The sequence below is a fragment of the Mirounga leonina genome, unplaced genomic scaffold, assembly GCF_011800145.1.
Source record: "Mirounga leonina isolate KUSES-001 unplaced genomic scaffold, KU_Mleo_1.0 Mir_170, whole genome shotgun sequence".
NCBI lineage: Eukaryota > Metazoa > Chordata > Mammalia > Carnivora > Phocidae > Mirounga > Mirounga leonina.
In genome coordinates this window covers 38,292,443-38,364,531 of record NW_023270433.1, presented here as the reverse complement: position 1 = coordinate 38,364,531, position 72,089 = coordinate 38,292,443, and positions in this window count along the sequence as shown.

Below are 72,089 nucleotides of genomic sequence, written 5' to 3'. Positions count from 1 at the left end.
AGCCACTCAGGCACCGCAGATCACATTTAGTCTTAAATATTTAGTTAAATAAGGGATGCCTGGGGGGTTCAGTTGGTTAAGCATCAGACTCTTGGTTTCAGCTCAGGTCATGATCTCATGGGTGGTAATATCGGAGCTGGAATTGGGCTCTGCACTCAGCAGTGAGTCTGCTTGAATATTCTCTCCCTCTGCTCCTCCCCCTACTCTCTCTCTCTAAAATAAATAAATAAATGGGGCGCCTGGGTGGCTCAGTCGGTTAAGCGGCTGCCTTCGGCTCAAGCCCCACATCAGGCTCCCTGCTCCGCGGGAGGCCTGCTTCTCCCTCTGCCACTCCCCCTGCTTGTGTTCCCTCTCTCGCTGTGTCTCTCTCTGTCAAATAAATAAAATCTTTAAAAAAAATAAAATTAAATAAATAAATAAATCTTTAAAAATATTTATTTAAATAAGCATTTTTTAGATACATCTATGGGCTAGACACTTAGCTCTATGTGCCCATATATTTCCTAGATGTGTAGGTCACTTTGTAATGAAAAAAACATTCACTTCAATTTCCAAAATGTCATGAGACATATATAAAGAGGATATTATCCACATTTTAGTAATGCTTCTATAACCAGCAATCACCTGATTTCAAGTTCATTCTTCATCTCTAATTGCCATTATCAATCCAAAATATGCATGAATTATGTCATCATCAATAGACCACTTGAATATATTCAAAATTATTGTATTAAAAATAATAAATTCTCAAGAGGCAGTGTATTACTGATTTGCATATGCTCATGTGTTGAGATGTCCCCTCCTCCCACTCTACCCTCCCCCTCAAAATTTTATTAGTACTATAGGTTCTAAAATCTTAGATTAGTTTCCCCAATTGGTTCCTACACTTCTCTTTACTCCACACCATTTCTCAGAGATTTTATCTTTATTGCAATATTAGAGTAATATGTACAGACATCACAACTGACATAGCCCATATCCCATGAGCATAAGAATATGAAATAAGGGCTTATGTGGGGCACCTGGGTGGCTCAGTCGGTTAAGTGTCTGCCTTTGGCTCCGATCATGATCCCAGGGTCCTAGGATTGAATCCCAAGTCGGGCTCTCTGCTCAGTGGGGAGCCTGCTTCTCCTTCTCCCTCTGCCTGCCACTCCCCCTGCTTGGGCTCTCTATCTCTCTCCCTCTCTCTGTCAAATAAACAAATAAAACCTTTTTAGGAAGGAAGGAGGGAAGGAAGGAAGGAAGGAATTTATGTAGAGGTAAAATAATTAGAAAGTGGTCCCTAGGAAGCAAGAGTGAGGGACCAGGGAAGTGAAAGGAAGAAGGTAAGTAAACAGCATAGCCAATACAAAAATATTCCCTTATTGGCTGTGTCTGTGAGCAACTAGAATGTTTGATCCAACCACAGCATTCTTCTTCTTTTTTTTTTTTTTAAGGGCAAAAAGAAAGGGAGAAGCAGACTCCTCGCTGAGCAGGGAGCCCAACACAGGGCTTGATCCCGGGACCCTGAGATCATGACCTGAGCCAAAGGCAGATGCCCAACCAACTGAGCCACCCAGGCGCCCTAATCACAACATTCTTAAGACATATAGAACATGTTATAGATTCATCTATCACATATTGTCCTCCATTGTTTAAGAGTTTACCCACAAGGCAATCGTTTCCTGACTTTTGGAGTTGCATATATATGAGTGCACTGGTTCTTTGGCAGAGTCAGAGAAACTTCTGGAACAGAAACACAAGGTTCTCTAAACATTTGAGGCAAGGTACTCAGAACTAAAGAAGTGGAAGCCTGCAGGGAACATTATAGCTATGACTGGGCTCAGTGACCAGGCCAAGAGAGTAAACTCTTAAGTATCCAATACAAAAGCATAGCCATGGATGTCTGATAAATGTTTGATGTTTATACCATCACAAAGCAAAGATTACTGCCACTTATATTACAAATATCTTTAGCTGATCCCAAATATTACCCTGCTTTATTTTTCACACATTCACCATGCTCCCTGCTCTTGTCTGGGTTGTTAAGATATTATTTCTGATATAATGGAGGAAGAATGTGCAGATCCCCTATCCCTTCACTTCATGCCTACATTTGATGCTATATGAGTGTTGCATTGACAGCAAATGGCAATAGAGACAAAAATACTGATGCATCTCTCTAAACTTTTCCTCAGAAATATGTCTTCTTTTTGTCTGAATTATTTGGTCTTTGATGAACATGATTCCCATAAATACATAGCCAGTGTGGAGAAAGGAGTTGGTAGAACTTGATAAAATCAGACAATGCAAACTAAACATCAATTTGATGCCTGAATTAACCAAATAATTACTAACCCTCTCCTTCTTCCTGCACTACATGTACTTTGCCTAAGAATTATCCTGGGGATTTATGTATGTGGATGCCAACCACTGTAAGACGTTTCAAAGATAAACTATATTTAAAACACATGCAAATTCTGTTGAATTGCATTTAATTAAAACATTCATAGTGTACACATGAGTGGCAGTGATATTTTGCAAATTACTAAGTGCCAGAGAAATTCCTAGCCAACCCAAGTAGTTACTGTATTCTATGCTTACAAAGATTCTGATTCATCCAGGGAACATTTATATGCAGACTATAACAAGTAAGCAAAGCTTTGTCACTCCTCTTATTAAAGGAATTGATTTGACTTTAGAAAGAGTGACTTTAATTAGCTGTGCAAATGCCATTAATTCCAATTAATCTTCTCACACTGTCAAGACAAAAATCCTAGGAGAAGATAAATTGCAGCAAATCAATATAGCCCTTGTTTTTACCAGGAACAGGTGCTCAAGGAAAGAGGAATGTCATTAATGAGTGTCTATATCAAGAACTAGTTAAACAAGACAGTAATTCAATGTGAAAAGCTTCTAGATGATTTCTTATATCCTATTTATATATCCCTTAATTGCTTTCAATTGGATAGAAAGTATTTACCATAGAGATTTTGAGAATTATTATTGCAATTCTATGGAGAACTCTACTACAAATTCAAATCATTCTTGCTACCGTAAAAAATATTAAGATAAAGACATATGTTCAAATGCATTGTACTCTCCATGTGTTTTTAGTTCATATACAAATATAATTGTTTAACATGGTAACAATGATTAATAGTCACCACATCAAATTAAAACATCACAGTAAAATATCAATGAGTGTAAATACAAGTGTTTAAGGTAAAAAAGGTTAAAGTAAAAACTTTCCATATGCTGACATCAGAGAGATTATCCATGTCAATACAGAATATTGAAAGAGTATATATTCTTAGACTACATATGGTATTTTCTAAGCTCTAACTTCAATTCTTACCAATTTCCCTCTCATTCATTTATTCTCCCCTCAATTCAGTTTTCTCTATTCCAAAATATAAGCTAAATCCATTGCTACCATCAGGACCCTTAAGTTGGTTTCTCTGCCATCCGAGCCTTTCATGAGCCTTCCAGCAAGGACCTCTTCCCATGGAGACCAAGTGCCCCCAACTCCTTAGTCAGTCTGTCCCTTGGTAATTTTGATTGTATTTACAATTTAGCACTTACCTTACCTGAGATTGTTAGTTTTCTCTTAACTAGTTTCCTCTATGGCTCTTCCCAGCTCTGTGAGGCTACCCTCACAGAGCTCACGACTGTATATTCTATATCTAGCACAGTGCCTAAACCATAGTGGAGACTCTATGCATAAATAAATAATGGGTAAAAAAAATTGACTGAACTGTAAACACAGACACCTTCTTAAAAGTAGTACATAATGTTGACTCGTGGGTCATGGTCCTCTAAGCCACCTTCAGGCTCAATGCTTTGCTTGAACTCACAAAACTCAGGATAGCTATTATACTCATGGTAGTATTTTATTACAGTGAAAGGATAGAGATGAAAATCAGCAAAGGGAAAAGGCACAAGGGATGAATTCCAGGAGAAACCAGGAGCAAAGTTCCAGGTGTTCCCCTCCCAAGGGAATTGTACAAGGACACATTTAACTCTCCCAGCACGAATGCATTGACAACAAGGGCGAAGTGTTGTCAAACAAGGGAAAAATTCACCCACACCTTAATGCCTAGAATTTTTATTAGGGATGCAGGCAGCACCCAAATGCCTGACCTCAGATATTCAAACCCCAGCCCCCCAGAGCAAAAACAGGTGCTCACGAGAAATCTAAATCGCGCTGTTGGGATTAACTTCTCTGGTCACATTTATCACCATACAAAAACACTCTAAGCCCCAGGGAAGTGGAGGGCCAGGGGACTGGGCCTTCTCTTTTGTCCCTAAGAGAAGTCAGCCTTCCAATCTACTCCTGAACTACTTTTTTTTAAATATCTGTCTCTTTCTGCTGCTGACATTTTATACTTTGTTACTCCTGACTGAAATTGATCCCTTTCTCTGGGCTTCCTTCCCTTTCACCACCTTCGGGTCCTTTGTCATCATCACACCGATTTGTTGGGTATTCCGTTCCCACCCACCCCGCCCCCAGGTTCCTGCTTGTAATCATCACCTAGATTTCTTAGGCAATATCACTTTTAAAACTACCTAAAAAAGCAAAGTAGCAATGACAACCACAACAAAAACCCTCTTGAGACCTATGTTTCCTTTTTTTTTTTTTTTAAGATTTTATTAATTTACTTGACAGAGAGAGAGAGCACAAGCAGAGGGAGGGGCAGAGGGAGAGGGAGAAGCAGGCTCCATGCTGAGCAAGGAGCCCAATGCAGGAGTAGATCCCAGGACCCTGGGATCATGACCTGAGCCGAAGGCAGACACTTAACCGACTGAGTCACCCAGGCGCCCTGAGACCTGTGTTTCTTGAGTAATTATTCTGTCTCAGGTTTGCATCAAGTTTCCGCAGATGGTGCACATTTGCTGATCAGCCTCCTTGCTTTTACTCTTCCTCCGCCTCTAGCACCCTGATCCCTTTATCTGTCTTTCCACTATAATGAATTTTACCAAGTTCACCAGGAGTCTTTAATTACCAAAGAGTCACTTCCGTTATCTTGCCTTACATAATTTCTCTTTGATATTTGACTTTATGGACCACTTCTTTCAAGAAGATCTTTAATACTCCACTTGCCCTGCGACCATTTTATTCGGGTTCTCAGCTCCTTCCCTACAGCATCACTGGCTACATACTCTCCCTGTGCTCTATCCATTCCTTCTCAGCCTCCTTGTGCAGTTTCCTCATTCCAAAACAAGGATAATAATACCTACTTCACTGGCCAGTAGCTGGGAATCTGTGGGAACAAAAGTGAGGAATCACCTAGCATATCATCGTCACTGGAGCACCGTTATTACTGGGATCCCATCGGTTCATATAGCGTATAGCAAAACCATCCTAAATCATATAATTTACTTAACTAGCAATAAAATTTCTCTTTTCCTTAGAAAGGTACATCTTATACAAACACTGTAGTATCAGTTAAGGCCTTACTTTAAAACTGGAAAGAACAAGGTGCAACAAACATGAAACCATTTTCAGGATCACAGATCAGTAATGCAAACAGCGATGTGGAATGTTGGTTAACTGTCCTGCGAGCACTATCAATGTAACTGCACTAACTGATCTTTTGAATGATTGATTGATTTTAGCTGAAAGTTCTTCCAGGAAAAGTAATTTACATAAACCATAGAACAGCTGGATAATGAATTACAGTTCTGAGAACTTGTTGGGAACACATGGTATGTTCTTCAGGGGCACACAGAGCTCCTTTGCTATATTTTATAAACAATGATGAAAGTTTTTTGATTTACAAGGAGCTATTTTTCCTTTTTTTTTAGGAGATTTTTTCCTGAAAATTTATTCTTAATAAATTTATACTTAATAACTCAAACGGGAAATAGAGTAGCTGCTTTTGCATTTTATAAGATTTTAAGAAATTAAATTCATTTATCTAATACATATTGAGTACCTTCTAGTCCTTAACACTGGAAGTATCATGTGTTGCACCGTGAAAGATACAAAGCCAAGTCAGAAATAATTATTTCTTAAGTTAAATTTTTAAGTACTTCTCAACATATGTGAAGTTCAACTTGTATTTCCTGGAAAGGCTCACATTGGTCTCTGTTCCATCAGAGAGATCAAGACTGAAGACAACTATTTCAAATTTGTCAGCATAGAATGGTAGTTAAATCCGGGAGGTGAAGGAGATCACAGAAGATATTATGATAAGTGAAGAGTTAGTAAAAATGAGGGTTGATGAGTGATATCGCCAAGACGGTGACACAGGTTATTCCTGACTTCACTTCCCCTCACAACAACAACCAATGTCTATTCAAGAACAAGACCCTACTGAGAGGACCCTAGAACATGAGGGTGAAGCTGAAGCATTCCCCCCTGCACCTCAGAGACCAAGACAAAACTGCATCAGAAGGGTAAGGGGAGCAGCTATGCACTGACCACATTGCCTTCCCTCCAGGACAGTGTAGCGCCACATGGAAAGGTTCCTCCAGTGGGAAAAGGGAACCCGGGGAGGACTACAAAGCCTTCCTCAGCATTTGGGGGTCACTTTGTGGGAGCCCCTACTCTGAATTTGCACCACAGGGATTGCAGGGGAGTCTGCAGGTCTCAACCACTGGGAATCTGACTGATGGAGAAGAGGGGAGGGGCTTACAACAACCAGTACACAGATCTTAGCAGACCAAGTTCATCCCTGCAGTGCCCAAGTAGTAATTTTGCTCATCCACAGAACCAAGTTGTGGGTACACTCTGACCGGGGAACCTGGTGGAGTATAGATCTGCCTGATTTGGATCCTCCAATGACAAGTTTTGCTGGCCCTAGAGCCCAACTTGTTCACATCCAGGCAAGGTGCTGAGTCACAGTCCCACCCACTGGGGAGACTGCCTTCCAGCCCCATCAGACCAGTAGGGCTGGTGACAACCCCTAGAAGTTGTGTGGCCTGGTGGCTCTTGAGCCGAGAGGTGGGTCAGCAGAGCTGATTGTTCCCAGAGCAAAGCCACTAACAGGCATGGATGTTTCCCCTGCTGTGCACACGCAGGGGGATTAACTCATAGTCAAGGCTGAGAGTAGCTCGCAGCCCCTTCCAACCCGAGAGACTGAGAAAACGAGAGTAGCTTGAGGCAGCCCCTCTCCCTCCTGCCCAGGCGAGAGGACTGAGACATAGTCCCACTGACTGCACAGAATGTCTTCTGGCCCCATCGAACCAGAACTGCTCACAAAAGCACCTGAAAACCATGTGACCCAGGACTGCCTGAGCCAAGAAAAAGGAAGATAGTTGATAGTTTCCACATCAAATTTGCCTTGTTCAGCTTGGGAACTTAGGCTGTTGGTCAGCTTGAGTCCAGACAACAAAGAGCTTTACCAGTTTTAGAGGCTTGTTCCATTTCAGTCAGGCAGGGAATCTAATCTGTAGCCCCTCTCATCATCAAATACAGCCCTCAGCCTGTCTGACCGGGGAACTTGACCAGAGAACTCAGGGCTCACTCAGGCCTGATTCTGACCCCCAAACAATGAGCTACACAGGCCCTGGGCCCTGGCCTGTTATCCTGCCAGGGCAGGGATGCTAATTCATAGCCTCATCTAATACTGATTATAGTACTCAGTCCCAAACATCTAGTAAGCTTGACCAGAGAATTAAGACACCCATGGAGCCCATCCTACAGCCTCACTTGGGTAGGGAACCAAACCCACAGTTCTATTCAACTGTTCTCAGTCAGTTCTCAGCCCCCATCCCTGTCCTCAGAACTCAAACAGTTGCCTCACCCCAAAATTGAACATAAGAGCAGGTCCCACCAAAAACATTGCTAGCAGACACACCCAGAAACCCAAACTGAGCTCACTGGTGAAGAACTGTCTCTGCCAAAGCAAACATGTAAGGTCTTAAAGAGGAACCCCAGTACTCAAATGCACAGGTACCAATGTAAAAAATCAAGGATCATGAAAAATCAGGTAAGTATGACACCACAAAGGAAATTAATAAAGCTCCAATAAATGACCCTAAAGAAATGGAGATCTATAAACTGTCAGACAAAGAATTCTGGATAAGTAACTCTTAAGGAAGTTTAGTGAACTACAGTAAAACATAGGTAACTAAGCAAAATCGGGAGAAAAATGCATGAACAAAATGAGAAGTCTGACAAAGAAATAGCAATCATCAAACAAAACAAAACAGAAATCCTAGAGTTGAAAAAACAATAACTGAACTGAAGGATTCCACAGAGAGTTTCAAAAGTAGATTTGACCATACAGAAGAAAGATCAGTGAAATGGAGGATAGGGGGAAAGATGGCGAAGTAGGGGACCCTATTTCAACTGGTCCCTGGAATTGAGCTGGATAACTACCAGACCACTCTGAGCACCCACGAAACCAGCCTGAGATGTAAGAAGATCTGGATCTCTACAAACAGAATATCGCAGGCAGTTGGTTTTGAGGTAGGAAGCAGAGAGCCGTGATTCTGCAGGCAGATATCGGAGGATAAACGGCAGCCGGAGGGTGCCTGGCCGTGAGGATTCTACACCGCCGGTGAGCGACAGCCTCGCATGCTGCAGGCGGGGCACAGACTCGCAGACTGGTAGTGTCGGGAAAGAACTTTAGGGCAGCCCCCGGAGTGGAAAACCAGACTGGAGGGGTCGTGCGCACGCAAACTGTAGGCCCCCCAGACAGAAACCAGAGCGACAGTCACGCACACGCGAACTGCAGCCTCCGAGACGGAAACCCGGTGCACCGGTGAACTGCAACCCCCGGGGTGGAAACCCCAAGCGGCGGAGTCACGCGCACACGAACTGGGAGCGGCTGGCGGTTTTAGAAGCACAAAGGGCAGAGACCTGCCCCGACCTGGAGGCAGGACCGGGAGCGCTGCGGAGGGGCGCACAACCCAGGACGCTGCAGTTTATAGCAGCAGGGACAGAAACAGAGACAGTGTGGCCTGGAGAGCTCATTGAAGAACAGACTGCGGTCTCTCTGCTCTGAGGCAGAGGGTTGGAAATGGTCTCTTCTGCTCTGACTCACAGGAGAGACGCGGAAAGCCGCCAGGGAAAGGCGCCAGAGAACAAAAGCCCCAAAGACTGATTCCCACTGAGCCCATCCCCCGCCACAGGGGCTCAGGGCAACTCCGCCCAAACAGGGTTGCCTGAGTAACAGCGTGGCATGCCCCTCCCACAGAAGACAGGCTGGGAAAACAAGAGGCCAACAACCCTAAGGTCCCAAGAAAACAGGTGCATCTTGCTTGGGTTCTGGTCAATAATTTGGACTCTATACATTCCCTCAAACACCCATCAACAGAATGACTAGGAGGAGGAGCCCCCAAAACAGAAAAGACTCAGAGATTATGACTTATGCTGCAGATTTACAAATGGATGCAGATATAACCAGATGTCAGAGATGGAATTCAGGCTAGCAATTGTGAAGACATTGGCTAGAATGGAGAAATCAATTAATGGCAACATAGAGTCTCTAAGGGCAGAAATAAAAGGTGAATTGGCAGAACTTAAAAATGCTATCAATGAGATCCAATCCAATCTAGATAATCTAACAGCTAGGGTAACTGAGACAGAAGAGAGAATAAGCGATCTGGAAGACAGTATAATAGATAAAAAGGGAAAAGAGGAGGCCAGGGAAAAACAATTCAGAATCCATGAAAATAGAATCAGAGAAATAAGTGACACCATGGGGCATTCCAATGTCAGAATAATTGGAATCCCGGAGGGAGTGGAGAGAGAGAGAGGACTAGAAGATGTATTTGAGCAAATTGTAGCTGAGAACTTCCCTAGTCTGGGGAATGAAACAAACATTCGAGTCCTAGAGGCAGAGAGGACCCCTCCTAAGATCAAGGAAAACAGGCCAACACCCGGGCATGTAATAGTAAAACTTGCAAATCTTAGAACCAAGGAAACCATCTTAAGGGCAGTTAGGGGGAAGAGATTCCTTACGTACAGAGGGAGGAACATCAGAATAACGTCAGACCTATCCACAGAGACCTGGCAAGCCAGAAAGGCCTGGCAAGACATATTCAGGGTACTAAATGAGAAGAACATGCAGCCAAGAATACTTTATCCGGCAAGGCTTTCATTTAGAATGGATGGAGAGATGCAGAGCTTCCACGACCGGCAGAAGTTGAAAGAATATGTGACCACTAAGCCGGCCCTGCAAGAAATATTAAGGGGGGTTCTATAAAAGGAGAAAGACCCCAAGAGTGATATACAACAGAAATTTACAGGGACAATCTATAAAAACAACGTCTTCACAGGCAACATGATGACAATTAATTCATATCTTTCAATAATCACTCTCAATGTGAATGGCCTAAATGCTCCCATAAAACGGCACAGGGTTGCAGATTGGATAAAAAGACAGGACCCATCCATATGCTGTCTACAAGAGACTCATTTTGAACCTAAAGGTACATCCAGACCGAAAGTGAAGGGATGGAGATCTATCTTCCATGCCAGCGGACCTCAAAAGAAAGCTGGGGTAGCAATTCTTATATCAGACAAATTAGATTTTAAACTAAAGTCTGCAATAAGAGGCACAGAAGGACACTATATCATTCTTAAAGGGTCTATCCAACAAGAGGATCTAACAACTGTAAATATCTATGCCCCCAACATGGGAGCAGCCATCTACATAAGCCAACTGTTAACCAAAATAAAGAGTCATATTGATAACAATACATTAATTGTAGGAGACCTCAATACTCCACTCTCAGCAATGGACAGATCATCTAAGCAGAAAATCAACAAGGAAACAAGAGCTTTGGGTGATACATTGGGCCAGATGGACCTCATAGATATTTACAGAACATTCCACCCTAAAACAACGGAATACTCATTCTTCTCGAGCGCACATGGAACTTTCTCCAGAATAGACCATATACTGGGTCACAAATCAGGTCTCAACCGATACCAAAAGATTGAGATTATTCCCTGCATATTCTCAGACCACAATGCTCTAAAACTGGAACTCAATCACAAAAAAAAATTTGGCAGAAATTCAAACCCTTGGAAGCTAAAGACCACTCTGCTCGAGAATGTTTGGGTCAACCAAGAAATCAAAGAAGAACTTAAACAATTCATGGAAATCAATGGGAATGAAAACACATCGGTCCAAAACCTATGGGATACTGCAACGGCGGTCCTAAGGGGGAAATACATAGCCATCCAAGCCTCACTCAAAAAAACAGAAAAATCCCAAATTCACCAACTAACTCTACACCTTAAAGAACTAGAGAAAAAGCAACAAGGGCTGCCTAAGCCACGCATTAGAAGAGAAATAATTAAAATTAGAGCAGAAATCAATGAATTAGAAACCAGAAACACAGTAGATCAGATCAATAGAAACTAGAAGTTGGTTCTTTGAAAGAATTAATAAGATTGATAAACCACTGGCCAGACTTATCCAAAAGAAGAGAGAAAGGACCCAAATTAATAAAATTATGAATAAAAGGGGAGAGATCACGACTAACACCAAGGAAATAGAAACAATTATGAGAAATTATTATCAACAACTATATGCCAATAAACTGAGCACTCTGGATGAAATGGAGGCCTTCCTGGAAACCTATAAGCTGCCAAGACTGAAACAGGAAGAAATTGACAACCTGAATAGGCCAATAACCAGTAACAAGATTGAAGCAGTGATCAAAAACCTCCCAAAACACAAGAGTCCAGGGCCTGATGGATTCCCTGGGGAATTCTACCAAACATTCAAAGAAGAAATAATACTTATTCTACTGAAGTTGTTTCAAAAAATAGAAACAGAAGGAAAACTTCCAAACTCATTCTATGAGGCCAGCATTACCTTAATCCCCAAAACAGGCAAAGACCCCATCAAAAAGGAGAATTTCAGACCGATATCCCTGATGAATATGGATTCCAAAATCCTCAACAAAATCCTAGCTAATAGGATCCAACAATACATTAAAAGGATCATCCACCATGACCAAGTGGGATTTATCCCCGGGATGCAAGGGTGGTTCAACATTCGCAAATCAATCAATGTGATAGAACACATTAATAAGAGGAGGGAGAAGAACCATATGGTCCTCTCAATTGATGCAGAAAAAGCATTTGACAAAATACAACATCCTTTCCTGATTAAAACTCTCCACAGTATAGGAATAGAGGGAACATTCCTCAAGCTCATAAAATCCATCTATGAAAAACCCACAGCGAATATCATCCTCAATGGGGAAAAGCTGAGAGCCTTTCCCTTAAGATCGGGAACACGTCAAGGGTGCCCCTCTCACCACTGTTGTTCAACATAGTACTAGAAGTCCTAGCAACAGCAATCAGACAACAAAAAGAAATAAAAGGTATTCAAATTGGCAAAGAAGAAGTCAAACTCTCTCTTTTCGCAGATGACATGATACTTTATGTGGAAAACCCAAAAGACTCCACCCCCAAATTACTAGAACTCATCCAGCAATTCAGTAATGTGGCAGGATAAGAAATCAATGCACAGAAATCAGTTGCTTTCTTATACACTAACAACACAACTGTAGAAAGAGAAATTAAAGAAACGATTCCATTTATAATAGCACCAAAAACCATAAGATACCTCGGAATAAACCTAACCAAAGAGGTAAAGGATCTATACTCTAGGAACTACAAAACACTCATGAAAGAAATTGAAGAAGACACAAAAAGATGGAAAATATTCCGCGCTCATGGATCGGAAGAATAAACATTGTTAAAATGTCTATGCTACCCAGAGCAATCTATACCTTCAATGCCATCCCGATCAAAATTCCAATGACATTTTTCAAAGTGCTGGAACAAACAATCCTAAAATTTGTATGGAATCAGAAAAGACCCCGAATCACCAAGGAGATGTTGAAAAAGAAAAACAAAGCTGGGGGCATCACGTTGCCCGATTTCAAGCTATATTACAAAGCTGTGATCACCAAGACAGCATGGTACTGGCACAAAAACAGACATACAGACCAATAGAACAGAATAGAGAACCCAGATATGGACCCTCAACTCTATGGTCAAATAATCTTTGACAAAGCAGGAAAAAACATGCAATGGAAAGAAGACAGTCCCTTCAATAAATGGTGCTGGGAAAAATGGACAGCCACATGCAGAAGAATGAAACTCGACCATTCTCTAACACCATTCACAAAGATAAACTCAAAGTGGATGAAAGACCTCAATGTGAGACAAGAATCCATCCAAATCCTAGAGGAGAACATAGGCAGTAACCTCTTTGACATCGCCCACAGCACCATCTTTCAAGATACATCTCCAAAAGCTAGTGAAACAGAAGCAAAAATGAACTTTTGGGACTTCATCAAGATAAAAAGCTTCTGCACAGCAAAGGAAACAGTCAACAAAACGAAGAGGCAACCCACAGAATGGGAGAAGATATTTGCAAATGACACTACAGATAAAGGGCTGGTATCCAAGATCTATAAAGAACTTCTCAAGCTCAACACCCAAAAAATAAATAATCAAGTCAAAAAGTGGGTAGAAGAGATGAACAGACACTTCTCTGAAGAAGACATACAAATGGCTAACAGACACATGAAAAAATGTTCATCATCATTAGCCATCAGGGAAATCCAAATCAAAACCACACTGAGATACCACCTTACACCAGTTAGAATGGCAAAAATGGACAGGGAAAGAAACAACAAATGTTGGAGAGGTTGTGGAGAAAGGGGAACTCTCTTACACTGTTGGTGGGAATGCAAGTTGGTACAGCCACTTTGGAAAACAGTGTGGAGTTTCCTCAAAAAATTAAAAATAGAGCTACCCTATGACCCAGCAATTGCACAACTGGGTATCTACCCCAAAGACACGGATGTAGTGAAAAGAAGGGCCCTATGCACCCCAATGTTCATAGCAGCAATGTCTGCAATAGCCAAACTGTGGAAAGAGCCGAGATGCCCTTCAACAGATGAATGGATAAAGAAGATGTGGTCCATATATACAATGGAATATTACTCAGCCATCAGAAAAGATGAATACCCAACTTTTACATCAACATGGATGGGACTGGAGGAGATGATGCTAAGTGAAATAAGTCAAGCAGAGAAAGTCAATTATCATATGGTTTCACTTATTTGTGGAACATAAGGAATAACATGGAGGACATTAGGAGAAGGAAGGGAAAAATGGGCGGGGGGAATTGGAGGGAGAGATGAACCATGAGAGACTATGGACCTGAGAAACAAACAGGGTTTTAGAGGGGAGGAGGGAGGGGGGATTGGTTAGCCCGGTGATGGCTATTAAGGAGGGCACGTACTGCATGGAGCACTGGGTGTTATACGAAAACAATGGATCGTGGATCACTACATCAAAAACTAATGATGTATTGTATGGTGACTAACATAACATAATAAAATAAAAAACTACAAAATAAATAAATAAATAAATACTCCTTTGGTACCAACTAAAAAAAAAAAGAAAGAAATGGAGGATAGGATGTTGAAAAATACCTAGTCAGAGGAACAAAAAGAAAAAAGAATGAAAAAGAGTGAAGAAAACCCATGGGAATTACAGGGCACAATGAAAAGAAACAATATTTGCATTATGGGATTTCTAAAGGAGAAGAGAGAGAGAAAATATATTTAAAGCAATAATGGCTGAATCCTTCCCAAACCTGGGGAAAGAAATAGACATCCAGATTCATGAGGCCCAATAGGGCTACAGAGAGACACATTATAATTCAATTGTCCCAAGTCAAAGACTTGGCTCAGAAGGTTAAACATCCAACTTCCTATTTTGGCTCAGGTCATGATCTCAGGATTGTGGAATTGAGCCCTGCATGGGCCTGTGTGCCCAGCGTGGAATCTGCTTATATTTCTCCCTCTGCTCCTCTCCCCACTCTCTCTCTCCCTCACTCTCTCTCCCTCCTATCTCAAATAAATAAATAAATGAAATCTTAAAAAAAATTTTTTTTTCAGGCCAGAAGAAAATGGGATGACATTCAAAATATTGAAAGAAAACAACTGTCAACCAAGAATGTTACACCCAGTGAAGCTGTCCTTCAAAAAAATGAAGGCAGGATAAAGACTTTCCCCAAACAAACAAAAGCTGAGGCAGTTCATGCTACCAGACACACCTTACAGGAAATTGCTAAAGGGAGTTCTTTGAGTATAAATAAAAGAACTCTAATTAACATCATAAAAACACCAAGAGGTCGGGGCGCCTGGGTGGCTCAGTTGGTTAAGCGACTGCCTTCGGCTCAGGTCATGATCCTGGAGTCCCAGGATCGAGTCCCGCATCGGGCTCCCTGCCCGGCGGGGAGTCTGCTTCTCCCTCTGACCCTCCTCCCTTTCATGCTCTCTGTCTCTCATTCTCTCTGTCTCAAATAAATAAAATCTTTAAAAAAAAAACACCAAGAGGTCGCATAAATCTCACTTGCAATGGTAAATGCCTAGTCGTAATTAGATTCTGCAATATGGTAATAGTGTTGCCTAACTCACAACTGCAGTTTAAAAATTTTTTAAAAATCAAAAATAGCAAAAATAACCATAAATACAATCATCCTTTATTAGTTACACAATATAAAAACATGTAAACTGTAACAGCAATAACCTGAAATGTAAGGGGGAAGAGTACACGTGTAAAGTATATGAATTCTATTGAAGTTAAGCTGTCATCAGTTTAAAATAGGATGTCGTACGTTTAAGATACTTTATGTAAGCCTCATGGTGACCACAAGGGAAAATCCTTTTAGCAATTATACAAAGAACACAATAAAGAAGTCAAAAAATACTGGTATCAGAGGACATCAAAACACACATACAAAGACAACAGAGTAAGAAAACATATCTCCAGGAAGCCATCTAAGTCTAGGAAATTAGCTTTCTTTATTCTCGGGATATTTCTGTCAGGGTAAGGGCAGCTGGTCTTCTGGAGAACACAAACCTGTCTCCTGGATAGTACTGGAAAACAGTGACAAATGCCATAGGTACCATCTCAGTGTGACAGAGCAGTTGGACAGAAAACCGTTTCCTTTTACATTAGTGACATTTAAACCATGTCTTCCTCTACAGTGGGATTAGTCATTTTCCCCCTCTCCCAACAACATGTGTAAGCTCTCTCCTCAGCTTTCAGTGTTCTGATTACACTGCTTTCTATTTTCACTTTCAGAAGATGTTCTTTTCCTTATTCTCTCCTCACATGCTGGATATTCTAGTGTAGTCCTCCATGTGCCAACAATATTCAAGTTTTAAGAATGACTTTAAAGCTGTGTGCCAGAACCACTGCATTTACTAAGAATTCACCAGGTTCTTCACAATGAAATTACTCAAACAAATTATTGATGTGTGTAAAGCTACTGAAATGTGGTGACTTACATGATTTGGGAGGGCATAAATTCTCCGTGGGCCCTGAATTCTAATTAGTATATGGATATGTGTTAAAAATCGAAGAGGAAATAAATTTATACAGATCATACTTATTCAGTCCAATGATTTTTACACATCTGGAAGAAGTTTGTATTATTTTTTATCTTGTAGCAAAGGCTATGCTGACATAGATGTGAAAGTAGAGAGCTGGAAAATTATGCATTAAATTAGATCATATAACTTGATCATGTGTGTGTGACTTTGTTAATTTTTTTTTAATGAAACAAGTATTGAACACATAAGTTATCTTGAATATTTATAGAATTCGGCAGTATATAAGGTAAAAAAGTATAAGCTGATTTTATGCTCTGGTCTGCTGTGAATTTCTGTTTTTTAAACATGAATGGGCATTGACCTTTCTAAACTATTATTTTGATATCTTCTGAAATAACCACATGGCTTTTCTCCTTACTCTTTCAGTATAATAAATGACACAGAATGATTTCCTAATATTGAACTGACCTTGTTTATTTGGAATAAACCCAACTTACTGGTATAATATACTGGGTGAACAGTATACTTGTTAGGCAGATTAAGATGAAATCTCAAATAAGGTAAAGTGGGTGGCCAGAGAGCCTGACCAAGGAGAATGACCAGCAGGGTTTAATGGCACCAAAAGCTCAAGTAAATGAGGACAGAAATCGTTCCTTATTTTAACTATGTGATGGCTATCCCTTTATTACCACTAAAACCTGTCACTCACATGATTAGTCAGTGCAGTTTAATTGTTCATGCTCTTGGAGTTGTTTGTTTTCTTTCATGTGTTACTGGAAAAGAGCCATGAAGAAAAAAGCCCGATTGCAGGGGATTTGGGGTGATGAATAGGAAATGAGGAAGTGGGCATAGAGCTTTGTCTGTGAAGAAGGGAAAGTTTGCAAGGATACATGATTAGATGTGTGTTTTTGTTACTCTCTTCATTATGAAACAATACATGAAAATTAGGTTCCATCTGCATTTCCCTGGAAACGTCATCAGTTGTTTCAATCTGTACCTCACAGAGACGGTCAAGGAAGGGAGACACTGGAACATAATTCCAATGTCTGCTTAAGCATGGCCCTGGCTCCTGAGTAGCAGAGCCACACTGCAGTTTTTCCTGAGTACATGTGTGTTCCTAGGTATTACTTTAACTTGGGGTGACTATTTGGAAAACTGTTTCGTTCATACGCTCGGGTCATAACTGTCATTTCAACTCCACACCGTCAGCTTTTTAAAAAGTCCACGAGCAAGAAGCTTATGGGGAAGGCTTGACCATCATTTACAAACATGATCCCGATGTACAGGATGGAGAGTCCAGACAAGCATCATCACCTAGAAGACCCGTGCCTGAATATGTACGACCTAATCACAGCATTGCCAAGTTGGAATAATAATGATATTAAACAGGCACATAACACCTACTGTAGGGCAAGCACTCTTTTCTGGCACTCTGTGATTCATTTAATCACAACAACTCTATGAAGTGGGTGCTGTTATAACCCCCATTTTACAGACGAGGGAAGTGAAATTAAATAATTTGTATACAGTCACATTAATAAGGATGGAAGAAGTGGGTATTGATTCTGGAATCTAGATCCCACACCCTATTGTCTCTAGATTGGCTGTAATGTGGCTATTTTTAAATCCTGCCCCAGCAACATGATTTTGCCTAAAAAGTCAGAAAACAAGAAAGATGTCAAAAAGGAAGAGTTCCATTTGCATCCCATGCCAGGGCCAAGGTGCTGATATAATGTGAAAGGTTGGAAGGAAAACTGGAGATACTATTCATACCTTGAATTGATATCAACAAGTTTTATTGTAACATAATTCTCAAAAACTAAATACCATCAGACTGTATTCAGCTCTGAGTGCCGGGCATGAAATCACTGACTTGGAACCAAGCTCTGTGCTCCTAGAAAACTGATCTAATTTCTATGAGCCTCAGCCTTCTCATCTGTGAAATGGGAATAATAACTACCTCCTAACCCTCTAGAGGTGGGGCTAACCACCAAATCGTGACTGTCCATCACCTTAAGGATGCTGCTTCAGGAATATTGAGGAATAAATTGTTTTAAAGTAAATATTGTGATATTTTTGAGATAACTCATAAATTATTTTTATGAATGAGTTCCTTTAAAATATATTTATAGAAAAATAAAAAAGTGGAAGATATGCATACATTACAACCTCTCAATGCTATGTCTGCTATAGGAAAACTTTGCTCAGGTATACAGTAGGCGTAAAATTCAAATGGCACTGTTTTGTTTAACAAAACAACAAAACAGGAACACAATGTAACTGCCCGTCACTCAGTAAATATTATGAAATACCCACCAAGCTATATACTGCTCAAATGAATAAATTAAATCTAAAAATATCATAAGAATAAATCTAAAAAAAAAAGTTGCGTGAAACAAGTTAGTAGCAAAAGGATACATGCACTGTGATAATATTCAAGTGTATATATCTATAGATACAAATGTAGCAAAATCACATACACTCAAAAGCTAAGGAAAAACACCTGCCTTCCTCAGAGTGATTCTTTCTGTAGGGGAGGTAATTACTGGGAGAATGACCAGAAGTGGAGTCTGAAACTGTGGATGAATTTGTAATATTTTCTTTTTTGATATAGAAAAGATAGCTCAACCAATTTTTTTTTTTATTTTAGACAGAGAGGAGAGAGAGAGCATGAGGTGGGGAGGGGCAGAGGGAGAGGGAGAGAAAGAATCTCAAGCATACTACATACCCAGCGCAGAACCCAAGGCGGGGCTCAATCTCACGACCCTGAGATCATGACCTGAGCCAAAATCAAGAGTTGGATGCTCAACTGACTGAGCCACCCAGGCACCCCTCAAACAAGTTTGATCAAATGCTAATGTCTACTTACAGTAATGATGAGAATTTGGGTATTTCCTTTTCTTTGTATATGCTTGAAATGTTTTGCAAGTTAAATAACTATTACAAAAACAATAAAAAAGAGACTAACAAAGACAGCTACTATAACTATCCTATTAGTGACTTGTCCAACATCTAGATGGTACTACTTGCCTAGATATTTGCAGGAGGGGATATCTGAAGCCAGTAGGAGATTGTCCATAGTCATTAAGGTTCTTTCAGCTTCCAAAATATATGATTTTATGAAATAAATCTTAGAAAATCCTTTAGGTCCAATTTAGTTTACAAAATTTGTCTCCTTTGAACTCTAATGCATATGAAATTCTAAAATCTGTTGGGCCTTTTATGACTGTTGGCTTCAGGATTGTTTTGTTCTTGTATTAGGAAACAAAGACAGCCACCCACTAATGGATGAGTGTAGTTGACCCTGTCAGTGCTGGGCCATGATCCCCTGGGATACTGTTAACCCCTTCTGTGCACACCTACCATGGATTTTATATACTTTTGCTTCTAATGCCCAGCATCTGTGACTCAAATGTCTCAAATGACTGTCCCAGGCTGCTGAAGCCACTTGGCCTACTCAGACAGCTCCAAGTGCCTTGGGGGTTGACTTCCCCCAAGCCAGCCCCAGGGCAACCTTAGCCAATGACTAATGGAAAGTATGAAAGCCCAGCTCCTCTTAGGAGAAACCATACTTTGCACATCACAGTTCCCCATAGGATTAGGCTGGGGCTGAGACTTTATCTGAATCCTGCCTTTGCTCGGCCTCTTCCGCTTTCTGGTTCTGCTTTCTGCACTCCCTTACTGTTATCTCCCTGGAACATTTAAATTACTTGCTCACAAATCCTTGTCTCAGGGTCTCCTGAGAATCCTGACCCAAAGCAAGCAGTTAAGGAATTTATTCGTTCTTTTTTCATTACAACTCATACATCAAATCATTGTTGTAAGGTTAGTCATTCAAATCTGACCATCTCCAAACTCCCATGAACTCATATCTAGGTCTTAGGCAAAAACAGGGCTTTGAGGAAGAAATGAACAAAATCACAGTAAGAAATAAGAAATTAGGACCCCACTATCAGAGTATAATATTAAGGTATGAAGTGGGGCTCACTGTCCCCCATGTTATCACAGATCACTTTATATGTTTGAATTTTGGAAAATTCTTTCCAGCAACTCTTGGAAAGAGATGGCAGGAGCCACAGTGCCAGGTGGTCCACTGTCGGGCCTGGCAGGTGATGTCAGCAAGGCTTGGCAGGCATGGTGGCACCGAACGAAAGCAGCAGAAGGGCCCAGCAATTGGCTGACACATGGCCAGCCCAGCAGGGCACAGTGGCTGGCAGAGACGCCTGGTAGGCACACATTTCCTAGCAGAGGTAACAAAAGCAGTATCTGACAGATGCCGTATGGTACCTGACTGGGCTAGTCTGAGAGCACATGTGAGCGATTCCTTGGCTGAGGATTTTGCACATGGCTGTGGGACGGCCCGAAGAGGTTTCGACAAGGGCCAACGAAAGGGGCTGCTGGTACTCTGGCGCATTTATGCCCACAGCATCGGAGAAGTAGGCCATGCTTAAAAGACTTGTCATCAGGAAGGAGAGAAAAACAGTGTTGGAAGCCCATAGCCACAATCATTTTTTCTAAAAAGTCTAAGAGATGACATTGTTTTTTGAGAAGCATTTACACTCCCGAGGATGAATGGTGGGTAGGTTACTTGTACTTTGTCATCAGACTTTTTAATATCCAAAGTGGGAAAAGAGAAAGGGAGGTAATGAAAGAATAGATATAAGACTGCAAACATCAAAGGCCAGGTTGTAATCAAAAGCCATAAATGTGAGCAGAATAATATTATTTTCCCCATTAACGTTAAATGTTAAAATGCCAGAGATAGGTTTGAATTTCTTGAAGTTTAGGAATGAATAGGCAGGTGTGACATAAGAATTCTTGGTCACACAAAACTTCCTTTGGGCCCAAAAGCACACAGCTATAACTCAACTTTGTCATCTTCTTGTGTAAAAGGCACTCTTGACCATTTCAAATGACAAAAGAAAGTGGATTGCCATGCTGCCATCTGAATAGAAGTCTTAGCTTTCTGTCACTTTAACATAACTTCACCTCTCTGTTTTGAATTAATGTGTTACATAATAAGAGATCAGGCTATTGGCTCCTTAGTTAAGGATTATCTCATATTTCAAAATAATAGTTATTGTTTAAAAAAAACAGAGTTCCTTCCACTTGCTGATACTTCTATACAGAAAATAAATATAATTCACAAAAACTTCTGTTACTTTCAATGTACATTTCATTAAACTGGGCATATAGTAAAACTATGTTTGGCCTAATTTCCATGATACACCCCTCCTTTTATCAATAATTACAATAGATGCTCTACTCTAGATGTTATACTATATATAACACTTTTACTTTCATTTTGGAAATTTTTTCTATAACATACAATAATTCAGAAGTTAACATACAGTGATTCCAGAGCATCAGGTGTTAAAAGGAAGTGTTGAATCATGATATTATACACATGAAACTAATATTACACTGTATGTTAACTAACTGGAATTTGAATAAAAACTTTAAAAGAATTAGCCAAAAAAAAAAAAAAAATACAGTGCTTCTTTATAATCTCTCTTAACAAGGACTTCTTGATACCCATTTGGAATGTGCCTTCTGGAGATGTGTTCTGTTTGGAAATTATGAAAATGGAAATTGTTCAGTTATCAACTAAAATTCTTACACCTAGTACCAAGTGTCCATACATCCTGAGACCATAGTTTCTAGATTTTTGATAGTACCCTGACAATAAGGCTTTTGTAATACTCTTTCCCCTTGGATATCTCCTTTCAGACATAACAATAAAGTGCAAATTCCATTATAGAATATGCATTGTAGTGTAATGATCTTCACAATGAGAGTGTAAGTGTCTCTCAGAATTCAGTCAAACATCTATCCTGCTAATATCGATACATTAAGCACATACTCCTTTGTGAATTTTTGGCTTTAAAAGTGAAAGCATGAATATGTTGACTATATAATATGGGCCCATAAAAACAGTATGTTAACACACATACAAAAAATAAGTCCAACCTCTTTTGGGGGGGGGCGGTTAGCGGGAGGAATGCTAAAACAACTTAAATTATTGAAGCCTGGGCCATTTGTGAGACAGAACTGTGGGGTATTTTTTTATACTCTACATTCCTCATGTCACTGGCACCCAGCTAAATCCAGACCCAGGCTTGAGGAGGGAGGCCTCACCAAGGTTTGTGAATTTTTAAGTGTCTCGACTTCCCTTTTCACCTGTCCTCAGGATTCTGCCTCCATGAAACAGAAGGCTCAGAAGAGATACTCTCATATCTCTTTGATATCTACCAAGATGGGCAAGTTTCACTTTATCAAGGGCAGTAGTGAATTGCCTGAAGTGATGTGATATGAAAGACAATGCATCCTGTGGCCAGAGAATGAGTTTCTCTGTTAGAGAGATGAAGTGGGAGTTCTCCTTCTTCCTCGCGGTAACTGTGAACTTGAGCATTGCCCAAGGCAATGACCCTTCACCATATACATCAACCTATGGCGATCATTTCACTTTGTAGTTCTCCATATCAGCAATTACTATATTACATAATCATATATGATCAAAAGAGTCAGTGGGGTGCAGTGAAAAGCAGGCATATTATGATGGCTAATTTTAGGTGTCAGCTTAGTGGTGCTCCAGGTATGTATGTGGTCAACCACCATGTCAGATGTTTCAGTCCACTGTGAAAGTATAAAATAAAACTGTGTACACATTTATACTCAGGAGGCAATACTGCAATCACTTATTAATTTAAAAAGGAATAGAAGTACTATGAATTCAAGCAACTATTTTACACTACAAAATGTCAGGACTGTGCAATCTAGCAGATTGGACAGATTTACTTGTCATTTTAAAATTATACCTAAAATAGAATTTGATAAATGAGGTCCTCTTTAAGTGACACCAGCAACGAACTGCGGAAGTTATAGTAGTTTGAGCAGCATTAAGACAACATAGTATTAAAACATTTTAAATAAATGTGTTTTCAAATAAAATTTTTCATTTGATTGGGATTATTAGCATTCAAGGTAATTTGCAAATTTCTATCATAAAATAAATATTTCCTAAATCAGTGTGTCCACTAGGAATAATCAAAATATTTTCATAATGGGTATTTGTTTAATATTAACAAATACTAGTATTAAATATTTTCTTCTAAAAGAAAAATTTTAACTTCTGAGAAAATGAATGCAAAAAAGATGAAATAATCAAAATTGTTTCACTATCTGAAATGTTGACTGTTAATACTTTGAATTACTATAGATAATTGAGAGTATATTTAATGACCTTATACATATCATTTTTAAATAATTAATGAAAAAATATTAATGTATCTATGCATTGCAGTGTTTCATTTAATATACAAAACTATTTAATGTGTTAGATATTGGGCACTGGAAAGTCTGCTTGGATTGCCATCACAAATTACCATAGATTGGATGGATTGGATTAAAAAACAGGAATTTATTTTCTCACAGCTCTGGAGTTTGGGAGTCTAAGGTTAGGGTGCCACCATGGTTAGGTTCTAGTGAGGGTTCTCTGTCTGGCCTGAAGACAGCCCCTTTCTCGCTGTGGCCTTTCCTCAGTGCCTGCAGGTAGAGAGAGACAGAGAGCATTGCTCACTGGTGTCTCTTGTTATAAGGGCACTAATCTCATCATGAGGACCCCACCCTCACGAACTCATTTAAGCCTAAATATCTCCCAAAGGCCCACCTCCAAATACTATCACTTTGGGGGTTTAAAGTGTCAACATATGAATTTTGGGGAGACAAAATTTGGCTCATAACACATGCTCTCTCATAATTAAAGTCAAGGTAAAAAGTGGCAGTCACTGGCCCCATGAATAAAGGGGATATTGGATCAAGCCTTTTACAGTGACTCCATAAGGACAGATACTTTTCCTAAACTACATGAAATTCCAGAGTGGTAAGAAATATAAAATGTCTATCCACACCATGTAGGGATAAAGAAAAGAACAAAAAGTTTAACTGAAGAAGAAGAGGATCTAGAAGATAAATACAGGAATTAAGAAGGGGGATTGTTGAAGGACTAGAGAAAGAGGGTCTGGGGCACTTAGGGGAGGCTTCCTACAAAGGCTAATCGTCAGTTCTTCTTTTTTTTTTTCTTTTTCAAAATGGGAAAGAGAGAATATTCTAGTATTCCAGTGAGAAACATATGAAAGCATGAGAGAGAAAGGATTATTTCTGCAGTATAGAGCATAGTACAGATTTACTACTATCTTCACTGCACCTTTTACAGAAGGAATGTATAGAAACATACTGATGAGCTTTTCTCTTTTTCCCTTCTGCATACTTGGCTTCCATCTATGAATCTAGGAAATAGATTTGCTTGGGTATGGTATTGTAAGAGTTGGCATTGGAAAAGGGGTGGTAGGTATAGGACTGTTATAGAATGAATATAAAAAGAAAAATACATTTATGATTTTGCAGTAAGCCTATAGAATTGAACCACTAGGCTGAATATCATTATATATGAATCTAACAATATGAGAGTACATAACTATAACTAACAACTTGATACCCTAGATGAAGTGATATTTTTCTATCTGTGAAAACTCATCTCATCTGCTAATTATAAAGTAAAAAAGTAGATATCCATGAACAGGTGAGCAGGAAGAGTGAACAGCCAGACAAGCCAGACCAACCTGGCAAATCACAGCCACCAGAATCAGACAATAGAGATTAATGAGCATAATTTTTGTTTAGACATCTTCATCTCTGTTGGAATTCTATTGTCTCTCTATGTTTCATTCAGCCATTATCACATTATTCAATGAAAAACTATATTATTCCCAGCTAAGAGTTTCTTCTGGGTGGAATTTTAAATTTGAAATAGCTCCCTGGAACTACACTGGAATGATTAAAAAATGAGGCTGTCAGAGAAGCTCCATTTTATTCCTAAGCCTCCAAACCCAGAGACGTGTGTGCATGAAATGTTCTCTTTCAACCCCCAGGGTCTCCACAGCAGATATAAACAAGGATTAAAAAGGGGAGAGATTAGTTCATCATGATTATTCTTGGTCCTTGGTATCTAATTCATAGCTTCTTCCTGGTCACGAAGATATTTTAATCTTTGGCAGTCTAGAATCCAGTGGATAATGATTATATCTTAAAAAATCAGATGTGTAGGTATATATACCACAGAAGAGACATACCTAAAAAATCCAGCCCTTATGACTGATCCAGATACAACTATTAAAACTCTGAAATTTGATCTATTTGTCATTAAATAATATTCATTTACAAACATTAAATTTAATGTTTTTAAAACATATCAGATTTATAACATTCACTACTTTATTTGATGCTTACAAATCATTTTAAGGAAAGCCAGTATCTCTTTAATAGGTACAGATACTGAGTTTCTTGAAAATTAAACAACTTCCCAAGATCATATGGTTCAAAATTGTTATGGAAAGTTCTCAAAATCTAATCCTTTTATTCTAAATCCCACACCAACTCTATGAGGTATTACCAAAAGTCCAAGAAACAGAGAGGTTTCAGGGAACAGAGCACCAGACCAAGGCTTGGGTGAACTGAGTCTCTATGTCCTGGGTCAATATATCATTTCATTTAACAAACATTTACTAAGTGCTTACAATGTAAGAGGCAGATAATAGCTGTCTGAGAGATATCAAGATGAAAGAGATATGAATTCAGACCTCATTAAATTTATAATCTAGTGGATCAAGATAGCCATGCATGCATTTAATAATGTGAGATGGAATACTGCTGGTTTTGCAATGAACAAGTAGGGGTTCTAGGAAAAAATGCAAGGTGAGACCATCTTTAGAGAGTTAGAGTGACTTTTTGAAAGATGTCTTGGGTCTAGGCTGTTTACTACTGTTTAAGTTTTGACTGTCAGAGAAAATCAAAATGTTTTCCATGTGGAAAATGTAGATAGCAGTATTAGTCTTGCTCACCAAATGTGAACAAGTTAATGGCACACAGGACTACTCGGAGTCTGCTTCTAATTAAGTTATTAAGCCAATTTGGTAATTGAAAGGAAAAAAGAAACCTTATTGATGAGAACTGAAATATAATAATCACTGTTCTACTGTATTCCACAAGAATATTCTAATTATGACCTTAAGGTCAATCTACCAACTCAAACAACATGTCTAGTGTGCTAAAAAATAAATTACATGGACGTAAAATAAGATTACAAAGGACAAAAGGTAGGCAATGCATGGTTTAAAAGTTGAATATAAGAGATACGGATTATAGGGCCCCTGGGTGGCTCAGTTGGTTGAGCAACTGCCTTCGGCTCAGGTCATGATCCTGGAGTCCCAGGATCGAGTCCCGCATCGGGCTCCCTGCTCGGCGAGGAGCCTGCTTCTCCCTCTGACCCTGCCCCCTCTCATGTACTCTCTCTCATTCTCACTCTCTCAAATGAATAAATAAATTTAAAAAAAGAGAGAGATACGGATTATATAAAAACAATTATCAAAAAACATAAGAAATATAGAAAATTATTGGCTAATTAGATTTAAAAATTCACATGCAAAAATTAAAATCATTAATAACGTAGTGAAAATGTATATACAGAAACAGCATTGGAAAACTAAACATTTAAATGATAGAATTATTTTTTTCATTTTGAAAAAAAAAAAAAAAAGACCAAATAGGAATGGCCAAATCTCGAAAAAACTATAAAAAGCAAAGGTTAAACTTGTATGTACTTATTTTCAAATATAAGTTTTAATATTTTTTAAAAATCAGCAAACAGCAAAGCAAGCAATTACAAACACATGATTTCCTAGGAAGGATCTCTGAACTGAAGCAGGTCCCAATGAATGGGACTCTGGGGAATAATTAAAATCTTCCTTAAAAAAACATGGAGCATATTTTTCTCTACCTTTGACCTAGTTGCCAGTTCCCAGAGTACATCAGAGAAACAAAAAGATCAATTCTTACAAATATTTCTTATGGAAATAGGCAAAATAACAAAACAAGTTTCATTGACCTTATATCTTTAGCATTAAGTATTTGTTTTTCTTCTAAACCACTGTTTTTTTAACTCTATAATCATATAGATGCATTGAGTGAAAGATGGGTGGTGCAATCATTGCTTTCTGATACTCTGCTCTTTGTTTTTAAATAAAACTTGAATATCCAATTATTCTTTTACTATTTTGTTCTCCTATGTTGCTATTTAATCATTACCTGTTTAATTCTTTAATTTATTTTCTTTTAAATGAAAATTTCCCCATCCCCCCCTCCCCCACCAAAAAGTGAAAATTCCCCTTGCCACATCCCATTGTCCTCAGGTCCAGAGATAACTTTACTTGCAATAACTTCCTCCCACTAACAGACAAAACATTACTCCAAACATTTTCCTTCCATTTCAATACAGGACTCAGAACCCATTCTCAGTGTCCATCTTAAGACATTACCCAAATCCGTGATTCTTTTATCATAACAACACACATTAATTCTTAAATAAGGTCACTGAATTCATAGGTATGTGATTTTAAGAGGCTCAAATAGAGAAGTGCTTGTTCTTTACACGTAAATTGCATAAGCTAAAAAAGAATGCCTTTTCCATCATTTAAAAAGACACATTGTAGTCCTAGTTCCCTTTAATGTTTCCTTCCTGCTAGCTTCTATTTTCTCGTTGAACTCACTGTTACCATTTAATGCCTGCTTCAAAACTTGGCCTCCACATCTCTGTATTCAATCCTTTGACATCTCTGCACCGCCCTTCCCCCCCACCACACACACAGGCCTGCACACTCACGGAAATTTTACCATGTGTTCATTTCCCTCTAAATTCTGACAGTCACCCTCCAACTTTTGGAACACAACTCCTGATGACTTTGTAACAATATCCTTAAACTTACCTTACTTTTTACTGCTGTTTACTTAAATTAAAAGCCATACTCTCATTTTTATGGGTCAGTAAATTAGTAACTACAATAATAAGCCAAGAAAATACATGCTATTTAATGTAGTTAAAATAAATTTCTGGGGGCGCCTGGGTGGCTCAGTTGGTTAAGTGACTGCCTTCGGCTCAGGTCATGATCCTGGAGTCCCTGGATCGAGTCCCGCATCGGGCTCCCTGCTCAGCAGGGAGTCTGCTTCTCCCTCTCCCGCTTCTCCCTCTTGTGCTCTCTCTCTCTGACTCTCTCTCTCAAATAAATAAATAAAATCTTTAAAAAAAAAAAATAAAAAATAAAAAATAAATAAATAAATAAATAAATAAATTTCTGTGTGCATATTCAAATTTCATAAAATTATTATAGTATCAAATAAAATTATGCATACACAGTACTTATCACAATATATGGGACACACTAAGCTATTAACAATGTAATAATTGCTCCTACTACTACAATTACCACCACTATGACTACATATTACCATACTAAAAGATGTCCATCACTGAAAATAGAATTATAAAACACACAAAATTTTTAGGTGTATGAAAATGATGATTAAATGTATGTTTTCTCATAAATTCTGAACTCTAAAAATAAATACAGAAGTTTTAAGACAAAAATATCAGCTTAACCATTGGTAAAACAGAGCTAGAAAACACATCTTTGCTTGATGCATCCATTATCTTTCTACTTATTTCTGTTCCCTCAATTGTCTTATGCATTAGTCCCTGGCCACCCACTGGGCAATGGCTCACTTATTTTGCACAGGTAGAGCTAGCCTGATTAATCTCTTAATATCACAGAAGTGGCAGGAGCAGAGAAAAAGAGCACATATGAACTGTGGCAAGCTGCATAAAGGAATAGGAAGGGAGGCAAGAAGGAAGGGGGGTGGACACATTGACTTCTCCCCACTCAATAGTGTTTTCCCCATGTCTTCCCAGTCATGTATCATTGATTACATGATCTTCAGTAAAGAGAAATGAGTGTGAGTTGAAAATAATCAGAAACTCTGTCACATTTCCTAGGGGACCAAAGTTCCTATTTTATGGGTAGAGGAAGGAAAAGAGGAGAAAGGATGGCTTCCCTACAAAATATTTTATTTATGAAAACAACAGCAACAAAGTTTTCTTGATCACCTACCTGTCTTATTCATTCTGAGCAAATTATCCCCAATAGTTTGAAGTCAGAGCTATGGGGGAATCACTTGGCAAGTTCCTCCCCTTGTAGACACCCTCCCCTTCCTTACTCACACAGGTAACATTAATGTGATAGATTGGTTGTGTCTCTCACTGGCTCATCCAATTGATGAATGAGAAAAGTAAGAAATATAAGGAAAAACAGAAGGTTTGTAGGGTGAAATTTACAACAAGAAAGTTTTCTAGACTCTGATGCATGTACTATATTTATGGTAGAAAATCATTACCTGAATTTCCCACTTTGCGTAATATTTACATGCTATTTACCTAGATGAGTAACTGTTTATGTGACTTTTCTAGTCAAGTGCTTGTACATCAGTCATGAGTAGAAATTGTGTTTGGTATCTCATTCATAGCACCAGATTCCCATTTTGCTGCCATGACTTAGAAAGTTCTGGTGGGTTCTCCATTTATTATATCTTAAGTAGAATATTTATACCAAGTTTCTTTCTATGCGAAACATATTTTAAAAAACTATTTCTGAAAAGAATTTATGTCATACTTCATATTTTTCCTTCACATTCCTATATTTTGAGAAAAACTAGGAGTTCTAAGGGAGTCTTAGTAGACAATTAGTTTTGGCTTCCAGGACTCTGTCATCCATTTTTGGAAACTCTACCCTGATTTCCCACTGGGACATCACCCACTTTCTGACTTTCAGCTCATGCACTTCACCTAGTCTCCTCCACCCATGTCTTTTTTTTTTTTTTTTAAGATTTAGTTATTTATTTTAAAGAGAGAGGGGCAGAGGGAGAAGGAGAGAATCTCAAGTAGACTCCCTGTTGAGTTGGGAGGAGCCTCATGCTGGGCTCAATTTCACGACCCTGCGATCATGACCTGAGCTAAAATTAAGAGTTGGCCCCTTAACTGACTGAGCCACATAGGCGGCCCTCTTCTATCCATGTCTTGAGGGATGGAGTATGTAATCCACTCCTAAACCAGTCTATGCATCACATGCTTCCAGCCAAATTGAGTAGTTTATGGATACTCACATCCCTCAATCTATTGCAGTCATCTTGCCAACAAAAGGAGCCTGTGGGAAAAAAAGAGTTTTAAGAAAGAAGAGTAAAGATAGAGGAGTGACCTTACAGATAAAAGAAAAAATGAGGAAAAAATCTAGGGAATGCATGGGGCTCATCTAAAAGTTGAAGTTCTCAGAGTTCTTCTACACGCTATTCCCTCTACCTGGAATGTTCTTTCCCAGAGAACCATACTGCACCTCACTTCCTTCAGGAGATTCAGCAAATGCAACTTTATGAGAGATATCTTTCCTAACCACCCTACCCTGGTTTCTCCTTCAAAAACTTTGTAAGGAGCTACTATATAGCATATTTATTTGTTTTGTGTTTATTCTTCTCTCTATTCTCTGCTCAACAGAGGAGACTTTGCTTGTTTTTCATTGCTGTATGTCTGGTAACTACTGCAGACCCTGAAATATGGCAGGAGTTTAATAAATATTTTTTGAATGAAAAAAAATCAGCATCTGATTTGAGAAAAGTACAAATAGGCAGTCTTTTTAACTAATTGAAAAAATAAACCCACAAAAAAAGTTGCAAAAATGTACTAAGAATTTAAGCTTATCTCTCACCTAAAATTCACAAGCTGGTCACATCTTGCCATAACTGTTCAACTCCCCATCTCTGTATGCATCTGCTTCCCTTTGCCAAGCCATCCAAGAGTATATGTTTTCTCCCCCAGACACTTACGACACCTTCACAGTTAGCTAATGAATAACTTCATGTCAGAGAAAAAGCAACAACAACAACAAAAATATTCCTACAAAATGTCAGAATCACATTGAGCAAACTCAAAAGAGAAAACGAAAGAGACCATTATAATTAGGCATTTTTTCCTATATATATGGATTTTATGAATTGTGACAGAGGATAAATCTGAATGACTATTAGGCTCTAAATTTTTTAGGTAATTAAGTTGGATGGTGAAAGGATGATTTTGCATAGCGGGTCATATTGCTGGGTTTTTAATGTTTATCTTCATTAATTTTATTGTGCATGGACACACAAGGTGCTTTGAGTCAGAGAAAGATTTCTCATTAAATGCCTCATAGTAAATGATAAGTGTGTTAACTCCTTCACCCCAGGCCTCACCCCTAAGGGACGTGAAGAAAGCCAGGGCAAGTATCCTATGCAAGTAGCTAGACCACCATCAGTGAGTCAATAGGGAAAATGATCTTTCTCTGCTTAAAAAGGAGGCTCTTGTTCTCTCCCCTCCTAATAGGGGCTTTTTCTTACTCCAGCCCTTTGCTGTGTGAATAAAATCTCTTGGTGGGATCTAGATAGCTTATGCATCTCCAGCTTTTATGACCTAGGAATGTCTCCAAATTCTAAACTACATCTCTTCTGACATGTGAATACCTAGAAATGCAGCCAAACCAGTGCTCCTGGCATCAGTTAGTCCTGGGATCCTTTTCTGGCACAGAGCTCTAAAACCATTGGAATTTCCCAAGTAGTGAGAATTAGAAAGGTGTATTTTATTATGTTAATGAGGTGACTTTCAGAAAGCAGATAGGTAATCTAAGGATGGGGGGCTGGTTGCCAAGGGAGCCAACCATGTGTTTAGAGGGTTAGAAATTTCAGTCCCACCCCTAACTCACCTCTGGGAGGGGAGAAGGGCTGGAGGTTCAATCAATTGCCAATGAGTTAATCAGTCACACCAATGCAATAAAGCCTCCATAAAAACCCAAAAGGATGGGATTCAGAGAACTTCCAGGTTGGTGAACCAAACTGCTTCCACGTGCCAGACCCCAAACTCCACGAGGTTAGAAACTCCCTTTGTTCAGGACCTTACTCTATGCACCTCTTCATCTGGCTGTTGATTCTCATCCTTTCCTCTGTAATAAACCAGTAATCTAGTAAGTAAGCTGGCTTCCTGAGTTCTGTGAGCCACTCTAGCAAATTAATGAAACCCAAGGAGGGAGTCATAGGAACCTCTAATTTAAAGCCATTCAGTCCGAAGCAGAGGTAATAAGCTGGGCTTGTGATTGGCATCTGAAGTACAGGGCAGTGTTGTAGGACTGAGCTCTTATCCCCTGGAATCTGCTGCTATCTGCATGGAAATAGCATCAGAATTGATTCGAATTGTAGAACACCCAGCTGGTGTCAAAGAATGGCTTGATGTTGTGGGGACTCTCCCCTTTATCCACACACATGTTGGAATTAGGTGCAGAACCCTCTATTGGGGGTTTCACCTAGTGACTCTGTCTAGGCTGTAACCATTTGGCCCTTTCTAGGGGATAAGAGAGGTAATACTATTCTTTTAGATCAAAGCAATTAACAAAGACTACAGATCTAATTCTCATGGTATATGAAGACTCTCGTGAGGCTAGGATCTACCACCAACGCTGAGAAGTCCAACCATGTTTCATTTCCCCACACATGTTTAAATAATGGATTTTTTCTTTAAAAGAATCATTATAAACATGATTGTGCATTATTTTATAACCAGAACACTATAGCAGCTTATAGATGAAAGATTTCACCTACATAAAACAGATTCATAAGAATAAAGTTTTAATCAAAACCTCAATGAGATACCACCTCACACCAGTCAGAATGGCTAAAATTAACAAGTCAGGAAACGACAGATGTTGGCGGGGATGCGGAGAAAGGGGAACCCTCCTCCACTGTTGGTGGGAATGCAAGCTGGTGCAGCCACTCTGGAAAACTGTATGGAGGTTCCTCAAAAAGTTGAAAATAGAGCTACCATATGACCCAGCAATTGCACTACTGGGTATTTACCCCAAAGATACAAAAGTAGGGATCCGAAGGGGTACGTGCACCCCGATGTTTATAGCAGCAATGTCCACAATAGCCAAACTGTGGAAAGAGCCAAGATGTCCATCGACAGATGAATGGATAAAGAAGAAGTGGTATATATATACAATGGAATATTATGCAGCCATGAAAAGGAATGAGATCTTGCCATTTGCAACGACGTGGATGGAACTGGAGGGTATTATGTTGAGTGAAATAAGTCAAACAGAGAAAGACATGTATCATATGATCTCACTGATATGAGGAATTCTTAATCGCAGGAAACAAACTGAATGTTGTTGGGAGTGGGGGTGGGGTGGGAGGGACGGGGTGACTGGGTGATAGACACTGGGGAGGGTATGTGCTCTGGTAAGCTCTGTGAATTGTGCAAGACTGTTGAATCTCAAATCTGTACCTCTGAAACAAATAATGCAATATATGTTCAGAAAAAAAAAAGAAGAAGAAGAAGAAGGTAGCGGGAGGGGAAGAATAAAGCGGGGGAAATCGGAGGGGTAGACGAACCATGAGAGACGATGGACTCTGAAAAACAAACAGGGTTCTAGAGGGGAGGGGTGTGGGAGGATGGGTTAGCCTGGTGATGGGTATTGAGGAGGGCACATTCTGCATGGAGCACTGGGTGTTATGCACAAACAATGAATCATGGAACACTTCATCTAAAACTAATGATGTAATGTATGGGGATTAACATAAGAATAAAAAATAAAAAAAAAAGAATAAAGTTTTAAACCTGTTCAAGGACAATATTAGATTTTATTACCTTATAAATAAACCCTATAAAAATCCTAAGTGATAACAGAACTATATAATTTTAGTAGGTTTATTCAGTGAGGGTAATGTCAACATTAAACTAAAATAGTTGGTATCATAAAAACAATCATCTTTCAGTTCCAAACCAATCATTTAATATTCTACCTTGTGATGCGGGGCTGGGAGTCTGAGAATCACATTTCTCCTTTGCTGGCTGGTGACCCGCTAGGCTTAGCCAACAGAAGGCACTAGAGGGAGCCAGTAGGTCAGAGGGAGAAGAAAGGACTTGGGCCCCGTTGCCCAATGCTTCTGTCAGCCTCCCTTCAGCCATGGACCTTTACCCTAGTAGTGGTGGTGAGCTCTCATATTAGTAGATGGTTCCAGTTACCAGCATTTTTTTCAGACTCCTCAAACGAACCTCATCCCACCCTTTCAGATACACAGACACTAGCCAGACAGCACCCATACTTAAGTGGTCTGAGACCCAGGTTCTGAGCTTCTGAGTACTGGTTGGACCCCAACCTTGTTCCCTCAGCCTAAAGGGTAGATTTTTCCTGCTGTTGCCTCTGTAACCTCTTTGCTTAGTTAAGTATCCAATATGTATTTCAACAACCTCCCATATTAAATTCTTTCTTTAACATAACTGGAATGAATGGCTTCCCTTTCCTGACTTGACCATGACTGAGAGTTAAAAATCGGATCACCCCAAATAGAGGAGATGTGAGCTTCCAAGTCAGTAAGATAAAGGTTCAAGACCTGTAACCAAGACATATTCATATTATGATCAAGATTTTATTAACTCTGAGCTCAAAATATATGGATTTCAGTGTCACGTAAGTGAATATCTGATGGTGATTTAGATAAGATGATTCAAATAATTTGGATCTACTTGTTTTTTATGTGAAATATTTGGATAAGAAGATTGATTCATCTTGAGCTCCAAAATTCCATTATACTTGCTGCAAATTTTTCAAGGATAAGTTAAAATGTAAGTCACATGTGAGAAAGTTCCTAATCAAAAGAGATTTAATCTCAGAGGCAACAACATCAAATCTAGAATACAAAAACACGCACATGCTTACACATACACACATTCATACACATTCGCAGGGACACAGACTTCTTGAGATTAAACAATTCGCAGAGGTTAATAGATTTAGAATCACTAGAGTTAATCATACTTTTCACTCATTATAAGACAAAGCAATTTTCTTTTCACAACTGGAATTTCAAGTGAAAAAAAGCACATCATAGATACTTCACAGATATCTGGAGCAGTTATAATAAAATCTTTGTTATGTGAAATTTTCACTTATGATAAAAGACTTCTCAGATTTTTTTTAAAAAAGGTATTAAAGCTAAGACTTTTTAAAAGTTCCTTTCCTAGGGCACCTGGGTGACTCAGTCAGTTGAGTGTCCAACTCTTGGTTTTGGCTCAGATCATGATCTTGGGGTCTTGGGATCAAGTTCCATGTCGGGCTCTGCGCTCGGTGGGGCATCTGCTTGAGATTCTCTCTCTTCCTCTCCCTCTGACCTTCACTGCTGCACACTCTTTCTCAAATAAATAGATAAATCTTTTTTTAAAAAGTTTGTTTCAGGGGCGCCTGGGTGGCTCAGTTGTTAAGCGTCTGCCTTCAGCTCAGGTCATGATCCCAGGTCCTGGGATCGAGCCCCGCATCGGGCTCCCTGCTCCGCAGGAAGTCTGCTTCTCCCTCTCCTACTCCCCCTGCTTGTGTTCCCTCTCTCGCTGTGTCTCTCTCTCTGTCAAATAAATAAATAAAATCTTAAAAAAAAAAGTTTGTTTCCAGTTTTATTTAATCTGTTTGGGAGTGTTATGTTTTTATATGATACAGTGTTTCAGTTTGGTGAATTTTCTTGCTAAATTATTGTATCCCCTAAATGCTGATTCACATCAATTTTATACGCAATCTGTCTTTTATGAGAGATAACAGTAGGTAAAATAAAATATATAGAAGTGCCAAAACCATGTCCAAAGGTAAGTTACATACACTATCAGGCACTAAATTCTGACAGCAGATTAGTTTTTCCTTTTACATCCCTTATTTCTAAAATGTCCCTTTTTAATGGATATTTCCAGACCAACAGCCTGATGATTTTAAAAAACTGCTTAGGGTTTTCACTTGGCTCTCTCTCAATAGTCCATGAGTCTATTTTCTATAAAAATATAAGAATCTTAGTCATGTTCAAGTCTCTTCCAGTAGAAGAGGAGTCTCTTCATCTCCATAAAGGGTCTGAACTCACATTTCCTTCCTTGAATAGCCTAGTTTTTCTTTAAAGAAGAGTTGATATACTTCCTTGTTTCTTTTCATTTTTCATGAGTTTTTGTTGAAAATTGGACCTTTAAGTGACAGAACGTGGCTACTCTGTAAACCAGACCCTCCAATCCCAGGTTTTGGTATTGTCACCGCTTGTCATTGGCAATGATGCTGCTGTTTGCTAGGTTAGTGACTTTTCTGAACTAATTCTGTGAAGTCTGTGTTCTTGGTAATGTGTGGCCAAGGCAACCCCTGCCTGGTTTGCTTAGTGGTCAGCTGACGATCAGACAGAGATTACATTAAATGCCTCGCGCCCCTTAGTCCACCAGCCCTTGCTAAGCGGCTCCATGTGTCTCTGGGTTGTGTGCCTTTAATGCTTCCGTAGACAGTTCATTCCTCTGCTTTTGCCTTCATTTCCCTACATATGGAAATGTCTACGAAGAGACATTTATGCTTTCCAGAATCTTTTCCAACCCACACTTTCAATCCTACCTTTCCTCATTTTACTTGAAGAAAAATATTCATACAACTGAGATCATTTTTTAACAGACATTGTTACGATGAATAAACATGTGTGCTCACTTTATAGAGAGTTTGTAATTGATCTTTGGAAAAAAGAGAGTCAATTTCTAGGAAAAAAATTCATGTGACAGAGGTATGTATTTTTTAGAATTTTCTAGCTTGGTCTTTTTGCAGGACTGGGTAGATGGCATTATTGATCTTTTCTATTTCTTACATTTGTAAGAGAACTCTGGGAACTCAATAAACACTGTTGACTGATGACTTGAAAGTTCTTACTCTATTTCAGGGGAGCTAGTCACTGCACATCATCTTTATTCATAGCACTAGATGGTCTTCCTTTGTGTTCTGTTTACAAATCAATTTTGAGGGCAAATATACCAGGATATGCACACATACACAGCTATAATTTCTTGTATTTATATGTATGCTGATCAACTATAATAGGTGTGTATATGTAATAGTAGAGGTGAGATGAAAAACAGGCAAAGGGAATGTCATCATTTGTCATATATGAATCTGTTTTAAAAAAAAATAACTGCCTATATAATTCTCATCAGTTATCGAGTATCTGAGGAAAGCGGGATACTCATTTTTCTGCAATACAAACTGCTCATTCATTCTGGATTATTAGTTCCTTTATTAGAAAATATTTGGGATAAATTGCCTACAGATAATTTATATATCTTAACATGACTCTTATTAATGACAAAACCAGCACTAGGACATCATTGGTAATAAGCCCACATGGATATTGTTACAGCAGAGTTAAATTTAAACCCTTAACTATAACTACAAAACCATTGTTAGATATCTTTGCATTATTTGCCCATTGTGGTGTTTGTGTACCCATATGCACCATATATACATAGATGGAATTTCATATGTGTGTATATGAAAATTTACTTCAAATTGATTTATCAGAAAAACAAAAGTATTTTCCCCAAATTAAGAGACTTCTCTCTGTATGTCAACACAGACATTCTTTTCCTCTGAAATAACAAACAACAATTAGCAAAAAATAAAAAGTGGTTTTGAAACTCAGGCTTACAAATCCTTCTTCTCTTTAGACTTTCTGGGGGGAAAAAAAGTTTCTTCTGCTATCATTTTTAAAAGCTCAATCCATATTCCACTTCTTAAGTATTTTCTAGAAAATGTTTACTGGAAGAATGAAAAATTTTAGGCATTTACCCTCTCACTAAGGTCTCATTTTATTCCTTCTTTTATTTACCACCTTCTAGTTATATGACTTCAGCCAAGCTATTTAATTATCATAAGCCTCAGTTTCTCTTCTGTAAAAGGAAAAGATAATGGCAATATGTATCATACCTCAAAATATTGTTGAGAAAATTTAAAAAGTCCTGTTTCATCTGTGCTTAGCTCCTGGTAAGGATGCAGTAATGCTAATATGTTTTTTTTTCCCAGCTTTACTGAGGTATGACTGACAAAAATTGTATATACTCAGGTTGTAGGATGTGACCTTTTTTTTAAAGGTATCACATGATTTAATATACATATACATTGCAAAATGATTACCAAAATCAAATTAATTAACACATCCATCAACTTACATATAGTTACTTTTTCCATGTGTGGTGAGACCACTTAAGATCTACTCTCTCAGCAAATTTCAAGTATACAACACAGTACTGTTAACTATTACCACTATTCTATCATTAGATCCCCAGAACTTATTTATCTTATAATTGAAAGTTTGTATCCTTTGACCAACATCACCCTATTTCCCCCACTCCCCCAGGCCCTGGCAATCAGAGTTTCTATTGAAGGAGAGGGGTTTCTTTAGACTTCCTTTGGCTTAAAATAATAGAATTCTTTTTTTGTCACCAACTTTCTATACTTCAGTTTTCTTAAGATTTCAAACTACACATCTTATCTACTTTTTAAATATAGCTATTTCTAGGGACACCTGGGTGGCAGTCAGTTAAGTGTCTGACTCTTGGTTTCGGCTTAGGTCGTGATCTCATGATTGTGAGATCGAGCCGGCATGGGGTACGCTCGGCACAGTCTGCTTGAGATTCTCTCTCCCTCTCCCTCTGCCCCTCCCGCTTATGCTCTCTCTTTCAAATAAATAAATAAACCTTCAGAAATAAATAAATAGGGGCACCTGGGTGGCTCAGTCGTTAAGCGTCTGCCTTCGGCTCAGGTCACGGTCCCAGGGTCCTGGGATCCAGCCCCACATCGGGCTCCCTGCTCGCGGGAAGCCTGCTTCTCCCTCTCCCACTCCCCCTGCTTGTGTTCCTGCTCTTGCTATCTCTCTCTCTCTGTCAAATAAATAAATAAATAAATCTTTTTAAAAAAGTAAATAAATAAAGCTATTTCATAAAAAGAATATTTTAATTATTCTTTAAACAAACTTGGATTGTCTCAAGTTAAGAAAACAAAACTTCCTTAAATGGTTACATCCTTTCATAAAATTGGGCAGATTTTCTTAAATATTTTAAACTTCAGTTATAGATTTAAAATATTTGATTTTTCCTCTTTTAAGTAATTTGTTTTTTTAAGGTTCTTTATTTTGTTTGTTTTTGTTTGTTTTAATTCCAGTGTTACATTAGTTTCAGGTGTACAATATAGGATTCAACAGTTCCATATATTACTCAGTGCTCATCAACATAAGTGTACTCATAATCCCCTTCACCTTTAAGTGCTATGAACGTCAGACAGAATTTAACCCAAAGAAGCAACACATTGAATCAAATCTTATAAATCTAATAAATTAAGTGTAAAGTAAATAAAATAATTTATTTTATACATTCAATAGTTTACATATTTAGTCAGGTTTTCTTTATCTTTTCTAACTTAACATCACAAATGTAATATCAATGGCATATTTCTCTTTTTTTAAGATTTTTTTTTTATTTATTTGAGAGAGAGAGAGAGAGCACAAGCAGGTAGAGCAGTAGGCGGAGGGGCAGAGGGAGAAGCAGGCTCTCTGCTGAGCAAGGAGCCCGATGCGGGGCTCGATCCCAGGACCCTAGGATCATGACCTGAGCCGAAGGCAGGCGCTTAACCATCTGAGCCACCCAGGTACCCCATATCAATGACATATTTCAAATTGAAGTTTCAAGATTAAAATGTTAGATTCTTTAAACAGACATTTAACAATATACACACAGATCATTTTGAATTTATGTAAAATTAGTATTTACTTGATTTAGTTTACCAGTCCCATACTTAAATCTTTACCTTGCATACTTAAGAAAACAGAATTACTATCTCAGATAGTCTAAGATTATTTTAACCTTTAAGCAACTGACTTCAGTCCCCACTTAGCCCTCTGGTGGATACACTGAGTCTTTTATACTTAGTACCTCTACAGGAGTTGCCAAGTATCCCACGCCTCACAATTCAAGTTCAGATACATGATTTTATTGAACATTATTCTCCACCCACATTGAGTTCAACTAATTTCTTTTTTTTTAAAGATTTTATTTATTTATTTGAGAGAGAGAATGAAAGAGAGAGAGCACATGAGAGGGGGGAGGGTCAGAGGGAGAAGCAGACCCCCCGCCGAGCAGGGAGCCCGATGTGGGACTCGATCCTGGGACTCCAGGATCACGACCTGAGCCGAAGGCAGACACTTAACCAACTGAGCCACCCAGGTGCCCGAGTTCAACTATTTTCTTTCCTGAGGGATTGGATTCTGCATTTTCTTTTACACTTTTCTCGGTTGCTTAACCACAATCTGTGACATTTTAATGCCTTTTTTTTTAAGCAAGTTTTTGACCATGTCCCTGCTGACACTTGAGTACTCTATAGTCTTTATGATGGCTTTTGACATTTCTAACATTTTCATTTTTTTCACTTTTATGAAAACACTTTTGTATCTACATATAGCCTCATCTTTCATTACTTATTTTGACTGGACACTTAATAATATTTAAGTATTCGTGAAGTATTACTACAGATAGACAGGAAAATTGTGTTACAGAAACACTTTCCTACCATCATTGAAAAAGACACCGTATTTCAAGTTATCACTTGATGGTAGGCCTGATTTAACCCTGGGGAGCCGGGGAGTTTTGGGGATTTCTCATAATCCATAACTGCACCAAGTATTATTTATGAACTTAATAAATAATGTTTCCTAGATAATGTTCTGCCTTTTCTAAAGCTTTTAGATATTGTAACTAATTAAATATAATTTGTTTTAAACATTTCTAGATTTGTAGTCTTCTGTTTTTACGTACTTTTCAAATGGATGTTAAAATGTAATTGCAAGCATCTGGGATTCCACAGAATATTTTGATATTAAAATATGGTCTTTATATTTCAAAGTTTGTAAGCAAAGATGAATAATACATAATTCCTGATTTCAAGGAGTTTACATTTTAGTAAAAGAAAAATTTATCTATGAAATGGACACCAATAAAAAACATCCTATGGCAGTAGGGTGCATGGTATGATAGGGAGAAATGAGAAGAGATTAATTCAGACTGGACAGTTTTTAAAAGACTTCATAAAGTCTTTGTAAGAACTGAAATAAACATAGTGTGCAATTGCTTAAATTAAAATAATCACTTTCTGACTAAAACTTAGCATCTATCAACACATTTAAATCTATTCTTTTGTGCAGACTTGCTAAAAATATTATAAATGTTTATTTATACTTTATTAGCCAGAGGGTGGCAAAATACAGAGCAAAATCCAAATCCAGCTACCCTATTCATTTATTTATCATCAAAACCTCTTTTGCAATAGTGACATATTTGAACAGTGTAACCGAAACCAGATAGCTGGTGAATCTGAAATTATTTGTTCTCTGGTCTTTAATGGCAAACAATTGCTGAGTCCTATTCCTTTTATATTAATATTAGACATTCCTGAAATGTTAACCTAAAACTTCTAGGTGTCCTAAATCACAATGCTCTGGTTAATTATCACAGCATCTGGCTATGGAATTGGTCTCATTTTCCTGAACCTTATTCCCCTAAAACATTTAATGAAGAAAGGGCAATTTCCTACATTATATATATATTTTTAATGATGGAATTGCTCCCCTTCTTTCTGCCTGAACTAATGCACACCAAAAGCTTAATTAGTTCCCTAACTGAATCTCCTGTATGTTGTCCTCACAACACTGAGAAAATGGCCACATTTTATTGCCCTTGAAAAAGGCTTATTCAGAAAGGAATAAAACATTTCACATGGAAATATATAGAATTCTTGAATAGGGTCAAAATAGTCCTGACCTTAGGGAGCTTACCACCTGAATAGATTGAAGACTGTGGAAATAAACCAGTCTTTTCTAATAAACAACAGATCCTTCAACATAAAGAAATATGCACCTGTGAACACAGAGTAAATAGTGATTTTTTATAGTCTCAAAGTCTTCATTCATAGAATAGTAAATATGAGCTTCATTCAAGATTTCTGTGTTTTGTGTCTTTTTGTAAAGCAAAAGGTCAATGTGTGAACATTTATTAAAGGCTTACTCTTTACCCCGCATTAAGAACACTGAATCAAAGTAAGCAAGATATTGTCCTTAGCTCTAAAATGCTTATATATTTATAGAGGAGACACATATTTACTGAGGCAAGTGTGACAAAACAGTCTTCCCTAAGTGTTGCAAGAAATATATTTTGCATGATGGGAGCAGAAGAGAGTCACTTAGACTGGAATACTGGAGTGGGTTCATTGAGAAAGTGACATTAAACTGGACCTTAAAGCATGGGCAGACATTTTTTCAAGTGGAAATGAAAAGCGTTTTCCAGATCAAGGGAACAAGTAAATCAAATATCTAGACTAAAGATGAATGGTTTTGGTGTTATTAACTTCTGGATATAGCTATAAAATGTTATTAGTAATATCCGGGCCAGTAATGAAATTATTTGGTCAGTCTTGTATTCAAACTTAGGCATTATGTTTAAATGTTAGTTAATTCATTTGCAAGATAAAATTCTGACTTAAAGAGCTCTTTAAAGTTAAAAGTAGGAATAAATGAGCAATTAGTCTTTCCATGGTATTGTTTTAGAGAAAGATTAACCTCCTGCAGCATTTCAAATATAACATCAACAGGGGCACCTGGATAGCGCAGTCAGTTAAGCGTCTGACTCTTGGCTTCAGCCCAGGTAGTGATCTCAGGGTCGTGGGACTGAGCCTGCGTGGAGCTCCACACTCAGCGCAGAGTCTGCTTAAGATGTTCTCTCTTTCCCTCTCCCTCTGCCCATCCCCCCTCTCTCTTTCTCTCCCTCTAAAATAAATAAATAAATCTTTAAAAAATATATAACATCAGCAGACAGCACGTCTTTTGTTCTCATCTGCCCTTTTAGACTCTGTCCTATATTCTCAATAGTATTTATTGACAAAATTTCAATAATACTATTTGAGGATATATATACTATGAGTGCTGCATATTCTCTTATATTTAAAACTAGAAAAAGGTGAGCTTTGTATTTTCTTAAACCATATTTCATAAACAAAGAGCTATTTTTTTTCTAGAAAGTACTGATCTCACCTTAGATACATGTGCAGCACTCCAGTTACACATAGACACAAAGTGTCTCTCACTCAGGAAGCCAGCTGAATTGAAGGAACCACAATACCATCTAGTGTCAGCTATGCAGAGTCTCTCCTAACACGGAGAAGAATAGTAGACTACATTAACATAGAGAAAATAATGGAAAACAAAACCTGTGCCCTCTTTCTTCAATAATCTGAGATACAAATGTGTTGTCTAGCACTAAGTGCTCTCTGCACCTCCCCTATCTTTCATTTATTTTTGAATCAAACTTGTCAAGAAAAAATATCAGTCTCCTCAAGGATGATAGTCTGCCATTTTGCTGTTAAGACTGACCTCACAAATAATAGCCCATCAGATTACTAAGGCAGTATTTCTCAACAGTGTGATCTCTTGGGTTGAGACCATGCTGCCCACAATAATGTCACTCAACAAAATTACCTGTGATACAATTCAGCCATTATTCATCCCTATTTATATTATCTATGCTGAGTCTACTTTCATTGATTCTTGCCTTTTTCCCTTCATCGCAGTCTAGAAATTGACATGTCCCTAAATTGGACTGAGCTGCTTTAGGAAGTTGTGCATTTCTGGATGTATTTAATCTAAACTTAAGTGAGGTCTCCTGCATGGAATTTATAAAAGGGAGTCATGTCCTTATACCTGAGGGTCTCTGAGTGCCAGAGCCCTATCTTTTTAACATATCTCTCCTAAAATTTCACCAGTGATTGCTTTCATTGATTGGGCATACAATAAATATGTTGAACCAATTTATAATAAAATTTCTCATTTCATGTTTGTCTACATCATGCAATGTCTTCATAATCAGGCTGTGAGATCTCTGATTTCAGAAGATTTGTATACTTACAACTAACAAAGCTTTGCCCACAAGAGCCACTCAAAAAATAGCTGTTAACTGGCATCTAGCTTGGAATATATCCTGCTATATTAAAGTTATATTTATATAACTTACACTTCTGCTGTAGTGCATCTTACAGAAGCTCAAGCCACATCTCCTCTAACGTATTTTGACAGCTTTAATGATCTGTAATTGACACATAACAAACTGTATATATTTAAAGTGTATAATTTGATCATTTTTAGCATACCTATACTGTCGTGAATCCATCATCAGAACCAAGATAAGGAACACCTCCACCACCCCCCAAAATTTCCTCCTGTCCCTGTGTAATCCTTCTCTCTACCCTCTTTTCCCAGGTGCTACCGGCTGAATTTTTCCACCCTCAAAATTCACATGTTGAAGCCCTAACCTGCAGTACCACAGAACATATTTGGAGATTGGCCTTCAAAGAGGTGATTCAGTTACAGTGAGGCCATTACCATGGGCCTTAATCCAATCTGCCTAGTGTCCTATTGAGAAGAGGAAATTTGGACACAAAGAGACAGAAAGGTCACATGTGCACAAAAGAAAGACCATGTGAAGACACAAGGAGAAGGCAGCCATCTGCCAACCAAGAGAAGAGACCTCAGAATGAAATCAACCTGCAGACAATTCAACCTTGAACTTCCAGCCTCCAGAGGAAATAAACTGATGTTATTTAAGCCACCCAGTCTGTAGTATTTTGATAGCAAACTTACACCAGGCAACAACTGACTACCTTTCTGTCACTATAGATTAGATTGAATTTTCTAGAGTTCTATATAAATGAACTCTTTTGGGTCTGGCTTTTTTTTTGTTTGTTTTTTCATTTAGCAAAATTTCTTTGAGATCCACCCATTTTGTTGCTGTAGCAATACATTTCTATTCATTTCTGACTTATATTCCATTGAATGGATATACCACAGTTTATTCATCTATTCACCTATTGCTGGAAGTTTGTCTGTTTGATTGAGATTACTACAAATAAAACTTCCATGGACATTTATTTACAAGTTTTTTAAAGATTTTATCTTGTGTAAATATCTCAGATTAAAAAGGCTGGGTCATACAGTGCCTGTGTAGCTTTTTAAGAAATTGCTAAACTGTTTTCCAATATTGTACCATTTTGCATTCCCATCAGTGGCCAAGAATTCCACATCCTTGCCAAAAATTGATATGGTCAATAGGTATGTGACTACATTTTTAAATTTGCATTATGTTAAGACAGTGGTGTTGAGCATCTTTTCATTCACTTATTTGCCAAAATCGAAGTATCTATTCAAATATTCTGCATCTTGTATTGGGTTGTTTTCTCATTACTGAGTTATGAGAGCTCTTTATATATTCTAAACAAATGCTTTATCAAATAGGTTACTGGCAAATGTGCTCCCTCAGTCTGTGGCTTATCCTTTTATTCTTTTCTTAGTATCTTTCACAGAGCAGAAAATTTTAATTTCAGTTAAGTCAATTTATCAAAATCTTTTATGGATCATCCTTTTGGTGTTGCATCTGGGAAATCTTTGCCTAACTTCAGGTTAAAAGGATCTTCTCTTGTACCCCAAAGATACAAAAGTAGGGATCCGAAAGGGTACGTGCACCCCAATGTTTATAGCAGCCATGTCCACAATAGTCAAACTGTGGAAAGAGCCAAGATGTCCATCGACAGATGAATGGATAAAGAAGAAGTGGTATATATACACAATGGAATATTATGCAGCCATCAAAAGGAATGAGATCTTGCCATTTGCAACGACATGGATGGAACTGGAGGGTATTATGTTGAGCGAAATAAGTCAAACAGAGAAAGACATGTATCATATGATCTCACTGATATGAGGAATTCTTAATTGCAGGAAACAAACTGAGGGTTGCTGGAGTGGGGGGTGGGGTGGGAGGGATGGGGTGGCTGGGTGATAGACACTGGGGAGGGTATGTGCTCTGGTAAGCGCTGTGAATTGTGCAAGACTGTTGAATCTCAGATCTGTACCTCTGAAACAAATAATGCAATATATGTTAAGGAAAAAAAAAAGAAGAAGAAGGTAGCAGGAGGGGAAGAATGAAGCGGGGGAAATGAGAGGGGTAGACGAACCATGAGAGACGATGGACTCTGAAAAACAAACAGGGTTCTAGAGGGGAGGGGGTGGGAGGATGGGTTAGTCTGGTGGTGGGTATTAAGGAGGGCACATTCTGCATGGAGCACAGCGTGTTATGCACAAATAATGAATCATGGAACACTACATCTAAAACTAATGATGTAATGTATGGGGATTAACATAAGAATTAAAAAAAAAGGATCTTCTCTTGTTCTTCTAGGACTTTTTTAATTTCAGGATTTAAATTAGGTCTATAACCAATTCTGAGTTACTATTAGTACTCTTTTTTGCTTTTACAGGTGAAATCATTGAAAATAATGATGCTTTCTATCTTAAATGTTTTACCACCATGCTCCCCTGTGTCCATACTCACTGCACCTCTTTCTTCTTTGATCACCTCCTTTTAGCCAAACTTTGGGTCCCAACCCCTTCTAAGTCATCATGCTTCTGGCTGCATCAACAATACTAAATATTCAAACCCTATCTCTCCCAGTTTCTTTTCACCTATGTGCAAGTTCAAGTCTCTTCTACCAAAAATAAGAAGTAAAATAACACTTTTTTGAGCCTACATAGCTTTCTAACAACACTAACTTGCCTTCTTCTCTCCCTATAAAACTATTCTCTTAAGAGAATTGCCTACTTTTTCATTTTTCTCTCCCCCAACACAATACTGCCAGGTTTCTGCCCTAGTCATTGCACTAAAACTGCTCTTAATATCAGCATCTGTGATTTCCTTTTGCCGCGTACACAGGTCCCTGTTCACCTTTTATCACAAGGCTCTCAGGGAGGCATTTACACGGTTGTCCTCCCCTAATGGTGGAATTGCCTTAGCTTGTATGAATCTACTTTGCTGGGTCTCCTCCCTGTTAACCCTCCTTAGTCTTCCACATCATCTCCTGATTTTCTCCTTGAGACATGTCTTCCCCACATTTTCTCTTCTCGTTCCATACACTCTACCAGTGATCATACTCAGAAGCAAAGATTCTACTGCCATCTTTAAAACAATTAATCTCTTATGTATATTTCTAGTCCAGACTATTATAACCAGACCTACATAATTAACTTCCTGCTGTATATTTTCAGTATACAATATGGGCCAAACTTAATTCATTCTTCTTTTTATCCAAACATGTGGTCCATTCTATATTTCCTGCGTTGGTAGATGGCTTAGCACTCACTCTGTCACCTAAATCAGAAACGTGTGATTCATCCTTAACAACTTCCTCTCTCCATTCTCCAGGAAAAACAGGAAAGATCTTTCGGTTATGTCTCTTACTTAACATCTTCAATCCATGCTTCCTCTCCTTATCCATTGTTTCTCCCCTCGTTATATCTCATCTGAAGTTCTGGAACAGACTTCAACTGGTCCGACAGACTCTAGCCCTTACTCTCTACAAATCCAACTTTCATACTGATGCCTCGGTAAACTTTCTGAAAGGCAAATCTGCTCATGGGAACAATATGTAAAAACATGTATCTCTACTACCTGTAGGCAAAATTACACCCTTTCTTATACAACATAATCTGTCTTCTATGATCTGAATACACTAAACTTGCCATTCTTTCTCTTAAATCTTATCACTAACAATCACCCCTCTACATGAACTCTGAGATCCATGCATAACTATCTTCTTAGCATCTCCTGAACGTGGCATTTTAATATACCACCAGATCTTAATCCAGGATATATACATCTTCTCTAAATGCCCTTTCCTTTCATGTCCATTGGTGACCAACACATCCTGAAAAGGGTAGCTCATTCCCTCTCTTGCATGGAGCCTTCCATGACTCAGTAAAACCTAGATGTGTATTCCTTTTATCCCCAACGATACACTTGTATGATAATTATATTTTTACCTATTTTTTCCCCGACTGCTACACTTGAGGTTACAAGCCAGCTCAAATTTCTGTTTACACCCTCAGTGCCTAGGACAGTGTATGGCACACAGAAGGTTTTCCACATGTTTGTTAAATTAATGATCAGTTTCCCTCTTTTCCTGCAGACTCTTGCTCAATAGAGATCATTTGCAATCAAAGCCCCTTTTCTTTAAGGGGATAGAAATTAGGTATGTTCTAATCTAGAGACTTTGAAGCTAGAAAATGCTTCCTGAATCAGGTGTGATGAAAAGTAATTCGATGCATTGGGAATACCATAAATGTTCAGCTCTTTAAGGTTCAGTGTGCAATCATAAACTCAAAAGGCACTAATGGTATTCAATCTTTGTAAATGTTTCTACTCACCCTAAAAAAGGTAAAATCTTTTCTATCTGCATAGAAAATAAATGCTGCTTTTGCCATTTTGCTTCCTGTTATTTACAATTATAGAAGAAAAACTTGGTCATTTAAAATGTAATTTTTAAATAACAATTCTAATAATTTGCTTTTAACTTGATAGCTAATGGTTGGACATAACTTAAAAATTAGAGCATGTGTAAACTTAAGAAAATAGTTTATTAGACATAAATCATTAATATAATATTCTCAAAGTACTTTGTGAAAAGCCTACATATTAAGAAGAATGGCCTCTACTCTTTAGGTATGAAAATATAGAGAAAGATAAAGAAAGTTAAAACAATCATAAATCCTAAGCTGTTTTATTTCCCATTATTTTTATCTTACTGTTCAATACTAAAGGCCCTTGTCATCACGAAACTATCAGTGAGGAAATGAAATATTGAATCCAGGACTGACAAAGGTCTAGATAGAAAAATACAGTGAGAATTCACATACTAAAATCATTTCTTCCGTTTCAATTACCATCCTAAAGCCAGCTAGCAGTACTCACTAGGATGACCTGTGAAAACAGAATGGGGTACAAATCTGAATTCTACTGCTTACTATTTGTGTGACAATAGGAAGATCATTAACCCCTGACTCTGTAAACTCACTTGTAAAGGGCCAAATTAGCAAGGCCTACTTAAGCAAAAGAATTTAATGAAATATATGTGCTAATCAGGACAAGCTGGGCTATGCTTTGGCCAATGAACAACTCCAAAATCTAGCGACTTCAAACCACAAACTTTATTGCCCAATCATGCTCCGGGTACATCATAGTTGGGCAGCAGGCCATTCTACTCCATATTCACCCTCCTCTCTCCAGGACCCAGGGTCACACAGGATCCACCATCTAGAACGTTGCCAGTCTGCGAGGAAGGAAATGGAAGTGCGGCAAGTTGCATATTGACTTTTAAAGTTTCGCCCCAGAAGGAACACGTGTCACTTCTGCTCATATTTCATTGATCATATTTCAAGAGGGAAGTGAAATCCTACCATATGCTAGAGGGGATGGCCAGAAACATTTATTTTATATAAATGTTTTATATTAATACATAATATTATGCTACAGGGGATGGCCAGAAACTTTTATTTTATATAAATGTTTTATATTAATACATAACATTAAAGTATATGTTATAGCACTTTGATGCATTCAGTGGTACTGGGCAGAGAGTAACAGTAATAGCTCACTGTAGTGAGGGCTTACTCTGTTCAGAGCACTCTGCTAAGGGCTTTGCTCCCATTATCTCATTTAACTCTCATATTGGCCTATAAGGCAAGTAGCTGCATCTACCAGGCACTGCAATTTGCCCTTCCAACAGCCACCCCCACCCTTTTCTTTTACTAACACAGCTGAGATTTCACTCAAGGTAACAGTGTATAAAGTTCACATTATCCCGATAGCTACCAGGGACCAGGTGAAAAACTTCTGGCCAAACCATGATACATGGAATTCTCTGAACACAGCATCACTTCTTGAAAAAAATATATAAATAAGTAAGGCAGAATTCTATCTTCTTTCCACATTTCTGCAGAAGGCAGAAATGATGCCAAGTGATACAACAGCCATTTGGGAACAGTGAGGTTGAAAAGCATGCGGGTGGGAAGATAATCATGGAAATACTGGCCATGACATCATTGCTGATGATGCTGATCTGATGCCAGCAACCATTTATCTCTGGCCTTCCTGTGATGTGAGCTAAATAAGCCTGTTCTTCTTTGAGCTGATTTCTAAAGAGTTTTATCTTATTTTCATCTGAATCATTTTTAATCAATGCAGTGTATATCCCCATGGTTTAATAACAAAACAAAACGAGTTAAGGAGAAGTTATATACATGGGCCAAAATAACAAGACCAATTAATGTCAGAGCTGGAACTTAGATCTGTAATGGCCTGACTCGAAAACTGGGCGATTCACAAGGGACTTTCCAATCAATTCTAAACAGCTGTGAGTCAAATCCTAGATACTTGACATTTCAAAACATAATGTGAAAATCAAGTTATTAATAAAATGAAAGTATCACTAAGGAACTGAGAAATTCTCAATGTTTATAAAATAGAGCTTGCATAAAATCATGCTTCAGTTCAATGTATCCAAGTTTTCTACTGATATAACTTGGGCATTGTGATTTCATTGCTTAAATATATTTTTAAATGAAAGATTAACAATATAGGATAACCATGACCTTCATTAGGCTTCAGTTCCCTCACTTATGAATTGTAGTCATTGATTAGGTAATATTTATTACTTTCTAGTCTGTGTAATCTATGATTTTAATGAAGTGATGAAAGCAGGTAAGTTTTAGGCACCTAATAATTCTTTGCACACCGTCCCTGATAGAACAAATAGGAATTATTTGTTTTAATATCTGTCTTCTCCAGGGCTGCAAACTTCCTGAAGGCATAGTGAGGCCTGCCTTGGTCACTCTGTGCTTCTAGCATTTGATAGAGGATCTGCTTGAAGTATATTAGCTCATGGGTAAAATGTTCAATATTATTCTACTTGAAAACAGGGACAGAATAAGAAAAAAATATCATGTTGAATTAGTCACAGCAATTTCTATTAATTTTTTTTTTTTTAATTTGGAACCAGTTGTGAATATTGCAAATAGGCAAACGTAGGCTTAACTAACTAAAATTTTCCTTACCAGTTCGGGCTTCTTTTTTTTTTTTTTTTTTTTAGGCCTGCTTTTTGATTAATGATCTCAGTCCCAGAATAAAAATAGTAATAAATACTAACCTTGAAAAAGAGACATTTTTCTGAATTGAGTGAGGATAGACTGGTAATATTTAATTGATAATAAATAGATTCTAAGATTTGAATAGCTAAAAAAAATAAAATTATTACTTGTTCATATAACAGTCTTGTGTATATTCTCTTCAGTAGTGTGACTTTCCTCCCTGAAGTAATTCAGGGATCCAGCCTCCTTTCATCTCTGACTCCACCGTTTCCTTGGCCTCCTCTCCATCTGTATCCACTTGGCAGAGGAGAAAAAGCAGGAGGGAGGGTCCATCGTGGTGTTTTATGGTCCATGAAGGAAAGATGTTTAGGAGCACTCAGTCACTGGTAAGAACGTGGGTACAAGCCATATTCAACAGCAAGGAAGACTGGGAAATGTAGAACATCTCCTCAAAAATCAGGATAAAGGATTTCAGTAGACAACTGGTCTCTACTAGTCATATTATAGTTCTGTGATCTGTAATTCTACATGAAATAATATAGGCAACCCTTCATGGAAGAAGAAGGAGCTACCCTTTGTATATTTACTCTGGTCTTTCAACTCCCTGAACCCATCTTGAAGCGTTGCTGTTTTTCCTTGATGACATTAAGGCTTGGGGAAATAAATTTAACTCATTCTGAAAATTTTAGTGTGGGAGCTGCCAATAATATTCTTAATGTTGCTTGTGTCACATGCTCATCAATGAAAGACTGTGTGATGCTAATTCAGTCTCAGCCTCTGTATTAATTCACATTATTTCCATTAGAAGTTCTATTCATTACGGAGACTGGATAAGCACAGAAAACACAGAATTGAAAAGACATTCATTTAAATTGACTATAATGAGTCAGTGGCTTCTATATTCCCCTTATTATCTTCAAATGCCAAATGAAACTTTTAGTAATGGGCACTGGCCATTGTTCAGTTTCATGATTATTTCACATTTGTTCAAAAGTCAATTGAAATAATTACCTTGATTAAAGTAATTGAAGGTCATCTGTAAACTGATTTATCTCGTGTATGTGTGTATGTGTGTGTGTGTTCTCTATAAACAAGCACCTACAACAAATTCTGGAATTTTTTTTTGATATTTAAGGGAAAATAAAAAGCAAACAAGTAATAAAAATAAAGGGAAAAATATTGTGATGTTATATTACATTATTTTTTATTTGCTCCTAAAATTTAGACTAGTAAGTCTGATGTTGATTTTATAAACATTCACATACGTGTCCTTACCCAGGCTTTTTTATTTTAAGCCACTTTTCACCCAATTACTCTTTAATTCTCAAGGGTCAGGGATCATGTCTCTCTTTCACAAATTATGCCACATAAAACCACATTATAGACACTCAATAACTTATTTTCAATGTTGATATATATAAAACTTCATTTCAAATATGTCAGGCTCACCCTGACATACATCTACATCCACAACACTTTTCCTTCCCCTCCCCCCCGCCCCCCCGCCAAAAACACACACCCTTACATCACAGGTTATTTTCTGTGAAATAAAAGACAAACAAAAAATGACAGCTTAAGTTTCCATTACTTAAGTTTTTTCTGCTGAATGGCAAATTTGAAGGTTCTTTCACAATACCAATGCCATTATTGGAAATCTTGAATAAGTACTTTTATGGACATGTGAAATATTTTGATCACAGAATATTATTAAAACATTTTGAAAGGAGGAAAATATTCATAGGGCTAAGAAAGTACTTTAAGGGAAACTACATTTAGCAACCTTGACGCAAGAGCCAGCATCATTATTTTATAACCTACAAAATACATAAGATTATTTTATGTGAAAACTAACTTATAAAAATATTTTTAAAAATCGACTTACTTATTTGAACTACTATAAATAACCATCCATCTTTAATAATTTTGCATTTTAATTGTGTTTATCCAAAATATTTTCCATTTTTAATACTCTAATATTCCATTATGCAATATTCTAATATGCACACACACCAAAGACATCCCTCTTCTCCTTCCATTCTCATTGTCTTAATTACCACCATCACCCCACCACCACCTCTACCTACCTTCAAAATTATGTTTACAGAGAAGACAAATTAGAGTGTGGCTTATCAAGGATATATATAATCTTGGGAGGAGTAGGAGACCTGGATTTCGTCTGGTCTCAGGAATTCAGATGAATAGGGATCAAACCATTCTGAACACCTACGAACTCAACAGGAGATCAAAGAAAAGAATAGCAACAACTCTCTGAAGAGAAAAGTGACGACTTTCTAGAAGGTAGGATGTGCGGAGAAGTAAATCCGAGGCGATATTCGGGAGGATAGACGGCGGGCGAGGGGGCCTCCGTTGGCCGCTTCTGTGAGTGATAGGGCCGAGGAGCACAAAATCGGAACTTTTAGAAGTTGGCTCCGCTGAGGGACATCGCTTCGGGGGCTAAGCGGGGGGGTGAAACCCTCGCAGGACAGTGTGGTCTCAGGACCCTCGGGGTCACAGAAAGACCGGGGGTGCCTGAGTGCGGCAGAGCTCCCAGGGATCAGAGCGGGGACCCGGCTGCAGAGACGGAGCCAAGGCGCGGGCTCTCAGCTCAGGGTTGCCATAAACTGTGATTGGCGACACAGTCGGGCCACTGCTCCTCCAGCAGGGACCCAACAAGCGGCAGATCTGGGGAGAAACCCCTTCCTCCCCTGGAGAAGCGGTGTGGGAGCGCACCACAGGGATCTGCTGGGTTTGGAGACTCCACACCGAGTCAGGTGCCAGAGATAGAAATGCTCGGTCACAGGCCGGGTGAGCACGGAGTGCGGCCGGAGACCGGGAAGATGGGAGTGATTGACTGCTTTTCTCTGGGGGCGCACTGAGGAGCTGGGCCCCAAGTTCTCGGCTCCTCTTGGGTGGAGATTGGGAGGCCGCCATTTTCACTCTCAGCCCCCAAAGCTGTACAGAAAGCTTGAAGGGAACAAAAGCTCCTGAGAGCAAACCGGAGCAGATTACTTAGCCTGGACAAGCAAGGGTGGGGCAATTCCACCTCCAGCAAAGACATTTGGGAACCATGGCAACAGGCCCCACCCCCAGAAGATCAGTGAAAACAGCCAGCCAAGACCAAGTTTACCGATCAATGAGAACGACAGAACTCCAGCGCTAGGGGAATACCGCACATAGAATCCATGGCTTTTTTACCATGATTCTTTAGTCTTTCAAAGTGAATTTTTTTTTTAACTGTCTTTTTTTTTTTATTTTTTTTTTCCCTTTTACACCAACATCTTATCAATCCCTTTTCTAAAAAAAATTTTTATTTTTCATTTTTAGAGTCATATTCTATCCCTTCATAGTAGTTACCCTTATTTTTGTCATATATATATGTTGTCCTCTCTTTAAAATTTTGAGATACACTTTCTTCTAACAGATCAAAATACACCCTAAAACTCTAGTATATGGCTTTGTTCTATTCTAGTCTCCTGTCTAATCACATTCTCTCCCTTTTTTTTTTTAAATCCTCTTCTTTCTTTTTTCAAACAACTTCTTATCAATTCCTGTTATAAAATTTTTTATAATTTTCATCTTTACAGTCATATTCCATCCCTTCATTGTATTAACCCTTATTTTTGTACATATATAAGTTTTTCTTTCTTTAAAATTTTGGGAGGCACTTTCTTCTAACAGACCAAAATACACCCAAAATCTAGTGTGTGGCACTGATCTATGCACCAGCGTGATCATATTTGATCACATTCTGGTTTTGATGGTTTTGTTCTGTTTTTGTTTTTTATCTTTTTCTTTTTTTTTTTTTTCTTTCTTCTTTCTTTCCCTTTCTTTCCCCCTGGATTCAGGTCTTTCCTGATTTGTTTAGAGTATATTTTCTGGGGACGTTGTTACCCTGTTAGCATTTTGTTCTTTCATTCATCTATTCTCCTCTGAACAAAATGACAAGATGGAAAAAATCACCTCAACAAAGAGAACAAGAGGTAGTACCGACTGCCAGGGACCTACTCAATACGGACATTAGTACGATGTCAGATCTAGAGTTCAGAAGGCTGATTTTAAAGATACTAGCTGGGCTTGAAAAAAGCATGGAAGTTATTAGAGAAACCCTTACTGGGGAAATAAAAGAACTAAAATCTAACCAAGTCAAAATCAAAAAGACTATTAATGAGGTGCAATCAAAAATGGGGGCGCTAACTGCTAGAATAAATGAGGCAGAAGACGAAATCAGTGATCTAGAAGACCAAATGATGGAAAATAAAGAAGCTGAGAAAAAGAGAGATAAACAACTACTGGATCACGAGGGCAGAATTTGAAAGATAAGCCATACCATAAGATGAAACAACATTAGAATAATTGGGATCCCAGAAGAAGAAGAAAGAGAGAGAGGGGCAGAAGGTATAATGGAGCAAATTACAGCAGAGAACTTCCCTAATTTGGGGAAGGAAACAGGCATCAAAATCCAGGGAGCACAGAGAATCCCTCTCAAAATCAATAAAAATAGGTCAACACCCCGACATCTAATAGTAAAACTTACGAGTCTCATAGACAAAGAGCAAATCCTGAAAGCAGCTCAGGAGAAGAGATCTGTAACCTACAATGGTAGAAACATTAGACTGGCAACAGACCTATCCACAGAGACCTGGCAGGCCAGAAAGGACTGGCAGGATATATTCAGAGCACTAAATGAGAAAAATATGCAGCCAAGAATACTATATCCAGCTAGGCTGTCATTGAAAATTGATGGAGAGATAAAAAGCTTCTAGGACAAACAAAAACTAAAGGAATTTGCAAGCACAAAACCAGCCCTACAGGAAATCTTGAAAGGGATCCTCTAAGCAAAAAGAGACCCTAAAAGCAACATAGACCAGAAAGGAACACAGACAATATACGGTAACAGTCACCTTACAGGCAATACAATGGCACTAAATTCCTATCTTTCAATAGTTACCCTGAATGTAAATGGGCTAAATGCCCCAATGAAAAGACACAGGCTATCAGACTGGATTAAAAAACAAGACCCATCGATATGCTGTCTGCAAGAGACTCATTTTAGAACCAAAGACACCCCCAGATTAAAAGTGAGGAGGTGGAAAACCATTTACCATGCTAATGGACACCAAAAGAAAGCTGGGGTGGCAATCCTTATATCAGACAAATTAGATTTTAAACCAAAGACTGTAATAAGAGATGAGGAAGGACATTATATCCTACTTAAAGGATCTATCCAACAAGAAGATCTAACAATTGTAAATATCTATGCCCCTATCATGCAAGCAGCCAATTATATAAGGCAATTAATAACAAAAGCAAAGAAACACATCGACAACAATACAATAATAGTGGGGGATTTTAACACCCCCCTCACTGAAATGGACAGATCATCTAAGCAGAAGATCAACAAGGAAATAAAGACTTTAAATGACACACTGGACCAAATGGACTTCACAGACATATTCAGAACATTCCATCCCAAAGCAACGGAATACACATTCTTCTCTAGTGCCCATGGAACATTCTCCAGAATAGATCACATCCTAGGTCATAAATCAGGTCTCAACCGGCACCAAAAGATTGGGATCATTCCCTGCCTATTTTCAGACCACAATGCTTTGAAACTAGAACTCAATCACAAGAGGAAAGTCAGAAAGAACTCACATACATGGAGGCTAAAGAGCATCCCATTGAAGAATGAATGGGTCAACCAGGAAATTAAAGAAGAATTAAAAAAATACATGGAAACCAATGAAAATGGAAACACAACTATTCAAAATCTTTGGGATGCAGCAAAGGCAGTCCTAAGAGGAAAGTATATAGCAATACAAGCCTTTCTCAAGAAACAAGAAAGGTCTCAAGTACACAACCTAACCCTACACCTAAAGGAGCTGGAGAAAGAACAGCAAATAAAGCCTAAACCCAGCAGGAGAAGAGAAATAATAAAGATCAGAGCAGAAATCAATGAAATAGAAACTAAAAGAACAGCAGAACAGATCAATGAAACTAGGAGCTGGTTCTTTGAAAGAATTAACAAGATTGATAAACCCCTAGCCAAACTTACCAAAAAAAGAAGAGAAATGACCCAAATCAACAAAATCATGAATGAAAGAGGAGAGATCACAACCAACACCAAAGAAATACAAACAATTATAAGAACATATTATGAGCAACTCTATGCCAGCAAATTAGATAACCCGGAAGAAATGGATGCATTCCTAGAGATGTATCAACTACCAAAAGTGAACCAGGAAGAAATAGAAAACCTGAACAGACCCATAACCACTAAGGAAATTGAAGCAGTCATCAAAAATCTCCCAAAAAACAAAAGCCCAGGGCCAGATGGCTTCCCAGGGGAATTCTACCAAACATTTCAAGAAGAGAATTAATACCTATTCTTCTGAAACTGTTCCAAAAAATAGAAATGGAAGGAAAGCTTCCAAACTCATTTTATGAGGCCAGCATTACCTTGATCCCAAAACCAGACAAAGACCCCATCAAAAAGGAGAATTACAGACCAATATCCCTGATGAACATGGAGGCAAAAATTCTCACCAAGGGCGCCTGGGTGGCTCAGTTGGTTAAGCGACTGCCTTCAGCTCGGGTTATGATCCTGGAGTCCCGGGATCGAGTCCCATGTTGGGCTCCCTGCTCATCAGGGAGTCTGCCTCTCTCTCTGACCCTCCGCCCTCTCATGCTCTCTCTCTCTATCTCATTCTCTCTCTCAAATAAATAAATAAAATCTTTAAAAAAAAAAAAATTCTCACCAAAATACTAGCCAGTAGGATCCAACAGTACATTAAAAGGATTATTCACCACGATCAAGTGGGATTTATCCCTGGGCTGCAAGGTTGGTTCAACATCCGCAAATCAATCAGTGTGGTACAATACATTAACAAAAGAAAGAACAAGAATCATATGATCCTCTCAATAGATGCAAAAAAAGCTTCTGACAAAGTACAACATCCTTTCTTGATCAAAACTCTTCAGAGTATAGGGATAGAGGGTACATACCTCAATATCATAAAAGCCATCTATGAAAAACCCACAGCGAATATCATTCTCAATGGGCAAAAACTAAGAGCTTTTCCCCTAAGGTCAGGAACATGGCAGGGATGTCCACTATCACCACTGCTATTCAACATAGTATTGGAAGTCCTAGCCACAGCAATCAGACAACAAAAAGGAATCAAAGGCATCCAAATCGGCAAAGAAGAAGTCAAACTCTCACTCTTTGCTGATGATATGATACTTTATGTGGAAAACCCCAAAGACTCCACCCCAAACTGCTAGAACTCTTACAGGAATTCAGTCAAGTGTCAGGATATAAAATCAATGCACAGAAATCAGTGGCATTCCTATACACCAACAACAAGACAGAAAAAAGAGAAATTAAGGAGTCGTCCCCATTTACAATTGCACCCAAAACCATAAGATACCTAGGAATAAACCTAACCAAAGAGACAAAGGATCTGTACTCACAAAACTATAAAATCCTCATGAAAGAAATTGAGGAAGACACAAAGAAATGGAAAAACGTTCCATGCTCATGGATTGGAAGAACAAATATTGTGAAGATGTCAATGCTACCTAGAACAATCTACACATTCAGTGCAATCCCCATCAAAATACCATCCACTTTTTTCAAAGAAATGGAACAAAGAATCTTAAAATTTGTATGGAACCAGAAAAGACCTCACATAACCAGAGGAATATTGAAAAAGAAAAGCAAAGCCGGCAGTATCACAATTCCGGACTTCCAGCTCTATTACAGAGCTGTCATCATCAAGACAGCATGGTACTGGCACAAAAACAGACACATAGCTCAATGGAACAGAATAGAGAGCCCAGAAATGGAACCTCAACTCCATGGTCAACTCATCTTTGACAAAGTAGGAAAGAATGTCCAATGGAACAAAGACAGTCTCTTCAACAAATGGTGTTGGGAAAATTGGATAGTCACATGCAGAAGAATGAAAATGGACCATTTCCTTACACCACACACAAAAATAGACTCCAAATGGTTGAAAGACCTCAATGTGAGACAGGAGTCCATCAACATCCTAAAGGAGAACACAGGCAGCAACCTCTTCGACCTCAGCTGCAGCATCTTCTTCCTAGAAACATCGCCAAAGGCAAGGGAAGCAAGGGCAAAAATGAACTATTGGGACTTCATCAAGACAAAAAGCTTTTGCAAAGCAAAAGAAACAGTCAACAAAACAAAAGACAACCGACAGAATGGGAGAAGATATTTGCAAATGACATATCAGATAAAGGGCTAGTATCCAAAATCTATAAAGAACTCATCAAACTCAACACCCAAAGAACAAAGAATCCAATCAAGAAATGGGCAGAAGACATGAACAGACATTTTTCCAAAGAAGACATCCAAATGGCCAACAGACACATGAAAAAGTGCTCAATATCGCTCAGCATCAGGGAAATCCAAATCAAAACCTCAATGAGATACCACCTCACACCAGTCAGAATGGCTAAAAGTAACAAGTCAGGAAGTGACAGATGTTGGCGGGGATGCGGAGAAAGGGGAACCCTCCTACAGTGTTAGTGGGAATGCAAGCTGGTGCAGCCACTCTGGAAAACTGTATGGAGGTTCCTCAAAAAGTTGAAAATAGAGGTACCCTATGATCCAGCAATTGCACTACTGGGTATTTACCCCAAAGATACAAAAGTAGGGATCCGAAAGGGTACGTGCACCCCGATGTTTAGAGCAGCCATGTCCACAATAGTCAAACTGGAAAGAGCCAAGATGTCCATCGACAGATGAATGGATAAAGAAGAAGTGGTATATATACACAATGGAATATTATGCAGCCATCAAAAGGAATGAGATCTTGCCATTTGCAATGACATGAATGGAACTGGAGAGTGTTATGCTGAGTGAAATAAGTCAGTCAGAGAAAGACATGTATCATATGACCTCACTGGTATGAGGAATTCTTAATTGCAGGAAACAAACTGAGGGTTGCTGGAGTGGGGGGTGGGGTGGGAGGGATGGGGTGACTGGGTGATAGACACTGGGGAGGGTATGTGCTCTGGTAAGCGCTGTGAATTGTGCAAGACTGTTGACTCTCAGATCTGTACCTCTGAAACAAATAATGCAATATATGTTAAGGAAAAAAAAAGAAGAAGAAGAAGAAGAAGGTAGCGGGAAGGGAAGAATGAAGCGGGGGAAATCGGAGGGGTAGACGAACCATGAGAGACAATGGACTCTGAAAAACAAACTGAGGGTTCTAGAGGGGAGGGGGGTGGGAGCGTGGGTTAGCCTGGTGGTGGGTATTGAGGAGGGCACATTCTGCATGGAGCACTGGGTGTTATGCACAAACAATGAATCATAGAACACTTCATCTAAAACTAATGGTGTAATGTATGGGGATTAACCTAAGAATAAAAAGAAAAAAATAAGTTGAAAATAGAGCTACCATACAATCCAGCAATTGCACTACTGGGTATTTACCCCAAAGATACAAATGTAGGGATCCAAAGGGGTATGTTCACCCCGATGTTTATAGCAGCAATGTCCACAATAGCCAAATGGTCAAAAGAGCCAAGATGTCCATTGACAGATGAATGGATAAAGAAGAGGTGGTATATATATACAATGGAATATTATGCAGCCATCAAAAGGAATGAGATCTTGCCATTTGCAACAACGTGAATGTAACTGGAGAGTGTTATGCTGAGTGAAATAAGTCAGTCACAGAAAGACATGTATCATATGACCTCACTGATATGAGGAATTCTTAATCTCAGGAAACAAAGTGAGGTTTGCTGGAGTGGTGGGGGGTGGGAGGGATGGGGTGGCTGGGTGATAGACATTGGGGAGGGTATGTGCTATGGTGAGTGTTGTGAATTGTGCAAGACTGTTGAATCACAGATCTGTACCTCTGAAACAAATAATGCAATATATGGTAAGAAAAAAAAACAAAAGAAGATAGCAGGAGGGGAAGAATGAAGGGGGGGAAATCGGACGAGGAGACGAACCATGAGACATGATGGACTCTGAAAAACAAACTGAGGTTTCTAGAGGGGAGAGGGGTGGGAGGATGGGTTAGCCTGGTGATGGGTATTAAAGAGGGCACATTCTGCATGGAGCACTGGGTGTTATGCACAAGCAATGAGTCATGGAACACTACATCAAAAACTAATGATGTAATGTATGGTGATGAACAATAAAAATTTTTTTTAAAAAAAGGGATATATATAATCTTGACCACTGATTTGGCAAAACCTATTTTGAACAGTTTGAGTTCATATTCAGCAGAATTGTGACAATCCTCTGACCTGGTCCCCTAAGGAAGTAGTTGTCACATGAAATATTTAAGATCAGAAATATCTGTGAGATGGTGTTAAATATCTTCTCCAATGATTCACAGTGCATTTCTTTCATTCTCCAAATGTTCTTCAGTCCAATGCAAAGAAAATTCCTCTTGGAAAGCTTTTGGAAACATTAAGATCATATCTGAGTCAGACATCACTTTACAGCAAACTGTATTCTCATTAGTCATTCATTATCTTTTAATTTTTTTAAAGCTGACTCACTGTCATTCATTACTATTATTTTTGAGCACCAGACAAAATAAAAGATGAGCTTACCTTGACAAGTCCACTATTGATATTCTTGTTATAAGTAAACATAACAACTCTAAGATACTTGTTAACGATAGAAAAATGCAGTGAAAAAATCTGGCAAGTCATTTCTCATTGTTGCATGCATTTTGGTACACTACAGGTCAAACAAGTGCCCCCAAACAAAACTTCAAAACTTCATAGAGAATATAGGCAGTGTGGTAGGCAAAATTCTGACATCCCCCAAGATCCTGATCCCCTGGTTATTTAACCAAACACTAAGCTACGCACTGCTGTGATGGGACTTTGCAGATGAGGTTACTAATCAGTTGAACTTTAACTAAGATTATCCTGGATTTTCTGGTGTATTGATATCATCACATGAGCCTTTAAATGCAAAAGAGGAGGGGCGGAAGAACCAGGTGCAGCAGAAGAGCAAGGCAAGAGAGATGAGGTAGAAGGGAAAGTTGGAGAGATGTGCAATCTGAGGACTCTTGCTGCCCTTATTGGCTTCAAAGGGGCCTGACAACCAGGGAATACCAGAAATCCCTAGAAGCTGAGAACAATCAACAAAGAAACTAGAACTTCATTCCTATAACCACATGGAACTGAGTTCTGTCAACAGCCTGAATGAGCTTGGAAGCAGACTCTCCCTCAGAGCCTCCAGAAAGGAGCGTACTCTTGCTGATACTTTGTAGGGTTCTAAGTAGAGAACCAACTGAGCCACCTGTGAAATCATGAGATGATATATATGTTTTGTTTTAAACCACGAGGTTTGTGGTAATAAACAATAAAAACTTAACACAGGCAGCTCGATATGTGTGTGTGTGTTTATGTGCATGCATGTGCCTTTATTGTTGTTCATGCAGTATCCCTAACACTTAATGCAGAGGTGGGCATGTGGATTGAAGCGCATAACTATTTGGGAGAGAAATTTCTTTAACTGCAGCAATTACTTAGTGCCTAAAGTTAGGCAAAGTTACTCTAAGGACAACCAGACTGTTACGCTAGTATACATTTGTTTGTGTGGAATCCAACCATCCCTATGACATTCCTAAAGTGAAGACACTGGTACTTCTATGTTAGAAAGGAAAGTTAAGGAAGGAAAAGAAAGTTAACAAGGTCGTATCAGAAATGGGTATTTGCAAGAGACCCAAACTATCATTACTCTTTAAGTCTTTGAAAGAAATGTGGCATTATTAAGGCATGATAATGAAAAACAAAATGTCTGGAAAACTTAATAACCCCCTGAGAAACATCAAGTGCATTAATAGGGCAAAGTCTCTTAAAAAATAAATATAGTAATGCATAAAATTAAAAATGCTACAAAAAGAACTCAATGTCTCTGTTTTTATAATTAATGTAGATTAAAGCTGGAGTCATTCATTATTCTCCAATTAAACATTTCAAGTATAATAGAATCTACTAAGCCTCCAAGAACCAAGATACCCAAACACAAAGTGAGACCTGCTAGGTAAAGAATGTATGAAACACACACACACTTATGCATGTACACCCTCAAATGCATCCATTTCCTGCCTCTGGAACCAACTTATTTCATCAAGCCCCTTGATGAAAAAGCTAAAACTGGTACAGCCAACCCTTGAACAAGGCAGGGCTTAGGGGTGCTGACCCCTTCTGCAGTCAAAAATCTGCATATAGCCTTTGATTCCCTAAAAACTTAACAACTAATAGCCTACTGCTCAGCAGAAGCCTTATTGACAACATAAGTAGTCGATGAACACATGTTTTGTATGTTACATGTATTATATACTATATTCCTATGATAAAGAAAACTAGAGAAAAGGAAATGTTATTAAGAAACTCCTAGGGGAGAGAAAATATATTTACAGCACTGTACTGTATGAAAAAAAAAAAAAATCTGCATGTAAGCAGACCTGTGCAGTTCAAAACCACGTTGTTCAAGGGTCAGTTATAGTTCTTTTTTTTTTTATTCTATTATGTTATGCTAGTCACCAGACATTACATCATTAGTTTTTGATGTAGTGTTCCATGATGCACTGTTTGCTTATAACACCCAGTGCTCCATGCAATATGTGCCCTCCTTAATACCCATCACCGGGCTAACCCATCCCCCCACCCCCTCCCCTCTAGAACCCTCAGTTTGTTTCTCAGAGTCCATAGTCTCTCATGGTTCATCTCCCCCTCCGATTTCCCCCCCTTCATTTTTCCCTTCCAACTATCTTCTTTTTTATTTTAACATATAATGTATTATTTGTTTCAGAGGTACAGGTCTGTGATTCAACAGTCTTGCACAATTCACAACACTCACCATAGCACATACCCTCCCCAATGTCTATCACCCAGCTACCCCATCCATCCCAACCCCCACCACTCCAGCAACCCTCAGTTTGTTTCCTGAGGTTAAGAATTCCTCATATCAGTGAGATCATATGATATTTGTCTTTCTCTGATTGTCAGTTATAATTCTGATAGGGGTACTTGATTTTCCCAGATCTGGTGAATGATATCTACCTCTCTACCTCTGATCAGGTTAAACCACTATACGTAGTCCAGACTATCTAGTGCCCACGTAGTCCTTGGAAAGAAAATACTCGTCTGAAGAAAAGACTCTACCCTCCTCTCCTAACATCCTTGAAGTCTAGAATGTGACCTGCTCCATTCCCCCTGGGAACATACACCCCAATAACTTAATAACCACTTGAAAAAAACACATTTTAGAAAAGAGAGCTGAGCTGGTGCTCAAACACTCCAGGGTGAGGAGGTGGCAGATAAGGTGCTCTTGCTGTTGGGGCACTGGGAAGAGAGCCCAAATATGTGAGCGTGTCTTGGGAAGATGTTTGGAAACATCGCTCTAAGCTCATCTGTCACCTGTCCTGCCAGGACTGTTGAACCTGCATGGGGCCTAACCAGAGCACAAAGCAGATGCCCAATCCATACAGCTGTGGAGAGTGAGGCCTGTTGTAGGTCCAGGCTGGACCTAGAGACAAATGAAACCCTATACACATGTTTATTCAGGGATTTTTTTGTCTGATTCTTTCTCTAGGAGATCTCAGTTCATGTATCCTGAGCCAGTATTTGGGGATAAGACAAGCAGCTGGGGAAATAAATTAGGGAAAAGTGGGGATAATAAAGAGTTTACATGTGCTGAAAATATTGGGACGAGAGTAAATTAATTCTTACCTGTCAGGTTACACTTTGCTGCTGACATTTTACCTATTAATTTCCATGTAAGTTCTAAACTTATGGAGCAAGAGATTATTCTGTTATAAAATAATGGATTGAGAATTTTCCATTTTTATACTATTCCCCATCCAAGAGTTAGCCATTGCCTGACTTTTTTCTCTCTTTTTCCGTCCCACAGTTAGACTCAAACATGAACTCTTGGAACTCACTGATGACGCTTCATCTTATTTCACATAGCAGCTAACTCAATGTTTGACAAATAAAAGAAGCTTAAATGCTGAATTGCATTCTAAATATATACTCATGGAATTAGAAAATCTGATAATAGGAGAAGGGAACCTTTACCTCCTATCTCTCCGGTTCCATTATGCAGCAGCCGCGGTAGGGATAGCAAGTATGTAGTACCCACAATGACTCTACCCAATTCAGTGTCTACCATGGACACTACTAATCTACCACAATAGTTTCCCATTGAAAAGGCAACTGCATCCATCTCAGTACAGAGATCCAGAGGGCTATTCTTAATTGATTACATATGTCATGTGAAATAAAAACAATATATCCATCATAGAATATTTTATTTCCTCATTGAGAGATAAGGAAACCAAGTTACAAACAGTAAGTACTTTAGACACAGCCACGAACTAGTAAGTGACTGAAATGGAATTTGAATACAATCCTGTGGAGATCCTTAGCCTTCACTCAATCTACCCTCCCACATTATGTTTCTAGGCAAAACCAGCCCCCAAAATCTATTAAAATATTTCATAATGTATTCCAACAGAGAACGATCTCTGGTCTCAGAAATAATTGATTCATCTATGACCTTTACAACTTATTATTTCTGTAAGCTGGACATGGTTACTTAGGGTCTCTGTGTTTAGTTTCCTTATATGGAAAAATAGGATAATCACAATACCTACTTAATTGTGCTTTTATTAGGAGTAATTGAGATAATACATGTAAAATGCTTAGTCCAGTACCTGAAATCTAGTAAATACCCATTAGAAGTTATCATATATCATTAGTATTGTCACCTGCTACACTGAGTGAATGAAACCAGCAATATAAAGCCCATGTTGAGATGGAAATTATGACTGTGCACTAGAATAATCAAATACCAATTACTCACCTTTAAAAAATAGAGCAAGTTAAGCATTATAAACATTTTTCTCTGCATTGGTTCCAAACATAATCTTCTACCATAGACAAGTGCTCAGGGTGCATTGAAATCATATGTAAAGGCCCTATACTCCTAAAAGAACTTCAGGAAATGTATAATTGGATAGTGTCATGCATAATAGACAATGCACACTTCAGCTGTTTGCAAAGCTGAAGAGTTTGTTATTGGGAATCACTACGAGCTGATAATGCAGATGGAGGTGAATTCCTTTTTCCTCTGCTTTGGGCCGTCGGGATGCCTGCCAGTTCTGTGTAAACTCAACAGCGGCTGCTGACGATGCGTTGGTGGGCACTGCAGGGGGGTGGCGGCACGGAAAAGGAAGGATTGGGATGGGAAAACAGGCATCAGGAACCCCCCAGGAGGGACAGAGTAGTCATTCAATATGAAAGCAAGAGATCAGACATTCTCGGGCTAGGACTCTGTACTACCATGCTGTGTTCTGCTCTTTTGAAGAAACCTATTAAATGACAAGGACAATCCTAAAAAATACTAAAATCTCCCCAAATGCCTGTCATCTAGTGTTGAAATATAGCCTTATGGACCTGAGCTACTACCATCTAAAGAAGCTCCAGGAGCACAATTCAAGTCAGGGGCACATTACAAGTGCCCTGGGAATTCTAACCAGTGTGAGGCTTTTTAGAAGGGAAAAATTAAGCTCTACTTTTTTTTTTCACCTTTGTGCAGTTATTCTTTTTTAAACTTGGCGGAAACTGCCACTTCTGTCAGCGTCTAGCAGGAAAGGACAAGTGCGGACAAAGTGCAAAAGAAAGAAAAACTGATAAGCAGCACAAAAAGGGGATTCTTGCTTCCTAAAAACCAACGGATCGGGTCAGAAAATCGGAACAACAGGGGGTCATTACCACTTCCAGACAAGAAAACTGAGCCCCGGAGAGATAACGGGACTCACATAGTTAGTGGCAGAGCTGACACTGAATGTCCAGTCTCACTCCTGGCACACCAGTGCCACACGGCAATACGCTCTGACTCGGTGCGGTAGGCCAAATTCTCAGACGACCCCCAACGTTCCTCCCTCCCCCAGCGTAACACAAAGTCTGCATTTGCACTATGAGCTTCCGCTACTCAGTTTAAAAGTAGTCTAGGTGCTACTCTGAAGGGGTTTTCCAGAGGTAAGTAAGGTTCCAAATCGGATGGCTTTAAGATAGGAAGATTATTCTCAGTGGGTCTCACCTAATCAGATGGGCCCTTAAAATATCTGTATCTTCCCTAGTGAGACAATTCAAAGCACACGGGAATTCAACAAAGCAGGAGGGAATTTGACAGGGCAGACTAAATTGTGACCACCGCCCTCCCAAATTCATATGTTGAAACCCTAATCCCTACTGTGACTGTATTTGGAGACAGGACCTATAAGGAGATTAAGGTTAAATGTGGTTATAAATATGGGGCCTTAATTCAATATAACTAGCGTCTTTATAAGAAGAGAAGGAGCCACCAGAGAACCTTTCCCCCAACACCTGCACACACACACAGAGGAAAGGCCATGTGAGGCCACAACGAATAAGCAGCCATTTACAAGGCAGGAAGAGAGGCCTCACCAGAAACCAACCCTGAAAGCACCTTGATCTTAAACTTCTAGCCTCCGAAACCGTGAGAAAATAAATTTCTGTTGTTTAAGCCACTCTGTCTGTGGTGTTTTGTCATGGCAGCCCCAGCAGACTAACACAGAAAGACCGCCCACTTCATGTTATAAAGATTAAGAGGGTCATGTGACAAGAAATAGGAAAAGTGGTATCCAGCTGACAGCCATCAAAGAAACAGAAACTTCAATCCTACAGCTGCAGGGAACTGAACTCTGACTCAAATACATGAGTCCAGAGGAGAACCTCGGGATCCAGATGAGGACACAGCCAGCAGACACTTAGATTTCAGCCTTGAAGGAACCTAAGCAGGTAACAGCCACACTATGCCCAGACTTCTGCCCTCTAGAACTGTGACTTAATACAGAAGTTTTGTCTTAAGCTACTAAAATGTGGTAATGCCTTTAAAGGTGACAGAAAACTAATACACCTACCAGCATTAATTTTATTTTTAAACAGCTTTATGAAGGTATAATTGATACACAAAAAACGGCACATATTTAATGCATATAATTTGATGTGTTTGAGCATATGCATACTCTTGTGAAACTACCACCATAAAGTAATAGACATTTCCATCGCCTCCAAAAGTTTCCTTGTGTCCTTTTTTTAACAATAGATCTCTAATTTATGTACTTCATTTTGCATAACTAAAACCTTATATCCACTGAACAACTTCCATTTCTCCCTCGCTCAGAGGGGGCTACCTCCAGCCCCTCATAACTACCATTCTGTTCTTCATTTCTTTGAATCTGGCTATTTTTACTGCCTTATGAGTAGATTCATGCAGTATTTGGCCTGCTGTAATTGGCTTATTTCATTTGACATAATGTCCTCCAGTTTTACCTAGGTTGTCCCATATTGTCCTCTAGTATAAAACTAACAGACAAAAGTACTAAGAATAACTATAACTATGAAACTTGGTTAATGAATATACAATATAAAAAGGTGTAAAATGTTACATCAATAACATAAAGTGCAGGAGGGAGAGGTAAAAATATAGAAGTATAGAGTTTTTATATGCAATTGAAGTTAAATTGTCATTAAAATAGACAGTTGTTGTTCTAAGATGTTTTATTTAAGTTGCACGGTAACCACAAAGAAAATACCTATAGATGACACACAAAAGAAAAGAGAAAGAAATTAAAGCATATAACTACAAAAAAATCAACAAATCGCAAAAAAAAAGGTAAGTAAAAAAAAAAAGAGACAAAAGAATCACAAATCAAACAAAAAAAGAACAAAATGGCAATAGTAAGTCTTTACCAATAGTTATTTTAAATGTAAATGGATTAAACTCTCCAGTCAAAAGTCAGAGAGTAGTTGAACGATTTTTTATAAAAAATCCAACTATACACTATCTCGAAAAGACTCACTTTAGAATTAAAGACACACATAGGTGAAAAGGAAAGGGATGGAAAAAGATATTCCACGCAATGGTAAGAAAAAGAAAGCAGAGACAGCTATATCTATATCAGACAAAATAGACTTTAAGTAAAAAATGGTTATAAAGTCACAACAATATATGTATATATATCATTATATATAATGATAAAAGGCTCAATTTATCAGGAAGATATAATAATTATAAATCTATAAGCACCCAACATCTCTATAACTAAATATATAAAGCAAGCATTGACAGATCTGAAAGGGGGAATAGACTGCAATACAATAAAAGAAGAGACTTCAATACCCCACTTACAAAGGATAGACCATTCAGGGAGAAAATCAATAAAGGAAGAGTGGGCTTGAACTATACTACAGACCACATGGTTCTAGCCAACATAAACACAATATTCCATCCAGCAACAGCAGAATACACATTCTTTTCAAATACACATGGAACATTATCCAGGACAGATCACATTTTAGATCATATTTTAGATCATAAAACAAGTCTCAACAAATTTATAAAAAGGTTGATATCATATCAAATATCTTTTCCAACCACAATGGAATGAAACTAGAAATCAATAGCAGAAGGACAACTGGAAAATTCACAATATGTGGAAACTAAACAATATACCCTTTAACAGACATTGGTTCAAAGAAGGAATCAAAAGAGAAATTAAAGAATACCTTGAGAAAAATGAAAATGAAAATAAAACACACCTGAAACTTAGGGGATGCAGCAAAAGCAACTGAGAGAGCAGTTTATAGTGATAAATATGCACATTAAAAAAGAAACAGCTCAAACAAACAACCTAGCCTTATACCTCAAGGAAGTAGAAAAGGAACAAACTAAACCCAAAGTTTTCAGACTAAAGGAAAATTAAAGATTGGAGCAGAAATAAATGAAACAGAGACTAGAAACACAATAGGAAAAAACATCAATGAAACTAAGAAGACTTTTTTTTTTTAAAGATAAATAAAATTGACAAACTCCTTAGCTAGACTTACTAGTTCTAAAATTTGATACTTAGGAAATAATCAGAGATACAGGCAAAAGTGTTACTTAATAAAAAATTTTCAAAATAGTGAAAAGTTTAAAACCTCCATGTCCAATGATAAGTGATTGATTACGTCAATTGTCAGTCAGATGAAACACTCTATAGCCATTAAAAATGTTTAAGAAAACAACCATAAGAAATAGGTAAATATGAATAATGTGATCTCTATGTATGTAATGTATGTACGTATGTGTTATATATATACACACACACAGATATACGTATGTATTCATTTCAAAATGTTAGTAAATATTAGCTCTGGTAATTGGATTGCAGAACATGGATTGGAACTTTTTTGTGCTTTTCTGTATTTATCGATGCTTCCAAAATAGTAGCTATTATTTGCAATAAAAAAGAAACAATACTAACAAATTACATTTTTTAAGGCTGCCATAAGTGAAAATGTCTTTTCATATACCTACAACCCTCCAGAAAAGAGACTCACAGATATTTTTTAGTGGGTTGTTCAACATTTTTCTGGAGAGAAGCTCCTTTTTTTATTTCGTAAAGTTCTATACGAGGTGAGCTCTGAGGTCTGGGCTGCAGGCGCATGCCCAAATGGGGTATGAAATGAGTGTGGAGAGCCTCTGGACATTTCACAGGGACTAGGCAGATCGATGCTGACATTTATTTTTTGTGGCTCCTAGCATTTTAAATTACATTTTAAAATACTTTTCTGATAGCCCATAGGCTTGAGAAATTAACTCAGATGGGACATTTTGATTATGTTAATCTGTTAGATAGACATGTAACTGCTCACAGTGACAAATGAGGGGGGTGGCAGCATCAGCAGGAATGCCCTGGATTTTCTCACATATGCAGTGTCCCGCAGTACCTGAGTGCCAACTGATAGCATAGAAAAGTTCAGTGATGATTTAATTTAAAAGTTCCCTGTGCTTTATCATTCACATGTAATTATAGTTAGTTCATTAATTACCTTCTTGAGAAGTGAGACTGGAAAGAGAATTAAATGGTACTTTAAAAAGCTAATTTTGCAAACAATTAAATGAAGCCAAATATAATTGATAATTGCTGTACCAACTGGCCCTGAGGCATTCCTCTTTAGAAAAATTGTTGTTTAGACTTTGGTAATATGAGAGAATGGAAACTCTCCCCGTAAGTTTAAATACACATGAAAAAGTCGAAGTAAAAACGATTAAGTTTTTCATAAAATTTGGTTCAAGCTAAAGGGGGCAGCCTTACCAATACGAATTTTAACAGTGTCTCTCTAAAAAAATATGGTTGACGATGACCAGGTCTTGAAGTTGGGAAATAATATATTTCAATCACAAAAGTACGGATCTGAAAAAGGCAGTAAATCTGTGACTCTCGTGCCTTTCTGAGGTAAGCATGACTCTCCTGAACCTCTCTTTCCTAGTACTCTTGGCATCCTGGAGAGTTTTCAAACTGGAACCATTGAGCATACGGTTGAGTATTTGATTGTAAAATATCATTATCAAACACCTACTGTGTGACAGGCCCTCTGCTAAATGTTAGGGATCCATCTAACCCTTCCCTCAAACAGCTTAGAGTCCAGCAGAGGAAAAACATCCTGACACAGCCAAGCACACGAAGGGCAAGAAGCAGAGCAGCGCAGGAAGAAAGCGCACACATTTAGTCTGGATCCGCCAGAGCAGGCTCAACAGAGAAGTGGCTCGGGACTGCCAAGAGCAGGGTGTAGAAGGCGTAGATAGCCCCTGACGCGACAGACTAGGTGATGAAGGAGATCCCGATAAGGAAAAGCATTCCAGGTAGAGACAGGAGCATGGGAAAAGACTGGCAGCTGGGAGCAAACTGTGACAGCTCCTCAGGCAGCTTGCAAACTTTTCCTAGAAGGGATTCGGAGGTTTTGAAAAGGATCCTGGCATCAATACACATTTGGGTTAACTTATTCATTCCTGTAATAATCAATTATTTCTGACTATCCATGTGCTTGCTTGACACTTGGCTCAGGGGACCAGAATGTTCCCAAGACCAAGTCTTTCCCTTGGG